The 71,581-nt window shown below is 47.8% G+C and overlaps 2 protein-coding genes across 4 annotated transcripts; both read right to left on the bottom strand.

Annotated features, from left to right (window-relative positions):
- Window positions 1-14,151: 14,151 nt before the first annotated feature.
- On the bottom strand, window positions 14,152-69,315 carry mocs1 (molybdenum cofactor synthesis 1). 3 transcript variants are annotated; one of them, XM_069887749.1, is made up of 11 exons: window positions 69,087-69,313; window positions 43,200-43,332; window positions 41,803-41,970; window positions 39,205-39,369; window positions 34,637-34,698; window positions 31,708-31,819; window positions 29,629-29,741; window positions 24,995-25,105; window positions 23,540-23,660; window positions 22,399-22,446; window positions 14,152-18,025 (listed from the first exon to the last, which is right to left on the bottom strand). In XM_069887749.1, the coding sequence occupies exons 1-11, from the start codon at window positions 69,210-69,212 to the stop codon at window positions 17,361-17,363; spliced, it is 1,824 nt and encodes a 607-aa protein (XP_069743850.1). In that variant the 5' UTR covers window positions 69,213-69,313; the 3' UTR covers window positions 14,152-17,360. The 3 variants fall into 3 exon arrangements, with proteins under 3 accessions (XP_069743850.1, XP_069743851.1, XP_069743852.1); XM_069887751.1 differs by having other exon boundaries at window positions 17,935-18,025; window positions 22,384-22,446; XM_069887750.1 differs by lacking the exon at window positions 41,803-41,970 and having other exon boundaries at window positions 69,087-69,315.
- LOC138736913 (serine/arginine repetitive matrix protein 5-like) lies at window positions 60,211-62,432 on the bottom strand. Its single transcript, XM_069887109.1, has 2 exons — window positions 60,628-62,432; window positions 60,211-60,439 (listed from the first exon to the last, which is right to left on the bottom strand). The coding sequence occupies exons 1-2, from the start codon at window positions 62,430-62,432 to the stop codon at window positions 60,211-60,213; spliced, it is 2,034 nt and encodes a 677-aa protein (XP_069743210.1).
- Window positions 69,316-71,581: the final 2,266 nt, after the last annotated feature.

Genomic DNA, 71,581 nt, shown 5'->3' with positions numbered 1-71,581 from the left:
GAGGAGTTTAGGGGTTTTTTTTAGTGAGTGCCTGGAATGCCCTGCTGGGGTGTGGTGGCAGCTGGTACGATAGGAGCATTGAAAAGACTCTTGGACAAGCACATGGATAGAAGAAGACTAGAGGGTTATGGATCGGAGTGAGGGTTTAGACAGTTGAGAAGTGTTGCAAACACGTACTTGCCTTCGGCGGGAAGAGCAGTGCCAACTGCCACTGGGGATGTAAGTGACATGATGCAAAGGGGTTATTATTTGGACATACAGCACAGTAACAGGCCATTTCGGCCCACGAGCCGGTGCCGTCCAATTTACACCCAATTAACCTATAGCCCCGGTATGTTTCGAACGGTGAGAGGAAACTGGAGCCCCTGGGTAAAACCCACACAGACACGGGGAGAACATACAACTCCTTATAAACAGCGCAGGATCTGAACCCCAGTCCTGATCGCTTGCACTGTAAAGGCGCTGCACTGACCATTACGGTAACTGTGCTGCCCTTTCTTCTTTATTTGTTGTAAACACAACATCATGGACTAAAGGGCCTGTACCATGCCTTTCACCCACATGGACATATTAAGGACCCCCATTGATGGAATTAGAGGTGTGTGTGTGTGTGTGTGTGTTCATGTGTGTGTCTTTATATGTGTGTGTCTGTGTCTTTGTGTTTGCTTGTGTGTGTGTGTGTCTTTGTGTGTGTGTCATTGTGTGTGTGTCTGTGTGTGCGTGTGTGTTTGTGTGTGTGCGCGCGTGTGTCGGGCAGAGGAAGGTATGTCAGATGCGTGGGCTGGTGGGGTGGTCGGTGAGGACAAGGTAATCCTGTCTTGTGCGTGGGAGTGGAGGGGGATAATGAAGGAGATGAGGGTGACAGCCGAGTTGATGGTGGGAGAGGGGAAGTCGCGTTGTTTGAAGAAGGAGGACGCCTCTAACGATCTGGCCCGGGAAACCTCGTCCTGACAGCAGATGTGATGGAGACAGAGGAAATTGAGAGCAAGGAATGCAGTCCTTACAGAGGGCAGGGTGGGAAGAGGTGTGGTCGACGTCACGGTGGGAGCTGGTGGGCTTGTGGAAGACGTCTGTCAAGCGTTTGTCTCCCGAGATGGAGAGGGAGAGATCGAGGAAAGGGAGAGAGTTGCTGGAGGTGGACCAAATGAATTTGAGGTCGGGGTGGAAGTTGACAGCAGAGTGAATGAAGTCGATGGGTGCAGGAGGCAGGAAAGGAGCGGAGGACTTGAGAGGCCTTGCCTGTGAAGGTTCTCTTCCTCCTCGCCCTTTCACCCCTCCTGTCCATGCGTCTGTAGCTCTGTCCTCCCTCCCCTCCAGTTCTTCCCCCATTTCCCAGCCTTCTATAAAGACGCCCGTCCCTCTGTGTTACGATTACCCCGAGGAAGGGTTCAGGTCCAAATCATGGGCAGTCCACCTTTACCTCCCACGGACGCTGCGAGACCAGCCAAGTTTCTCCAGCATCCCAGTGTTTCTACAATTTCCGTGCTGTGTCGACACCTCAAACCCTCTGCTGGGTCCAAATGCCATTGGTGCCCAGGTGCTGCCTGTCTGCTGGTCTCTGTCTCCCTCTGCTGGCTGGCTGAGAATGTGCATGGGCCAGGGTTTGCTCGACACACTCGTGCCTGTTGCTGTCTTCAGTGGCTTAGGTTCGATGAGTGGTTCTCAACCATTTTCTTGCCACTCACATCTCACTTTAAGCAATCTCTAGGCCATTGATGCTCTGTGATTAGTCAGGGATTGCTTTAGGTGGGATGTGAGGGGGAAGGGAAGGTTGAGAATCACTGCTCTAGACCCAATTGTTACTGAAATATCTTGCTTGAGAAGAATGGTCACTGGCCCATTTTCTTTGGAGTTATGAAACCGTGCACATAACGAGTCAATGAGGGACAATTAAAACAGTGATTTTCAAACTTTTTCTTTCCATCCACAGACCACCTTAAGCAATCCCTTACTGATCAAAGAGCACCTATGGCATAGGGATTACTTAAAGAGGTGTGATTGGAAAGAAAGAGGTTGAGAACCACTTGGTTAGATACCGAGGAGGAAGCCAACGGCCACAGGCAGTTCGGCCCATCGAGTTAACGCCGGCTCCCAAGCTAACCCTAACATAGTTCTGATGCTCGGCTACAAAGGTAAACGTTCCATTACTGTCACATAATACTACATTTGGAATGTAACATACCTGAAATTCTTTTAGCTTTGTCTCCCGTAAGGAAGACAGAGAGTCGACACTTGGTCAGCGCCCCTCACAGAAATGAGGCCCCAGCGAAGAACGACACGTGAACACTGGTCTACAAGACCAGTGGCCTCACCACTGAGCTGCACCTTTCCCCTGCTTCCACTTCCTTCCTCTACTCCGATTAATGTGACGACCCTTTCTGGGAAGCCACTGGCCTGGAAAGAGATGATCGTGGACTTCAGGTGGACCAGGATCAACCACCCTCCACTACCCCTCAAAAACTCAGTGATAGAGAGTGAAGAGCACCAAGTTCCTTGGAGTTTACTAAACTAGGGACCTGTCATGGACACGCGATGTCTCCTCATTTGTGAGAAAGGTGCAAGGGCAAAGCTACTACCCACCATTGTTTTAACATACTACAGAGGCTCTATCGTCAGCATCCTGACCAGATGCATCACAGTGTGGGTACAGATTGATCAGTGGTCAATCTACAGACAGATAGAGTGGAAAAAAGGATGATTGGAATCTCCCTCCCCACCATCGTGATCTACTGGGCTCATTGTCTGAAGGGCAAGAACAAAAGCACGGAGGGCCCCTTCCACCTGGGACGCAGCATCTTTCAGCTGCTCCCGTGGGGGAAGAGAACATCAGAACCAGCTCCACCAGGCTGAGGAACAGCTTCTTCCCACAGGCAGTGAGAATGCTGAACGGCCAAAGGAACTGCTCGCACTTACCACCTGAGACAAAACGATATTTCTTTATTTGCATACAGGAACACCTGTCCTGCATATGTATTCTTTGCCTGTACATGTGCTACATCTGGCTATGTGCCTGTGTGCTTTATACCGGGGACCGGAGAACGCAGTTTCGTCAGGTGGTACTTGTGCAATCAGATGCCAATTAAACGCGAGTTGAAATGCACATCCTTGAGTGTTTGCGCTTGGCGCCCTCACTTTCAGTGACGGGCCTTGATAAAAGAACAGGAGGTTCCGCTCCTCAAGTTCCTACCGGCTCTGCTGGCGACCATCGCAGAGACCCCAAGGGCCGGGCCATCTCCTCGCTGAGGAGATCCCATTGAGCTGAACAAATGCAAAGGACACAAAGACTTGCTTTGCTTCCTTGGTGATGAGCCTCCAGATGGCAGCTGATGAGGTTTTTGTTTTGAATACTTTATTTATAAATTTTAGACCACATTACATTCAATTGTAAACTATTTTTAAGATTAATCTTGGGATAATATCCTCCCATCCCCCTCAACCCACCCCTACCCTCCCAAACCCGCCATCCCCTTAAAAAAAGAAAGAAAAAAGGTGAAAAACAGAGAATGCCAAGAAAATAAAACATTTATACCATAAAGTCCATATTGGACATTAACAAGAGGAGAGGTCTTCAGGGAGCCCATTAAACATGAAGACCGAAATTTTGTAAATTTGGGCTCCATATTTTCCAAAATCATATTTAACTCACTGTTTATAAGTAATTTTCTCTACAACTGTGAAGTTCTGTGTGCCATCTTTTCATGCCTAAATTTATTTCTGATTTCCATGATATTGCTGTACATTTCCTAGCAACTGCTAAACCAATGGTTCACAACCTTTTTCTTTCCTCTCACATCGCACTTTAAGTAATCCCTGTGCCATTGGTGCTTTGTGATTTGTAAGGGATTTCTTAAGGTGGGATGTGGGTGGGAAGGAAACATTGAGAACCGCTGCTCTAGAACCAATTGTTACTGAAATAGTTTGCTGGAGAAAAATGGTCATTGGCCCATTTCCTTTGGAGATCTGAAACCATGCACATAACGAGTCCATTAGAGACGATTAAAACAGTGGTTTTCAAACATTTTCTTCCCACCCATGTCCCACCTTAAGCAATCCCTTTCTAATCACAGACCACCGATAGCATGGTTTCAGAATGCTAAAGGAAATGGGCCAATGACCATTTTACTCACGCAAAATATTTCAGTAACAATTGGGTCTGGAGCAGCGGTTCTCAACCTTCCCTTCCCACCAACATCCCACCATAATAAATCCCTTACTAATCACAGAGCACTGATGGCAGAGGGATTTCTTAAAGTGGGATGTGAGGTTTTTTTTTGGGGGGGGGCATTTGAAACCACTGCTTTAGACTTTTTCAGAAACCTGTGGTACTCACTTTTTCATGGCACTTGTAAGGAACCCACCTTTGGTGGATAGGGCCCACAGAATTTCTTGTCCGAAGCCATTGGGTGAAAAGAAGCATCGCCTGGGAATTCTTTGTTTCCGTTACTTCCTTATCAAAGAGATGAGGCAAGAAAATGTGGAAAACAAACTTTTAAAGGAGCAGAGAGCCGCACAGTTGAAGATTTTTCTCCTGACGGGCTTGCTGAGACAATTGAATGCAGCGAGACGATGGCTCAATAATTGTCATCCTTCCCTTCCCTTCACGTTTGAAGACTTCTCCGCCTGGTATTGACCCCAGGATGGATCGACCCTTCGGAGGAAGGATGGAACTTCCTGAGGGAATTCAAACCTGCATTGTTAGGACATGAGCCTTTTATCATCTGTGGGGAGAGGTTCATGAAGGATTGTCAAAAGCACAATATTTGTGCAGGGCTTGCTGTGACTATAGAAGGCTGTGACATAGTTTTTGGGAGATAAATTGGGAAAGGTTTGTTAGAGTAGGTTACATACAAACACTTTAAAACAGATCTTATTTAAAATACTAGAGCTCTGCCCCATGCTAGAAATGTCGGGGCCAACAGTCTTTGCAAGAGCTTTGGAGAGTGCCCAAGAGACTTCACTAATGGATTGCTGTTTACAAAAAGGGAACAGATGAAAGATCTTGTTGGAACCGCAGATTGTCTGGAAGAGAATCTGCTGTTCTAAGAGGGTCATGTGGTTTTGCATGCAGAGTGAGTCAAACAGTATTTCTCTCAGAGAGATAGAGAGAGAGATTACTTCTACAGTGCTACAGCCAGCAGAAGCAGCTGGGACTGGAACAGGACAAGTTGGCAAGCTTGTGGAAAACCCCATTTGGAAGATAGGAACATAGGAACATAGGAAGTAGGAACGGGAGTAGGCCAAAAATGGCCCATCGAGCCTGCTCTGTCATTCAATACAATCATGGCTGATCTAATTTGTGACCTAACTCCACCTACCTGCCTTCTCCCCATATCCCCTAATTCCTCTATCATGTAAAAATTTATCTAACCGAATTTTAAATATGTTTAATGAGGCAGCCTCAACCACTTCCCTGGTTAGAGAATTCCAAACATTCACTACTCTCTGGGAAAAACTATTTTTCCTCATCTCTGTCCTAAATCTACTCCCCCGAATCTTGAGACTGTGTCCTCTTGTTTTAAAGAAGGTAGACCTCAAAAAGTGGCTATGGAATCTGGATTGGACTCTGTGTTTACTGTTTGGGAAGGGATTGTTTCTCAAATGGATAATATGTCAAAACAAATGTCAACTCAAATGACCCAAGGATTTATGTAGGAGAAAACAAAAATGAATATTTTGTGTGATGAAATGTCAACTATGAAACATTTTAGTTTTAGTTTCCCCGGCCAGCTCAAAAAACCTTCCTACATCTATCCTATCCATACCCTTCATAATCCTCTATGTTTCTATAAGATCTCCTCTCATTCTTCTGAACTCGAGCGAATACAATCCTAGACGATTTAATCTTTCATCATAAGTCAACCCCTTCATCCCAGGGATCAACCTAGTAAACCTCCTCTGGACCGTCTCCAAAGCCAGTGTATCCTTCCTCAAATATGGAGACCAGAACTGGACACAGTACTCCAGGTGCGGTCTCACCGGTACCTTATATAGTTGCAACATTACCTCCCTACTCCTGAATTCAATTCCTCTAGCGACGAAGGCCAACATTCCATTTGCCTTCTTAATAACCTGCTGCACCTGCAACCTAACTTTTTGTGATTCATGCACAAGCCTCCCAAGTCCCTCTGCACTACAGCATGCTGTAGTTTTTCACCCTTTAAATAATATTCAGCTCTTTTATTTTTCTTGCCAAAGTGGATAACCTCACCCTTACTAACATTGTACTCCATCGGCCAGACCTTTGCCCACTCATCCAGCTTAACTCTATCCCTCTGCAGACTCTCCACGTCCTCATTACAATTTGCTCTTCCACTCAATTTGGTGTCATCCGCAAACTTGGCTACACCACATTTTGTCCCCTCCTCCAAGTCATCAATGTAAATGATGAACAGTTGTGGGCCTAACACTGACCCCTGCGGCACCCCACTTACCACTCTCTGCCAACCTGAAAAACTCCCATTTATCCCGACTCTCCGCCTCCTGTCAGACAACCAATTTTCAATCCAGGCCAATATACTTCCCCGGACTCCACTTTCCTGTAACTTACTGAGAAGTCTCTTGTGCGGCACCTTATCAAACGCTTTCTGGAAATCCAAATATACAACATCAACCTGTTCTCCTCTATCCACCGCACCCATTATATCCTCAAAGAATCCTAACAAGTTTGTCAAACAAGATCTTCCCTTTCTAAAACCATGCTGTGTCTGTCTGATTGAACTCTTACATTCCAAAAGTTTCACTATTTCATCTTTAATGACGGCTTCAAGCATTTTTCCAACTACAGACTTCAAGCTAATTGGCCGATAATTTCCAGTCTTCTGCCTACATCCCTTCTTAAAAAGTGGCGTGACATTTGCTGTCTTCCAGTCTGCCGGGACCTGCCCAGAATCCAAGGAATTTTGGTCTATGACCACCAATGCATCAACTATAACTTCTGCCATTTCCTTCATAAACCTTGGATGCATATCATCAGGACCAGGTGATTTGTCTGGCTTTAGTCCCATTAGTTTCTCCATCACTACTTCCTTTGTAACAACTATTTTATCAAGGCCCTCCCGAACATTCACATCCTTAACTCCGCCCGCACTTGGGCATGCTGGACGTGTCTTCCACCGTGAAGACTGACACAAAATATTTGTTCAATGCCTCGGCCATTTCCTCGTTTTTTGCTTCCAGTTTTCCTTTCTCAACCTCCAAGGGTCCTATGTTAACTCTGGCCACCCTCTTCCGTTTTATATATTTATAAAATTTTTTGCTTTCAGTTTTTATATTTTGTGCCAATTTACTTTCATAATCCTTTTTCCCATTTCTTACTACCCGCATTGTAACCCCTTGTTGTCTCTTAAAGTTTTCCCAATCTTCCAGTTTCCCACTGCTCTTTGCAGCTTTGTACACCTGCGCCTTCAATTTTATACTCTCCTTTATTTCCTTTGTTAACCATGGTTGATTTTTCCCTCCCTTGCTGCCCTTTTTCCTGACCGGAATATATTTTTGTTGAGCATTACAAAATATTTCTTTGAAAATCTTCCACTGTTCCTCAACTGTTTCATCAATCAGCCTGTGCTCCCAGTCCACTCAGCCCAATTCCTCCCTCATCCTATGGTAGTCACCCCTGTTGAAGCATAATATATGAGTTTTAGATCTAACTATTTCCCCCTTCCATCTGAATGAGAAATTCAATCATACTATGATCGCTATTTCCCAGATGGTCTCTGCCTATTACATCATTTACTCGACCTGTCTCATTGCACAACACGAGATCCAGGAGAGCATTTTCTCTTATGGGTTCCTTAACATGCTGCTCAAGAAAGCTATCGCGGATGCATTCTATGAAGTCCTCTTCCAGACTCCCACGACCAACTTGATTTTCCCAATCTATGTGGAAGTTAAAGTCCCCCATGACGACTGCCGTATCATTATTACAGCCTCACTTATCTCTCTATTTATTTCCTGTGCCACTAAACTATTGTTATTTGGTGGGCGATAGATAACACCCACCAATAATTTTTCCCTTTGTTATTCTTTATCTCTACCCAAATAGACTCAACATTATGCTCTTTAGATCTTATATCCTTCCTCACTACTGCCTGGAGCTCATCTTTGATTAAGAGTGCAACTCCACCTCCCTTACCATCCTGTCTATCTCTTTCCACCACCTGATACCCTTGAAAGTTTAATTCCCATTTAGGGTCACCTTGTAGCCATGTTTCCGTGATGGCGACCAAATCATAGACATGGGTACCGATTTGCACCTCAAGTTCACTAACCTTATTTCTAATACTGCAGGCATTCAGATAAAGTGCCCTTATGCTCTTTGTCCTTTTAATATCTAGCGACTTCTGTAACCTTTTCTTTTGATTTTTCTGCCCACTATTTTTCTTTGTAATTTTCTTAACACTGTCATTGATCCGAAAACTCACTGCACCATCTGATTTTTTACTTTCTCCTCCCAACATTACTTTTCCTATTTTACTTTTCCTGGCCATTACTTGATCTTCCCTACCCTTTTCCCTAGCACTCTGGTTCCCATACCCCTACCAAATTAGTTTAAACCTTGCCCCACTGCTGTACCAAACATACTTGCCAAAATGTTGACACCTTTTGGATTTAGGTGCAACCCGTCCCTCTTGTAAAGATCATGCCTTCCCCAAAAGAGATCCCAATGATCCAAGAAGCCAAATCCTTGCCTTGTACACCAGCCCCTCAGCCACACGTTCATTTTCCTTATCCTTACATTCTTTTCATCACTTGCCTTTGAAACAGGTAGTAATCCCGAGATCACCACCCTAGCGTTCCTGTCTTTCAGCTTTCGTCCCAACTCACTGTAATCCCTTTTCATTACCTCCTCCCTTTTCTTGTCAATGTCGTTTGTACCCACATGTACCAAGACATCAGGCTGCTCTCCCTCTCCTCAGAATATTTTGGACCCGATTTGTGATATCTCGTACCCTTGCACCAGGGAGGCAGCACACCATGCGGGTATACTTATCTGGCTCACAGAACCTCCTGTCTGTACCCCTGACAATGGAGTCCTCAATAACTACTGCATTTCTCCTTTTCTTTTTCTTTGCACCACTCTGCCAGGCTCATTGCCATTGACCTGGTGCCCGTGGCCATCTTCTGTCCGGTCATCTCCCTCAACAGAATCCAACACAACGTAACTGTTGCTGAGTGGGATAGTCACTGGTGTGCTCTCCGTTTTTCTCGCTTTTTTCTTTCCCCCCCTGACGGTTTCCCACTGACCTGACAGGTTCTAGAGTATTTATCACCCTGACAGTTGAGTCGATTAACTCCTCACTCTCCCTTACAAGCCACAGGTCATCAATCTGCAACTCCATATCCCTAATTCGCTCCCTTAGTAACTGTATCTCGGTACACCTGGTGCAGATGTGGCCATTTGGGAGGATGGAGGTCACCCATTGTTCCCATATCTGACACCCAGTACAGAGCACTCACCCTATTGGCATGACTCTGAATACGAAGGCAAATAACTCAGCTTACCTTTTCTCCTTGCCTGCTTTCGCTGAAACTCACTCACTGAGCTGCTCCTCACTGGCCGCTCCCACCCCTTTCACTCCTTTTATTGGCCCCTTGACCAAGGAGCAAGCTCCTCCTCCTCTGACTCACAGCGTGACTCTCTCCAATCTCCTCCTCCGACTCCCAGCCGAACCAAGATGGGTTGTAAAGTGCTTGATTCAGCCTGGTCGATAGGTCTTCATCCAATCCAATGTATCCTAACTGGACTGCACATGTATTAACTCTTTGACAATAAAATATGGTTGGCTTGATATCTTGAGATTTTTACATCCTCTGCACAAAGAATTTTTTCCTTTTTTTCCATGTTAATTGTAAATAATCACAAATTGATTATTTTTCGGTTGACACTTGTCTAGTACCCATGGTTACTTACTGTGCACATGATGCATCATTATTGTCAGAATACGCACCTTTGAAATTAGTAATGAAGTTCCCCGACTTTATATCCAACCCCCTCACAATGGAGATTTAATGCTACGTTGTTGCAGGTTTTGAAGTTTGTAAATTTTATTAAAGAACAAATCTCACAATTTTTCAAATCAAGCGTTACTGAGGGAATGTGAAATCTGATTATTTGGGACAAGATGAAATCTTTTCTTCTGGGACAAGCAATTTCATACTCAGCAGATTTGAGGAAGAAAATCAAAGCAGAACCTACATTGAAAAACAACAGTTAAAGAAACTGATAATGTTTATTCAGTGATTCCTACTGATGATCTTTACAAAAGAAGGAAAGAACTCAACATGCCGCATGACTTGCTCTTGACCTCCCCTTTTGAGAGCCAACTTCTTAAATCTAAGCAGTAGTTTTACGTATCTGGAGATAAATCAGGTAAATTGTTGGCTGATCAACTAAAAGCAGATATGGTTAGAAAATAAAATTTGATAATATGTAAAGTTGATGGAAACTTATCTTTTACATGAACATGAAATTAATAAAACATTTTTAGTTTTTTTATTCTAATTTATATAAAGCTGACGATCCAGATAACAACAGTAAAATCTTTCAATGATACTCTATCCTTTCATTTATGTAGTCTTCACTGACTCCATATCTTCTGGGACTTTGTCTAGACATTTTATGAGGCATCTATTTCATTAATTCCTGAAAAAAAAATAAAGACCTCACTGATCGCGCCTCCTATGGGCTGATGTTATTAAATGTAGATTCTAAAATTTTTGCCAACAGACGAGAGAATATTCTACCTAAAGTTATATATGAGGATCAAACGGGGTTCATTAAGAATAGGTATTCTCATTTTAATATTCGAAGATTATATATTATTTACTCTCCTCCATCTGAAGAACCTGAATGTGTTGTATCCCTCAATGCTGAAAAAGCATTTGACAGAGTGGAATGGCCCTACTTATTTGAGATCTTAAGATAATTTAATTTGGTTTGGGATTTATTGCTTAGTTTAAAATGATTGATCAAGCTCCAATGGCTGTGGTTATTACTAATAATGAAAAGTCTCTTTGTTTTAGGCAGTTTATGGGCACTCAGAGGGCTGCCCTCTTACTCCTTTGCTATTTAATTTGGCTCTGAAGCCATTAGTTATTGCCCCTCAAGACTCCAATGACATGCAAGGCATCAAGAGGGGTAACACGATACATAAAGTTTCATTACATGCAGACAATTTATTAGTTTATATTTCTGAACCTAAAAAATCCCTTTAATGCTTTCTGAATTTGGTAGTTTTTCAGGATACTGTGATGGATTATGTGATATTTTATATTGTATATAGATATGTTTTAAAGGAGATAAATTGTGGCAAGTTCTTTTTACAAACAAACACAGACACTTCAAAACAGATCTCATTTAAAATGCCAGAGCTCTGCTCAAACCAGACAGTCCAGCATTTGAGGGCCTTTGCAAAAACTTTGAAGATTGCCTATAAGGACTTCACAAGTAGGTGTTAATTGGACACGATGTTGAGTAATGGATTATTGTTTTGGAAAGCAACAGATGAAGGAACTCAGATTAAATCTGGAGCTGCAGTTTGTCTGAGTGCAATTGGCTGTTCTAAGAGGGACATGTGGTTTTATCTGAGAAAGAAAGGGGGGGGGGAGAGACAGACAGAGAGAGAGAGAGAGTTCAGTTCTACAGTTCAGCAGCAGCAGCTGGGACTGGAACAGGACAAGCTGGCAAGCTTGTGGAAAACCCCATTTTGAATATGTTGTGAGTTCTTAGTTCAGCCTGGTCAAAGCCCTTGTGAGGAGATGGCTGGCAGCATAATGTTTCATTTGAAATAAGGGAAACAGAAGAGGAACTCTGTGGTGACCTGAAAGAAAGAGGTAATCACCTGGAAAACCCTGATGGGGTAAGTTTCTTTGGCAAGACACTGACGTGGCTGATCAGAAGGAATCAGTTGTGGGTGTCCAACGAGCAACAAATCTCTCTCTGAAAACCAACAAGATCCTTCCTGGGCGTTAACCATTTACCTTTCAAGCACCAAAGCCCGGTGAAAATTGATAAATGTTAAAGTCTGTGCACAGTATAAGAATTGTCTGAAACCAATAAACTTGGAGGAATGAGAAGTGAGATTGGACTGTGAATCAAAGAACTTTTCTGAACTTACACACACATTATATACACGTGCACTTTGAATTAGAAGGGGGTTAAGCTAGGTCAAGTTAATAGTAATAAGTTAAAGTTTGATCCTGTTTACACATTTAAAGATAATGAAAAGTAACTTTTGTTTAAGTAACCATTTGTCTTGGTGAATTTCTGTTGCTGCCGGGCTTTGGGGTCCTCTGGGCTCATAACAATACAAATTAAATATTTCTAGGAGTGAACTTTTTCCTATTAATTATATGAGCAAAGTTGTTAAGAACCAATTTTTTTATTTGGGTATTAAAATTACGAGAAATTTTAAGGATCTGTATAATTATCTCATCCTGATAGAATGTACAAAAGAAATGCTTTCCAGGTGGTCTCCAATGGCGCTATCATTAGTTGGTCGTATTAGCACAATTAAAATGATAATTTTACCAAAGTTTTTATGTACTTTTTAAGCAGTACCTTCCTTCCTCCCCAAAGTATTTTTTTGACAAGGTAGTCTCTAAGATATCTTCTTACATTTGGAATAATAAAAATCCTAGATTGAGCAAACCTTGATCGCAGAAACAAAAGCTGGAGGAATGGCTCTCCCTAAATTTAGATTTTATTATCGGCTTTTAATATCCGATTTTGTATTTATTATTCAGCCGTACATGAAAGACCTTTATGGGTAGATTTGGAGAGGAATTCCCTTGATGGGGGGGGGGGGGGGGGTACTCATTGGCCTCATTGCTGGGAGCTCCTTTCCCCTTTGCGATATCCAAAATGAACAAAGATCTTAAGCCGGTTCTTAAGCATCCAATAAGAATTTGGTTCCAGTTTCATAATTTATTTTTTTTGTGTTTAATAATTTTATCTAGTGAAATACACCTTTTTTTAAAAAAGCATCTTTGATTGATCAGGCTTTTTCAGTATGGAAACTAAAGTAGTAATAACCTTTTCATATCTATTTGCAGGAGACGGCTTAATGTCTTTCAGTCAGTTAGTAGACAAGCATGATTTCAGCAAGGCCCAATTTTTTTTAGATATTTGCAAATTCGGAACTTTCTGCGTACTTTACTTTCCAAACTATCCTCCCGCTCACCCATCTAATATGACAGAAACCCTTTTTCTGGTGCATCCATTTCAAAAATAGCTACAATTTATAATTGGTTAATACAACTGATATCCAATGAAAAAATTAAAGGTGCTTGGGAATTGGAATTCCAAGTATTGCTTCCAGACGACCAACGAGATCATATTTTTTGACTAGTAAATACTTCATCAATTTGTGCCTCGTTGCTTGATTCAGTTCAAGGTGATATATCGGGCACACATGTCTCAAGGTAAGTTGGCCCGCATTTTTACCAATGTTAACCCTACTTGTGATCTTGTGATAGGTGCAAAGTTGAGGTGGCCCCTTTAACTCATATGTTCTGGTCATGATCCAAGCAAGGTGATTTTTGGAAAGGTGTCTTTGAAACCCTAGCAGAAGTTCTAAGATCAGAATGACAACTATAACAGCTATTTTTGGAATCATACCATTGGAGTCTGGGCATACGCTTGTTTCCGCACAGCGAATAATTGCCTTTTCAACCTTATTGGCTAGAAAAGCCACATTGCTTAAATGGAACCCTAACCCTAACCCACCCACTCGACTTCAAGGGGCTCTCTGCTGTCATGTCATGTTTAAGTTTGGAGAAAAATTAGGAGTCGGACATTTGATACCTTTTAAATTTGAAGAAGTCTGGCGACCCGTTTATTCAATATTTCCATATAGATTAAGATTTATGAATTTACACTGGATTCTCTCCGATTTCCTTACGGTAAATTTGGTTTTAACCAGGAAACCCTTTGTTTTCCTCAGAATGTCCCTCTTTATTTCTTTTTTTTTTAGATTAGTTAGAGAGGATTTTGTAATAAAAAGGAGAAGAAATTTATGGTTAATATATATTTGTTAAAAAATAAAATGTTCTTTTTCTTGTACACTTGTAAATACATGAATGTACTGTAACTCTCCTCTGGTATATAGTCGCTATAACTCAATAAACAGATTGAAAAAAACAAGAACAATCCCTGGTGATAAAAGTTTAATGCAAAAAAGGAAATATTTGCCGCAAACATTTGATCCAGCCCTGATTTTCACAGACCTCGCACGTCTTTCAATTTCTCTTTTCTTTTTTGAAGTCGCTTGTAAACTGCGCACCCTTCATAAACATATCCCCAGTGCCTTGTAGCACCCATGGGGTATCGATTTCCATTGGTTGGGGGAGACTAGATCTAGGGGTTCAGGGGAGTAGATTTAGGAGAGATGAGGAACTGCTTTTCCCAGAGAGTGGTGAATCTCCTACGAACGCTGCCATTGAAGCAACGGTTACCACTGTAAACATATTTAACACGTTTGGATTGATTTTTACGTAGTAGGGGAATAAAGGGATATGGGGAAAAGGCAGGTAGGTGAGGACACGCCTATCATTAGATCAGCTACGATCTCTTTGAATGGCGGAGCAGGCTCAATGGGCCAATTGGCCCACGCCTCCTCCTATTTCATATGCTCTTCAGTGCAGGTATCGGACTGTGGCTTGAGTGCCACCGGAGATTGCACGGCCAGCTCACAGCTCCATTTCCTCTCGCTGTTCCCACGTCCTAAACGGTTCAATGGGTGCTGTGAAGTTGTCCCCTACATATGGTAAAATCCGGAGGGAGGCGACTGGAACGCAGGGAGGATGGAGGAGAACTGGCGCACGTTTGGTGTAAATCACTGAATGGTTAGCGGCATCCTGTTAAAGCGCCAGCGACCCAGGTTTGAATCTGGTGCTGTCTGTAAGGAGTTTCCATGTTCTCCCCGCGTCCGTGTGGGTTTCCGCCCAGCCTTCAAAAAGATATTGTGGTTGTAGACTAATTGGGGTATCTGGGAAGCTCGAAGGGCCCGTTACTGTGCTGTATCTAAACCCCCTTGTGGGATGAAGGGCTGGGTGACCGACACCGTTGATCATGCCAATGTGGCTTGAGAAGGCTTCAGCGAATCCAGAACATGCATTGTCACTGAACATCCCGGTGACGAGCCACACAGCCAATCTGGACTGACGGGCCAGTGGAAAAAAATCCCTCCACCTCCCCCCTCTATCAGTGCACAACAACCCGACTTTTGAATGGAGATAGTTCAGTCAACAGAACTGTTGCCTCGCAGAGCCAGCATACCGGGGTCGAATGACCCCGACCCCCTCCTGCAGAGCTGTTGCAGCGGGCATTTTATCTCCCACACCCTGAGGAAGTGCGGATTTTTGGGCTCCCAGTGTGCAGGTGAGTTGATGGGAATGTGAGGGGAAGGTCAAGACTCAGAATTTATTGTCATGAACGCGTAGGGAGGTCAATTGGTGTCAGTGGGTGGTTAAATCACTGAAGCATGATTGGCTCCTTCCCGTGTACACCCCGATTGGGGGGGGGGGGGTTGTAACTTCAAATACACGACGCAGTGCATTGTGAACTGTAGCCTGCGGCCCAGCACCCCGGAAACTTACAGGGGAGGCGTTATGGAGAACAAACCCTGCAGCCGCGAGAACCTTGAGGGACATCAGTGGAGCTGGTGGGAATCAGCGCGTCAGGTGGCATCCACGGGGAGGAGTGGTCAGGTAACGATTCTCGTCCTTGCACATGAGAAGGGGAAACAGCAAGTTCGTAAAGTGCGGGGGTTGGTGCGACGGGATACAGGGCAGCGGGGGGGAGGAGTGAGAAAATGGATCGGCTCGTGATTGAATGGCAGGGAAGACTCGATGGGCTGAATAGCCTATTTCTCCTACTATCTCTTAAATTCTTGAATGGTAAGACAGATGTGACAGAACATAGATATGTTTTTGGGAGATAAATTGGGGCAGGTATTGTTAGTGTAGGTCACATACAAACACTTCAAGACAGATCTTATTTGAAATACTGGATCTCTGCTCATGCTAGACATGTCAGCACAGCCTTTTCAAAAGCTTTGGAGAGTGCCCAAGAGACTTCACTAATGCACTGTTGTTTACAAAACGACAACAGATGTAAGAGCTGTTGACTGGAGGTCACATATTGACTGGAAGAAAACTTGCTGATCTAAGAGGGTCATGTGATTTTTGCAAGCAGAGAGAGTCAAACAGGCTTTCTTTCAGAGAGAGAGAGATACAGACATCACTTCTACAGTTTTACAGTCAGCAGCAGTAGCTGGGACTGGAACATGACAAACTGACAAGCTTGTGGTAAACCCCATTTGGAAGACGGGTTGTGAGTGCTTAGTTCAGCCTGGTCAAAACCCTCGTAGTTCATGCAAGAGAGGACTGGCTGTCTAATGTTTCACTTGGAATAAGAGAAACAAAAAGGCACTCTGTGGTGACCTGAAAGAAAGAGGTTATCATCTGGAGAACCCTGAGGGGGTAGGTTTCTTCGGCAAGACACTGAACTGGCTGATGGAAGTAAATGTACAACAAATCTCTCTCTGAAAACCGACAAGAACCTTCCTGAGCAGTAACCATTTACCTTTCAAGCACCAAAGCCTGGTGAACTTTATAAATGTTAAATTCTGTGCACAGTATAAGAATTGCCTGCAACCAGTGAACTTGGAGGAATGAAAAGTGAGATTGGACTGTGAACCAAAGAACTTTTCTGAACTTGCACACACATTACATACACGTGATGTAAATTAGAAGGGGGTTGACTCTATGGAGGTGGACCCATCGAGGAGCTCAGCGGCCGAGGGGCGCGCATGGATTGCGGGCGACCTGTGGGCAAAGGACCCACTTGGGGTGCAGGAGTCTGCCTCGTGGGAGCCATGTATCGGAGGCCAGAATTGAGAGGTTGCTGAGGGCATGGAGGAAACCCGACGCTGAAGCATTCTTGATGGTGTCGGAGGTTTCGATCTGGAGCTCGGTGGGGGGGGGGGGGGGGTGGTGGTGTGGGGGGGAGACTGTGCCTGATGTGACGGATTATGTTACATTTTATATTGTATATAGATTTGTTTTAAAGGAGATAAATCAAGGCAGGTTTTTTTTAGTGCAAGTTACAAACAAACAGATCTCATTTAAAATGCCAAGCCAGACATTGGGACCAGTCAGAATAATAGATCAGCAGAGACTAGATGAACCAAAGGGCCTGTCCCTCAAGTTTAGATTTGGCCTCATGCTGCCAAAGGCTGAGGACAGATGTACCTTTCTGGTAATGGCAAGAATTAAAATAGCCAATTACAGGATCCACCTTGGAGGATTGGGAGGGGGCCTCGGCTGTCACTGTGGGGAGCGGCTGGGTGGGGAAAATGTTACAGAGGGGTGGGGTCCTCGGCTCCACGGTGAAAGTCGCCGCGCTGGCCGCCAGTCTTGCTCAGTAGCTTGACGTCCTCCACCATGATCTCGTGGGTGACAGCCTTGCACATGTCGTAGAGGGCGAGAGCAGCCATGCTGACCGCCACGAGGGCCTCCATCTCCACGCCGGTCTTGGCCTCAGCGCCACAGGTCGCCGTGACGACCGCTGCCAGCCGGGTCGGGTCCAGTGCCACGGACACCTCGATGCAGTGCAGTGGCACTGGGTGGCACAGGGGCACCAGCTGGCTGGTCAGCTTGGCCGCGCAGACGCCAGCTAGCCGGGCCACGGTCAGCGCATCTCCCTTCCGCAGCCGGTTGTCCCTCACCAGGGTGAATGCCCGCTCCCCCAGCCGCACCGTCGCCTGGGCGACCGCCTCACGCCGGGTGATCGGCTTGTCCCCCACGTCCACCATGGAGGCCCTGCCCTGCTTGTCGATGTGAGTCAGACACTCAGGCCCCTCCCCTGCATTGCTGTGGGTGCTGAGCGCCCGCGCTCCCAGGCCCATCGGTCTCCTCTCCACAACGACCAGTGGCAGCTGGAACTGGGCGACCCCTGACTTCCTCCCCGCGGGTGGGCCTCTCCCAGACAGACGATGGCTCCAGCTCAGGACGGGATCACCATCTGCAAGCCGGGATAGGGGGAAAAAAAGAACACGGGATGGTGAAACGGTGGCGTAGGGACAACCCCATCCCCCCCCCTCCTCACCATCCCAACACTAAGCAGCTCCGAGCTCGAGGACTGCAGAGGCTTCACCTTTGCCCCCAGACCCCATCCAGCCCATTACCCAGCAACCAGCTTGGTCACCTTGGCACAATATTTGGAGGGTGGATAGAACAAGGCAGACAAGGTGGTGTGTGACACAGGATGTGGCAAGATTGTTCATTGCCACATGTACTGAGATAGAGTGATAAACTTTGTTTGGGGTTCTATCCCGGTACAGTTAAGTACACAAGGCCAGCCGTTCTCAACCTTTGGTCAGCTATTGGCGTAGTGTGAATATGGGCAGAGTAGATGTAGAAAGGCAGTTTCCCGTGCTGTGAGAGTCTAGGACAACAGGTCACAACTTCAGGAATGATGGGCGTCCGCTGAGCACAGAGATGCAGAGGAATTTCTTCAGCCAGAAGGTGGTAAAACCTGTAGAATTTGTTGCCATGGCAGGGGGGGGGGGGGTTGTGGGGGCCAGGTCATTGGGGGTATTTCAGGCAGAGATTGATAGGTTCTTGATTTGCGAGGTCATCAAAGGTCATGGGGCTGAGTGGGAAATGGATCAGGCTTGTGATTCAATGGTGAGGCAAACTCGATGGGCTGAATAGCCTATTTCTGTTCTGGATGTCGCATGGCCACAGGCCCAGCCCTGACTTTTGCAGTGGTGGCAGGAACAACTTAGCCTTGGGGCACATTTATCATCTTCTAATCAATAATTGACGGTGGCTTGGTAAACTGCACTGACCTTGATCAAGAGTGAAGTGTGAGGGACAGCGAGAGGAGGGTGTTTATCACATTGATGAATGGTAGAACTATTTTGGGAGTGAATGTGAAGTGGGAAAATTGATCAGCTCATGATTAAATGGTGGGGCAGACTCGATGGGCTGAATAGCCGACTTCGGCTCCGTTGTCTTAGGGTCTTATTGCTCCCCACCCCCGTCGCCCCCCCCCCACCCCGTGGATTCTACCCAGTTTCTGCTCCCCTTTTCCCCATGAGGTGGTCATTTCGTTATTTTTTTGTCTGTACTTCTCTCCTACTGACAACGTTAAAAAAAAATGAAATAATTATGTGCTGTGGGACCATTGATAATGACTTCACCAGGCCATAGAATTATTGAGTCACAGCATGACGCCACACAGAACAGGGCCTTTAGCCGAACTTGTCTCTGCCAACCAAGCTGGCCTTCTGCAAATCAAACTGAATTGCAGAATTTTGTGTTACAGAGAAAAAGTTCAGATGTTCACAAGAGTAGCTTCCACTGATACAAGACCTTAGCTTCACCCCACTTGAAGACTTGGCCTCCACAGCTATCTGTTGCAATAAATTCATCACCCTTATCTCTGTTCCAATGGGATGTCCTTTTATCCTGAGGCTGTGCCCACTTTAGAATTGACCTGGTTAAAGGATGGGTCAGTGAGTTTGCAGATGACACAAAGATTGGGGATGAAGCTGAAGGTTGTCGAAGGTTACAAGAGGATATGGGCAGAAAAGTGGCAGATGGATTTTGATACAGGTAAGTGTGAGGTGATGCACTTTGGAAGGACAAACCTGAAGGCTGAATGCAGGGGAACGGTCAGTTACTTAGAGTGCGGATGAACAGAGGGATCTTGGGGTTCAAATCCATACATCCATCGAGGTCGCCACACAGGTTGATAGGATAGTTAAGATGGCCAAGGGGATGCTGCGATTCATTAATAGGGGGATTGAGTTTGGGAGTCGAGAGGTCATGTTGCAACTCTACGAATCTCTGGTAAGGTCACACTTGGGGTATTGTGTTCAGTTCTGGTCACTTCACTGCAGGTAGGATGTGGAGGCTGTAGAGAGGTACAGAGGTTTACCATGATGCTGACTGGATTGGAGAGCACACCTTAAGAGGATAGGTTAGTGAACTTGGCCTTTTCTCCTTGGAGCAACAGAGGATGAGGGGTGACCTGATAAGGCTGTATATGATGAACGTACATTGATCGTATGGATGGCCACAGGGTTTTTCCCCAGGGCTGAAATGGCTAACACCAGGGGGCATAGTTTTCTGGGGCTTGGGAGTAAGAACAGTACAGGGGGAATGCAAGAGGCAAGCTCTTCACACAGAGAGTGGTGGGTGCATGGAATGAACTGCTGGTAATGGAGGTGGAGGCAGGTGCAATCGGATCTATTAAGAGATCCCACAGTGGGGAAATTACCAGTGGGACATACTTTAAATTAGATAAAGATGTTTTTCTTACAGAGCTGCCTTTGACTTGTAAACATTGCTGTTATTGCCACTCGTGGGCCGTGGCATGTTAGGCCGGAAGCCAAGTGGGCCTTTGTTGTGTGTGGAGGAAGCGTGGCCTCTCTGCCTATCTGGAATGTGTGTATTGCATGTGGTCACGTGTCCTCCCCATCTGAAACTTATTCAGAAGTCACATCACCTGTCAATCAAGGTTGGACTCCGACCACCCATTAGTGCACACCTTGCCGTTGGCTAATTTAAATCAACTCGGGTCATTATTGGCTAGAAGCACAGATTAGCACTGTGTATAACACATGCATAGCACATTCCCTCTGCCTCATGGACCAAGCCCTGGACATCGCTCCACGCCAGGTCAGTACTATGGACATTGATGGATGTGTCACAGGTAAGGTGTGCACTACACTGAAGCTGAACCGTAGTACTGCGATAGAACAATACGCAGACAGACGTATTCCGGTTGGTCAGGGAACCAGGAGTGTGTCAGAGTCCCTGCCAGTAGTTTGTGTGCGGATTGAGTATTGGTTTACCGTTGTCGAAATCCAACCAAAGTCTGAGGTGAATGTCTATATCGTCGCTTAAGTGAAATAGTGATCGAGTACCATTTAATGTTCTCCCCTTAATTAAAGTTATGGGTGATTGGATTCCTTGTGCCCAGACATATCTCTCTGTGAACCCAATGAAACTGATGCTCTTCCCAACACAAGCCTGAGACTGAAAAAGGTTGAACCACTGCAGACAGTTATTAGGACAGCACAACACTGTGGGATGATGGGCCTGTGCTGTCGATTCCCACATTCTATGCATGATGAAACACTTGGATTAACACATGGTGGGGAGGGGAGAGGAGGGGTGTGGGCCTGATGCGGCCACATGGAACAGGTCATTGGTATGCCACCTAACCCGAACACCACCACCTGTGGCTGACTTGGGATCTGTAAGTATAGGAGGCAGAAAGAAAGCCAAAGACAAACTGATGGATAACTGCTGGACAGGATGGAGGCCGATGACGAGTGGTGTGGGTCCCTTGTTGTTCGTGATTTACATTAATTATTTGGATGACAGGGTAGTAAATTGGGTGAGTAAATATACAGACAATACAAAAATAGGGGGAGTTGTGGATAGTGAGGATGGCTTTTGTGGACTGCAGGAGGATTTGGATTGCTTAGAAGAGTGGGCTGAGAGATGGCAGATGGAGGTAAATGAGATAAGTGTGAGGTGCTTCATTTTGGGAAGAATAATCAAAACAGGACATATACGGTGAAGGGGAGGGCGTTGAGGAATGCAGAGGAACAGAGAGATCTTGGAATAATGGTCCATCGTTCTCTGAAGGTGGATTCTCATGTGGATAGGGTGGTGAAGAAGGCTTTTGGTTTGCTGGCCTTTATAAATCAAAACATTGAATATTGGAGCTTGGAAATTATGCTACGACTGTTCAAGGCAATGCTGAGGGCAAGTTTGGAATATTGTGTGCAGTTCTGGTCCACAAATTATAGGAAGGAAATCAATAAGGTGCAGAGAAAATTTACTAAAATGTTGTCTGGACTCCAGTATCTAGAATATGGAGAAAGATTGAGTAGACTGGGTCTTTATTCATTGGAGCGTAGAAGGTTGAGAGGGGATTTGATAGAGGTATTTAAAATTATGAGGGGAATAGATAGAGAAGATGTGAATAGGCTCTTCACCTTGAGAGTAGGAGAGATTGGAACGAGGGGTCATAAGTTAAGGGTTATGGGGCAAAAGTTTAGAAGTAACATGGGAGGAAGCTTCTTCACTCAGAGAGTGGTGGCTGAGTGGAATGACCTTCCGGAAGAGGTGGTTGCAGCAGGGTCATTTTTGTCATTTAAGAGGAGGTTGGATGAGTGCATGGATGGGAGGGGATTGGAGGGTTATGGACAAGGAGCAGGTAGGTGGGATTAGTGGAGTTCAATTGGATCGGTATGGACTAGAAGGGCCGAGATGGCCTGTTTCCATACTGTAATTATTATATCGTAAAAATAAAATTATATATATGAACAAAATTTTAAAAAGACCCATCGTACGTACTGCGCTGTCACCCACCGATCAGGATCATGGGTCTGTTCTTCATCTGTGGTAGGCTGAACATCCCTGGAATGGAGCCAGATCAAAGCAGATCAGATAGCTTCCTTCTACCACCACGTCCGCACCTTCACCCTCCGTTACCAGAAAAGCTCGCCAAAGAGCCAGGATCACGCAGCAAGGAGCAGGATTTTTGCCCCCAACTCGCCCACGCTGACCCATTCTGGGCTAATGGTGCACAAAACATTAGCAGGTCCCACAACATCCATGGGAAGTGAAAGGCAGACGACGTTGGGGGCTGAGCCCTTCTCCAGCACTTCTGTCTACCTATGGATGATGTGTAACCTGCCCCGATGGATCACAGACCAGTGGGTTTCAACATTTTTCTTTCCACTTCAAGTATTCCCTATTCCATATATGCTCTGTGATTAGTAAGGGATTGCTTAAGGTCGCATGCAAGTGGAAAGAAAAAAGTTGAGAACCACTGTTTTAATCGTCCCTAATTGACTTGTTATGTGTAGGGTTTCAGAACTCCCAAAGAAATGGGCCAATAACAATTTTGCTCAAGCAAAGTATTTCAGTAACAATTGGGTCAAGAGCACCGACATACATTCCACTCACATACCACCTTAAACAATCCCTTGCTTAATCACAGAGCAACGATAGCATAGAGATTACTTAAAGTGAGATGTGAGTGGAAAGAAAAAGGTTTGAAACCACTGGTTTAGATATAGAGATCGGTAACAGGCCCTTTTGGCCCACGAGTCCTTGCTGTCCAATTACACTCATTTGGCCTTGGAAAATAATTCTTAGGAGGCAATGTTAGCAGAGCTGGAACTTTTTTCCTTTGGAGCGTAGAAGGATGAGAAGAGACTTAATAGAGGTCTACAAGATTCTAAGACCCAGCACCTGTTTCCCAGGGTAGGATCAGCAAACACCAGAGGACATGTGAAGGGAGGGAAGTTTAGTGGAGACATCCAGGGTAATTTTCTTTTTACACAGAGAGCTGTGGGTGCCTGGATTACCCTGTCTACCTTCGTTGCTACGTTCATTGATCTACGTACCCGTCCTCCCCACTCCCCCACCCCACCCAAGTCTCTTTGCCCTCCCGATACTCCGCCCCCTTGGATCTCCTCAGTGGAGGCACCAGCGATGACCTTACCTGCGTGCTGCTGCTTCTTTCTGCTGACCGCGGCTCCAATGATCTCCAGAATCTCCTCCTCCGTGGCTCCGGAGCGCAACACATCCCGCAGGGATACTTCAGTATTTCCAAAGAGGCAGACCTGCAAATCGAAGAACAGAGGATGCAGTCTGACCATTGGTCACCTGAGACTCTCGAGCACAGACGAGCCGCAAGGCTTTATGCTGAAGTTATCCATTGTCTCTCGAATCACAGATTTTAATTCGCCAGGATGATGGGAGGTTGGGGCAGTGAAATTAACCGGGAGTGAACACGGGTTAAAAATTATGTCCACGGTTATGTCTTGCTGTCTATAAGTACTGGGTTTGAAAGGGGCAATGCACTTCATACACACACAGTGGTTCTCAACCTTTTTCTTTCCACTCACATACCACTTTAAGTATTCTTTATGCCATAGGTGCTCTGTGATTACTAAGGGATTGCTTAAGGTGGTACGTGAGTGGAAAGAAAGAGTTTGAATCATTCTTAATTGATTCGTTATGTGCACGGTTTCAGAACTGCAAAGGAAATGGGCCAATGGCAATTTTTCTCAAGCATAATATTTCATTAACAATGGGGGCTAGAGCAGTGGTTCTCAACCTTCCCTTCCCACCCACATCCCACCTTAAGCAATCCCTTACTAATCACAGAGCACTGATGGCAGAGGGGTTACTTAACGTGGGATGTTAGTGTAAAGAAAAAGGTTGGGAACTACTGCACGAACTGCTAAGCTAATTGTGTACCCCCCCCCCAGTCGGTAGTTGCTTTTTTATTTTAGTTGGTTTGCAATAATCTGTTTAAATATCTGTTCAGCTGTATCAAGCAAGAATTTTATTGTACAACCTGTACGACCATGAACCACTTTCCTACTGGATTCCCGAAATCCCCAATTTCCTTCAATATGAACATCCGTGTGAACCATCGTCGAGTACACAACGGTGAAGTTTCCAGAGCACTTTAATGTTGGGTGTGAGTCGGCGGTAAATTATTGATACATATTTATTTTATATATCTTCCTGGATGTAATTATCACGTGCTGAATTTGGGATCAATGTACAGTGAAATCCCCCATTATCTGGAATCCAAGCAAGCAACCAGCAATAAAAAAATATCGTGGAAAATAAATAGGTAACAAATACAGAAATTTAAAATGGGTGCATTTTAAGTTCACCAATCACGAAATGCCCAATCTCAAGCAACCAGAAAATTCACTTATCTGGCATCCACCAATCTCCATTGGTGCCGGATACCAGGGGCTTTTACGTATGTGTGTGCACCATGATCTGGAGAAGTGCTGTACATGTGCAGCCAGGTCACAATAAAGTTGAACATGAAGGGATGCGGCTCAAAAGCACGTCCTGCCCCCCCTTTATAGGGATGGGGGGGGAGGGGGGGGAGTTGGTAGGAATCTATAGGGTCACTGGCCTTGCCTCTTACCTTCAAGCTGCCGTCGGCTGTGAGCCGCAGCCGGTTGCAGGAACCGCAGAAGTGTTCGGACATGGAGGTGATGAAACCGATCTGGCCCTGGAAACCAGGCACTTTGTACACCTATGGGAAGTTTGGGAAGAGATGCTGATGGATTGGAGGCTGATTTCTTTGAGTCACGAACCCCCCCCCCCCGGTCCCTTCACACTACAGAGGGAGGCCCTTGGGCACACAACCCCCATGCTAACCATTTGGCCCTCCTCCCGCGAGCCGGCATTAGGACCACATCCTTCCATGCCTTGCCCAGTGATTGTTTCTGCTTCCATCTCTACCTCTGAAGGGCTGTCCCAGAAACCATTTTACCCTCCATAACCCCTTTCACCCTGGGCATATGCCCTCTTGTTTTGGTACCTTGTAGAGTCACCCTGCATGGATGGAGGGGTAGGGGATCAAGCTGAAGAAAGGGATGGAATAGGCTGTCCTGGGGTGTTGTAAAACCTTCAGAGCCAGTAAGTTCACCTTCCATACAGAGATTGGCTCTGTCATGTCAGGAACATGATCATTTCAAAGCAAACTACATTTTGTTTTCCATTAAATACTGCAGCACAAAAAGAGGCTCTTCGGCCCATCTAGACCGTGCTGATGTATCTTTCCACCTATTCCCATCGACTACCCCTCCCATCCACGTATTCAATTTCTCTTAAATGTTGAAATCGAACTGTATCTATTACTTCTGCTGCCAGCTCGTCCCCCCCCAAACTCTCACCATCCTCTGAGTGAAGATGCTTTCCCCCAATATTCCCCTTAAACATTTCACCTTTCACTCTTAACCCATGTCCTCTGTTCTTGTCTCAATGGACCTCAGTGAAAAAAAGCCCGCTGATATTTACCCTATCAAAATCCCTCATAATTTTGCATCACTTTAAAATCTCGCCTCATTCTTTATGTTCCAGAGAATAAAGTCCTAACCTCAGCTCAAGTCCCAGCAACAACCCTGTCAATTTTCTCTGCACTCTTTCAATATTATTTAAGATTGTTATGTGACCAAAACTCTACACAATACTCCATATTTGGCCTCACCATTGTCTTATACAACTTCACCATGACATCCCAACTCCTGTACTAAGAACTTTGATTTACAAAGGCCAATATGCCAAAAAGATCTCTTTACAACCATATCTAATTTTGTGTCTGTATTCGCAGATCCCTCAGTTCTACCGCACTCCTCAGTGCCCCACCATTTACCGTGTATGTTCTACCTTGGTTTGTCCTTCCAAAATGCAACACCTCACACTTGCCTGCATTAAATTTCACCTGCCATTTTCAGTCCATTTTTCCAGCTGATCCAGATCCCTCTGCAAGCTTTGAGAAGCTTCCTCGCTGTCCACGACGCCTCCAACCTTAGTGCCATCTGCAAACTTGCTGATCCAATCGACCACATTATCATCCAGGTCATTGATACAGATGACAAACAACAATCGACCCAGCATTGATTCCTGAGGCACCCTATTAGTCACAAGCCCCCAGTTTGACAGGCATTCATCTACTACCACTCTCTGGCTTCTCCGCAAAGCTAATGTCTAATCCAATTTACTACCTCCTCCTTCATACAGAGCAAGTGGAAGCATCTTGACCAACCTCCCATAACAGGACCCTGTTGACGGCCTTAGTAAAGTCCATGCAGACAACATCTACTGCATTTTCTTCATTAACATTCCTGGTATCCTCCTCGTAAAGTTGTAAGAGTGGTTAGGCTTGATATAGCATGCAGAAACTCATGATGGCTATCTCTAATCAGTCCCTGACAATCCAAGTCTCTTAGGATACCTTCTAAAAACTTAACCACTGCTGTACGTCAGGTTCACTGGCCTATAATTTCCCAAATTATTAGAGGTTTTTCAAACAACAGAACAACATTAGCCATCCTCCAAACCTCCAGCACCTGAACCATGGCTCAGGTCAGGGCCCTGCAATTTCTACACGAGCCTCCATCAAGGTTCGAGGGGATATCTTGTCAGGCCCTGGGGAATCTTCACCCTTATTGGGTTTAAGACAATGAGCATCTCCTCTGTTTTCTGTATAGGTTCCATGACCTCTCTACCTTTTTTCCTATAGAATTTGTCTGTCTCCCAAGTAAATACAAATGCAAAAAAAAAAAATCAATTAAAAATCTCCATCTCTTTTGGCTCCAAGCAGAGATGATTAAGTTACTCTTCAAGAGGTCCAAATTTGTCACTTGCTCTCCTGCTTGTAGTACATCTCCAAAAGCCCTTGGGAATTTCCTTCGGCATGTCTCCCAGAGCTACCTCATGCTTTCTTTCAGCCCTTCTGCTTTCCTTCTCCAGGGTTTTCTTGCATAACTTACACTGCTCAAGTAGTTCAAGAGTTCCTTGCTGATTTTACCTGCTATGTCCCACCTTCTTCTTAACCAGAACTTCAATATCTCTCGAAAACTAAGGTCCCCAAAACCAGTCAGTCTTATCTTTAATTCTTACAGGAACATACAAACTCTGTCATCCCAAAATTATACAAACACTGTCCTGTCAAAAATATACAAACTCCACCATCTCAAAATTATACAAACACTGATGCAAACTCCGTCGTCCCAAAATTATACAAACACCGCCCTGCCAAAATGATACAAACTCAGTCGTCCCAAAATTATACAAACACTGTCCTGTCAAAAATATACAAACTCCACCAGCTCAAAATTATACAAACACTGATGCAAACTCCGTCGTCCCAAAATTATACAAACACTGTCCTGCCAAAATTATACAAACTCAGTCGTCCCAAAATTATACAAACACTGTCCTGTCAAAAATATACAAACTCCACCATCTCAAAATTATACAAACACTGATGCAAACTCCGTCGTCCCAAAATTATACAAACACCGTCCTGCCAAAATTATACAAACTCAGTCGTCCCAAAATTATACAAACACTGTCCTGTCAAAAATATACAAACTCCACCATCTCAAAATTATACAAACACTGATGCAAACTCCGTCGTCCCAAAATTATACAAACACCGTCCTGCCAAAATGATACAAACTCAGTCGTCCCAAAATTATACAAACACTGTCCTGTCAAAAATATACAAACTCCACCATCTCAAAATTATACAAACACTGATGCAAACTCCGTCGTCCCAAAATTATACAAACACCGCCCTGCCAAAATGATACAAACTCAGTCGTCCCAAAATTATACAAACACTGTCCTGTCAAAATTATACAAACACTGATGCAAACTCCGTCGTCCCAAAATTATACAAACACTGTCCTGCCAAAATTATACAAACTCAGTCATCCCAAAATTATACAAACACTGTCCTGTCAAAAATATACAAACTCCACCATCTCAAAATTATACAAACACTGATGCAAACTCCGTCGTCCCAAAATTATACAAACACCGCCCTGCCAAAATGATACAAACTCAGTCGTCCCAAAATTATACAAACACTGTCCTGTCAAAAATATACAAACTCCACCATCTCAAAATTATACAAACACTGATGCAAACTCCGTCGTCCCAAAATTATACAAACACCGTCCTGCCAAAATGATACAAACTCAGTCGTCCCAAAATTATACAAACACTGTCCTGTCAAAAATATACAAACTCCACCATCTCAAAATTATACAAACACTGATGCAAACTCCGTCGTCCCAAAATTATACAAACACCGCCCTGCCAAAATGATACAAACTCAGTCGTCCCAAAATTATACAAACACTGTCCTGTCAAAATTATACAAACACTGATGCAAACTCCGTCGTCCCAAAATTATACAAACACTGTCCTGCCAAAATTATACAAACTCAGTCGTCCCAAAATTATACAAACACTGTCCTGTCAAAAATATACAAACTCCACCATCTCAAAATTATACAAACACTGATGCAAACTCCGTCGTCCCAAAATTATACAAACACCGCCCTGCCAAAATGATACAAACTCAGTCGTCCCAAAATTATACAAACACTGTCCTGTCAAAAATATACAAACTCCACCATCTCAAAATTATACAAACACTGATGCAAACTCCGTCGTCCCAAAATTATACAAACACTGTCCTGCCAAAATTATACAAACTCAGTCGTCCCAAAATTATACAAACACTGTCCTGTCAAAAATATACAAACTCCACCATCTCAAAATTATACAAACACTGATGCAAACTCCGTCGTCCCAAAATTATACAAACTCCACTACCCCAAAATTATACAAACTTAGCCCTTCCAAAATTTTGCAAACTCTCTTCTCCTCAAAATTATATGAACTCTATCCTCTCAAAATTTCCAGGATCCATTTGTAGCAGGGATGAAAAACAACCTTGGTTTATAAAAAAAAGCCCAAAGTAAACAGGTATATTCAGTGGAAAAGAAATCCCAAAAATTGCGAGATCCCCAAACAGTGGTATAGTACTTGGATTTTTAGTCAGACTCAGCAAGTCATAAAGCAGCTTATTAACAAGTTCCACACGGTTCCACACATTGACAATGGAATCAGAGTTGGATAGCATGGAAACATTCCCTTCAGCCCACTTGCCCATGCTACCTGGATGCGCCGAATGGCTTTGTTCCTGTGGGAGAAGCAGAGAGGCCTGGCCCCCAACAGCGGCAGGAGCAGGCTCACCTTGGCGGTCCCGCAGTCTCCCGACGGCAGTGTCTGCAACTCAGGCCACCTCTGTCTGATGATGCTCAGCATCTCCTGGTAGCTCACCATCTTCCTGAAGTTCCACTTGTTGCCTGCAATGAGAACAGAGTCAATTAGGGACAATTAAACCATTGGTTCTCAACCTTTTTCTTTCCACTCACATACCACCTTAAGCAATCCCTTACTGATCACAGAGCACCTGTGACATAGGGATTACTTAAAGTGGTGTGTGAGCGGAAAGAAAAAGGTTGAGAACCACTGAATTCTCGAACAAGGTGGCATATTTTAGAAGAGAGAGTTGTTCATACAAGGTAGAGAGGAGGTGGATTTTTCTTCTCGCAGAAGAGTGCTGCCTTAGGAATTGTTTAAAAGAGTGGGTGTAATGATACGAATATGTGACCGTCGATGGGTAACTGGGCCATCCCCCACTGGTGACTCGCTCCCCTTGTGACCCTGGAATAAAGGTCAACCTCCCTCTCCCCGTCCCCAGTTGAGCATTTGGAATTGGGCCAGCAACATGTCTGAAGTATAATAAACCCTATCGTTCCTCATTCTACAGCTTTCAAATTATTGACAGAGCCTATCGGTGGGGTAGATAGATTCTTGACAAGAAAGTGGGTGATGGGTTAGTTGAGGGGGTGGGTGGGAATGCTGAATTGTTCAGCCATTATCATGAACGGGTGAACCAAGTTCAAGGGGCTGAATGGTGGGCTTCTCTCTCTAAATTTGTAAGCTCTCACACTTCTGCAGGCCGTTAATAGCAGCCCTTGGATGAGGGGGGAGCTGAGCACAGCAAGCTGGCCTTCGTCGCTCGAGGGATTGAAGTTGAGAGCAGGGAGGCTCTGCTGCAACTGTGTGGGGGTACCGGTGAGGTCTTGCCTGGAGGACTGAGTGCAACTCTGCTCTCCTTACTTGGGAGAAAGGGTCATCTACCTTATCTGCTGTAGTCTCCTCTACAGTGGGCAGACTGGGCGATCGCGCCATAGTTTCCGCTGTAATAGCATGGACCTCCAAGTGGCCACCTATTTCAATTCCCCGCTCCATTCCCAAGCCTACATGACTGTGCAACGTCACATGCACTGCCAGACTGAGGCCTCCCACGCCTCGTACTCTGTCTGGCACCCTCCCACCGGGTGCCAATAACAGACCCCTGGTTTCCATTAGGCCCACACTACCTCCCCCCCACCCCCCAAGTCTCTCTCATTCCCTACCCGTCTCATTTCCTCCAGCTCCCCACCTCTTGTGTCTCTCTCTCTCTCTACCCCTACCCGCCTGCCTCCTTTCTTCCAGCTCTCTATTCACAGAGCTGCCATCTCTCCCCTATCACTTCTCTCCTGCCATCCCACCCACACCCACCACCGACCACTCGCCTGCGCTCCTCCCCCTCCCCCCTCTTCCTTCCTACCCCCCACCATTTAATTTAGCCCCCTGGCTGTTTTCTGCTCATTCCTTGACGTCAGGCTCAGGACCAAAATGGTGGTTAAAAATCTGTACCTCCTGTGGATGCAGCGATACCTGCTGAGTTTCTCCAAAATGTTTGTGTATTTAGTACAATCGCAGCATCTGAAGACTTTCTTGATCTCTTTAAGCTAGTATTTCTACATATCTTATACAGTAAATACTTTGTTATTCATTGCTATGAAAGTCTTAATATGAAGCTATGCAAAATGTTTATCCATTTTATCAATGAATTAAAACTACATAAAATAACAGCCACAGAGTTTGATTTGTTGGATTAAAGAGATCTAAATTTGGGATATCGCAGCTCACGTTTTGGAAGATGATACTTTGAAATTAGGATATATTAGAATAAGGAAAGTGTCGTCTATATGGGTTTCAATAGCCAGGATCAGCTTCCACTGTGTTGTAAATAATTTAAAAAACAGAATCCAGGGCCAAGATCAGCCGTGGACTTATTGACGGTGGAGCAGGCTTGATGGGCCGAATGGCATGCTCCCACTTAGTTTCTCCCCAACCCCCCTCCCCATACCCTGTGAAGCGTCGACGACCTGACCCAGCACCGCCCCGGGGTCAGCACTCGACTCCACTGGCACCCACCGTCGAATGGCATGTACTCGATAAACCGGACGTCCAGAGGCTTTGTGTCAGTGAGCACGACAAAGTCCAGCAGCTCGTCCTCGTTCAGCCCCCTCATCACCACACAATTCACCTGAGTGAAGAGCAGGAGGGGAAACGTCAGTCCTTCAAGGGGGAGGCTGCAGCTGATTTTCGGGAGGGGTATTTTATCCCCTGCCGTATTTCCCAACGATACGGTGCCACGGTGGTGAGAAAATGGGGTTAAATAGGGGGCATTTGTAAAATCAGACAATGATGGGGAATGTACAGACGTAACACTAAAGGTGAGAAGAGATTGAATGGGTTTCTTTAGTGGGGAGAGCAGGTTTGCTGACCGTAGGCGCCCAACTTTTGCCCTTGCTTGTTCCTTTGAGGAGTTAGAGAAACAACTGCTCAAGGCTGCAGGTCACGTGCAGGGAAGACATTGTTTGGAGTGGCTTGGTTATAGTGGCCACCACAATGGCGTTACAGCGTCGGCGACAGGGGTTCGAATCTGGCGGTGTCTGTAAGGACACTTCCCTCGCGTCTGCGTGCGTGTCCTCCAGGTGCCTCCCGCCGTCCAAAATGTACTGGGGGATGGAGACCAAATGAGTATAATTGGATGGCAAGGACTCGTGGGCCAAAAGGGCCTGTTACCAATCTCTATGTCTAAACCAGTGGTTCTCAACCTCTTTTCTTTCCACTCACATCCCATCTTAAGTAGGGGATTGCTTAAGGTGGGATGTGAGTGGAAAGAAAAAGTTTGAAAACTGCCATTTTAATCGTCCCTAATTAACGGTTTCATAACTCCAAAGGAAATGGGCCAATGACCATTTTTCTCAAGCAAAATATTTCAGTAACAATTGGGTCTAGAGCGGTGATTCTCAACCTTCCCTTCCCACTCACGTTCCACCTTAAGCAATCCCTACTAATCACAGGGCACCGATGGCATAGGGATGACTTAAAGTGGGATGTGAATGGAAAGAAAAAGGTTGAGAACCACTGGTCTAAAATTTGTAAGTATTTTAATTTATTGTGAATAAAGTCTATTTTTGGGGAAAAAAAAATTCCTTATCCATTAGGGTGAGAGCTCGTGGAATTACAGGAAGGATTCTCGTATGGGTAAAGCATTGGCAGGAAACAGAGGGCGGGAATAAAGGGATCCTATTCTGGTTGGCTCGTGGCGTACCTCAGGGGTCGGTGCTGGGGCTGCTTTGATTTTACGTCGTATGTAAATGATTTGGACTACAGAGTTGATGGCATCGCGGCTAAATTTGCAGATGATACCAAAGTAGGTGGGACAGGAGGAGGTGCTCAGGGCACGGAAAGGCTACAGAGAGAATTGGATAGATTATGAGAATGGGCAGAGGTGGCAGATGAAATACAATGTTGTAAAGTGTACGGTCGTGCACTTTGGTCGAAGAAACAGACAGGCAGAATATTATTTAGATGGGGAAAAAATTCAAAGTTTGGAGGTACAAAGGGGACTTGGGAGGCCTCGTGCAAGATACCCGAAAGGTGGAGGCAAGTTGGGTCGGTGCTGAAGGAGGCAAATGCAATGTTGGCATTCATGTCTCACACATACCTCTCATCGCCCATTACACACTCACCCTCCCCTCCATCTCACACACACCCCTCACCGTCCATTACACATGCACCCTCCCCTCCATCACACACACCACTCACCGCCCATTACACACGCACCCTTCCCTCCTTCACACGCACACCTCTCACCGCCCATTACACACACACCCTCCCCTCCATCACACAAACCCCTCAGTCCATTACACACACTCTCCCCTCCATCACACACATACCCCTCACTGTCCATTACACATGCGCCCGCCCCTCCATCATACACATACCCTTCACCGCCCATTATACACGCATCCATCCCTCCATCACACACATACCCCTCACCGCCCACTACACATGCACCCTTCCCTCCATCACACACAAACCCCTCATCGACCATTACACACGTACCCTCCCCTCCATTACACACATAACCCTCACCACCCATTACACATGCACCCTCCCCTCCATCACACACATAACCCTCACCGCCCATTACACACGCACCCTCCCCTCCATCACACACAAAACCCTCACCGCCCATTACACACGCACCCTCCCCTCCATCACACACATAACCCTCACCATCCATTACACACGCACCCTCTCCTCCATCATACACATACCCTTCACCGCCCATTATACACGCATCCTTCCCTCCATCACACACATACCCCTCACCGCCCATTACACATGCACCCTTCCCTCCATCACATACAAACCCCTCATCGACCATTACACACGCACCCTCCCCTCCATCACACACATAACGCTCACCACCCATTACACATGCACCCTCTCCTCCATCACACACATAACCCTCACCATCCATTACACACGCACCCTCTCCTCCATCACACACATAACCCTCACCGCCCATTACACACGCACCCTCCCCTCCATCACACACATAACCCTCACCGCCCATTACACACGCACCCTCCCCTCCATCATACACACTCCCCCACCTCCATCATGTACACACATACACCCTCCCCTCCATTACACATACAATCCTCCGGTCCTTCACACACTCCCAACCACCCCCCTCCATCACATGGCCCCCCCTTGCCCTCCATTGACTCCATCTCTACCCCTCACTGCCTTGGTAAAACATATTAAACACTTGTTCTTTCCCCCGACCATTCTCTCCCCGCCAGTTTGGAAATATTTTATACATCCTTCCAAAATGCAATCAATACATTTAAGGGTACGATATATCCTTGCAATAAGTAATAATTCTCAGCTGATTAAACTGGCACCAATCTAGTTTCTTTCTTTTTACACATTTTTCCCCGATAAACTGGGGTCAAAGATTGACAGGACACAACGCCAAATCCGCTGACATCAAACTCACCTTCACAGGATTGTAGCCCAGGTCAATGGCTTTCTCGATGCCTTCCATCACCTTGTGAAAACCTGAGGAACAAGCCAGGGTTAAAGTAAACGGCAAGCGACTGAGGACGAGAGGCGACAACAGAGGAATGCATGATCAAGAGGGGCGTGGACCGGCAACCCTTCACCAGGGCAGCAAGGGCCAACGCTAAAGAACACCTGTTAAGCTGAATGGAGGGAAGATTAAGGGAGACGTTAGGGTTTTTTTTCCCATTTAGAGAGCGGTGGGTGCCTGGAATGCATTGCTGGGGAGCGGTGGTGGAGATTGGTACAATAGGGTCATTTAAAAGACTCCCAAGGGCGGTGAGAATGCTGAACGACCAAAGGAACTGCTCACACACACCATCTGAGACTCTCATATTCATGAAACAATTGTATTTATTTATTTTTATATATGAACACTCGTCCTGCATGTGTATTGTTTATCCATATGTGTGTTATATCTGGTTGTGTGTCTGTGTGTTTTACACCGAGGACCGGAGAACGCTGTTTCGTCGGGTTGTACTTGTGCAATCAGATGACAATAAACTCGACTTGACTCTTAGGATATAGGAAAAAATTGTGAAGGAGGGAAGTTTTAGATCAGGGGTTTTCAAATGTTTTCTTTCCACTTTAAGTAATCCCTATGCCATCGGTGTTCTGTGTATGGGATTGCTTAAGGTGGGATGTGGGTGGAAAGGGAACGTTGAGAATCACTGCTCTAGACCCAATTGTTACTGAAATATTTAGCTTCATAAAAATTGTCCTTGGTCCATTTCCTTTGGAGTTATGAAACCTTACACATAACGAGTCAATTAGGGACGATTAAAACTGTGGTTTTCAAACTTTTTCTATCCACTCACATCCCACCTTAAGTGATCCTTTACAGAGTGCCTATGGCATAGGGATTACTTAAGATGAAAAACACTTGTTTAGATTGATGGTGGAATATGTTTAAGTTAGCACGACACTGAGGGCTGAAAGTACTGTATAGTATCACTCCATATTCCAGGTTCCATGGTCTGAGGTTCCCAGGTTCCACGAGTTCCAGGGTACAGGAAACATCTTTGGTCCATGTGCTGGGGATTGGTGTCAAAGAGGGAGCCGTCGGCAGGAAAGTGGAGAGGCTTGGCGTAGCAGCGCCAGCGATAGGGCTCAGGGTTTGAATCCCGCGCTGTCTGTAAGGAGTTGGTACATTCTCCCCGTGTCTGCATGAGTTTTCCCTGGGGGCTCCAGTTATTTCCCACCCTTCAAAATGTACTGGGGGTGTAGGTTAATGGGGTCTAAATTTAGAGGTAAAGATTCGTAGGGGAGAGTGTGTGTAATGGACAGTGCTGGATGTCTAAATTTAAAAAAAAATTAAAAATAATCTAGATGGGGGAGGGGGTGTGGGGAATCTTCGGAGGGGAGCCCCATGAAGGGGAAAGTTTGAAGAGGGGAAGGGCAGGTTGTAGGGATGGAGCAAAGCTGGAAGGACGGGAGGGAGACGGGGGAGGGGGAAATTACTTGTATTGGGAAAGGGATAAGCAGCAGTTGGGCGGTGAGGGTGGAAGTTGATTGGTGGGGGGAGAGACCAGGTGCCCTGGATGGTGGCAGAAGGGGGTGACCAAATGTTCAGGGTGGGGAGGGGCTGGGTGCTTGCAGACAACAAACCAAACACACTGGAGAGCAGAGACCCTACGGCCTCAAGGGATTAGAGTAAATCTGGGGAGTCCCCAGTGGTGGTTGCTCTATGCAGGGATCCAGTCTTTGGACAGCAGGGACCTGGGGTGGAGGGAACGACACTGGGTGGGACTCTGTACCAAGTTTCTGAGTTGGCACACAGATCTCCCGGCTGCGTGCCCCTTCTGTGGGCTGGAGGAGACTGTGTACCACATGCACGTGGGATGTGCAAGGTTGCAGCCCCATTTCGCCTTTCTGAAAAGGATGCTCCTCGGATTCTGGCCCAACGCTCTTTACCTTTGGCCACCAGGTGAGGAAGGGGGTGGAGGTGGGGGGATGGTGTCCTAGTCCCCTTACCCCTGGGCCTGGCAAAACTCTCCATCCCATGGATCCTGGAAGCGAGTGGGTTGGGGCTCCTCCTACAATGATGCGCTAGATGTCTTCCGGGGTGGGGGGGTAACTTTCGTGCCCGAGTGTCCGATGGACAAGTGGTGTCCACGGAAACCACGGAGGGGTTTCAGGAGCGCGGGGTGTACACTGCATCCTCGATAGGGATGGCAGCATTTTAATATAGTTGCCTCGCGTTTCATGTTTGATTGACTCGATGTATTTGTGTTAATAAAATAGAATTTAAAACATTTTTAAAATGGAATCAGAGCAACCCAGTGTCCACACAGCCCGGCGTCCCACACTGATATCCGAGCACCATGGAATCTCACTGCTGGTCAAGGCCACGCGAGCAAAGGTTCAGCAGAGGGGCATCAGGTTTGGAGAGGAGGCAGGGAAGAAATCTTTTCACTCAAGGGCTGGTTACATTCTGGACTCACTGCCTGGGCAAGTGCAGGAGGCGGGTCCCATCACAGCTGCGAGTTAAGCACAACGAACCGCGTCAACTTGGTCAGGCCCTTCAGCCCACAAAGTTGTGCCAACCCACTCCACTGCAATCAAACCCTTTCTTACCTCACACCCATTACCCTCATGTTTTTGTCTTACACCCACACGTGCTGAAGTCGTTCGAACGTTCCCACTTTTGGACCAGTCTCCACCACAACCCCAGGCAATGAATTCCAGGCACCCTGTGTAAAGAACTTAACTCTGACGGTACCCCTAAATTTTCCTCCACTCAGCCTAAACGGATTTCCTCGACGATATAAACCAGGATCATTGTCGAAGAGAGTGGGCACAATCGTCCAGGAGCTCTTCCGCCCTGCACACAGCATCTTTCAGCTGCTTCCGTCGGGGAAGAGATCCAGGAGGATCAGAGCCAGTGCCACCGGGCTGAGGAACAGCTTCTTCCCACGGGCAGCAAGAATGCAGAACGACCAAAGGAATCGCTCACACGAACCGTCCAAAATAATATTTATTAATTTTTTTGTGTAGATGAATATTTGTCCTGCATATGTATTATTTGTCTGCATGTGTGTTGTGTCTGGTTGTGTGGCTGCGTGGTTTGCAACGAGGATTGGAGAACACTGTTTCGTCGGGTTGCACTTGTACAATTAGATGGTAAACTTGAACTTGACTTGGCTTAATGTCACCCTAAGCTTGTGAATGGGATTAGGGTAGATGGCCAGCATGGGAATGTGGGCTGAAGGGCCTACTTCTCCTCCATCATTGCCGAGAGAGTGTACACTGGACACGGGCTGAGGAGAAGCTGTTCTATCTGGAGCTGTCTAATGAGCCCTCCATCATTGGGTGAACAGCGTAACCTTGTGGTGACACTTTCCAACTGCAGCCCCACATCAAGGACCAAACTCGGGTGAATTAAAGGGCCGGTGTCAGGGATATACACAAACGGCGGGGGGGGGGGTTGGGGTGGGGTTGAGCCTTCACGCCGATATCCACACCGACTGTTTCTTCACACAGAGCAAGTGGGCAGCAGAACCGTGGGTCAGGGGAGAAGATTCACCAGAAGAGTTACGGAGATGCTGAGTGGTGTAGAAACCCAGAGGGAAAGGGGTCAGAAGTGTCAGGAGCAAGGGATGGAAAAGGAGGCACAAGTACACTAAAGGACCTTAGGACACGACAGAAGAACAGAAACTGGCCCCTCAGCCCATCGCATCCATGCCAACTATTAATTTACCCAATCCCATTAACCTGGACCCAGACCCACAACATCCATACCTCTCCCATCCATGTAGCTATCCACATTTTTTGTTGTAGTCTTGTCAAATCTCAGGAGAAAATAACTGCTTACATTTACTGTCTGTATCCCTCAAAGAGTCCTTCTATCCCTCCCCCTCTTTTTCCACTTCCCCTTCACTCTCTTTTCCCTCCTCTTTCCCCCTCCTCTTCTCTCTTCACCCCTCTCCCCCTCCCTCTCCACCCCCTCCCTCTCTTCACCTGTCTCCCTTTACCCCCTCTCTTCCCCTTCCCTCTCCACCCCCTCCTTCTTTCTTCACCCGTCTCCCTTTACCCCCTCTCTTCGCCCCTCCCCTCCCTCCCTCTCTTCAACCCCTTCCTATCTCCACCCCTCCTCTCTCTTCATCCCCTTCCCCACTCCCCCTCTCTTCACCCTCCCTCCTACCACACTGTACACACACCCATACAGTCTCCCCCAAGAACAGAATACCCCATCCACTTTTTAATTTCCCTCTCAGAACCTGGGTGTCAGCGGGGGCATTTGTGGCCCCTTTTGCTCATCGCCGTGGAACCAAGGGGCTGGTGAGGCCCTGATAGTGTCTGGCAGCAGGCAAAACCTCCTTGCTGTGTGGAACTAACACACGTGACCCCTGCTTAAAGCAGCTCCCCTGAGTTTAGCACTGGCGTGGAGGTGCCTTCTCGCAAGCTAGTGAAGATCCCCCAGGAAGAGAGCGGTGGGGGGGGGGAGGGGTGCCTTTTGGGGATGGGCAGGGGTGCTGGGAAACCAAAAAATCCTGCAACCCTTACCTCTCCTTCGGGCGATGAACTCAAACTTGGCGGGGACCAAGGTGTCCAAGCTGATGTTCAGAAGATCGAGCCCTGCCTCCTTCAAGCCGGGCAACAGCCTGGCCAAGTTGACGCCATTCGTTGTGACAGCGAGCGTCTTCAACTCTTCCAGCTGGCGGAGTCGAGCTGTTTGACCAGGCGAGGAAGGAGTGGGAGTAAGGGGCGGATACAATTCACCCAATTGGAAAGCTTCCTTCTACCCTTCCTTGTACTGTGTAAGTGCTGGAGAAACTCAGCAGGTCACACCACCCATGATCTTTCCCAAAATCCTGCGACCACAGAAGTTTGTGCCTGAAATGGCAGTGCCTGTGCTGGGCAGTGCACCAGGAGAGGTTGCACACCCCTCCTCCCCCCACCCTGAGAAGGAGACCGCCCTACAGTACGGCTGCAGGGCTGTGGGTTGTCAGTGATGCGCGGTCAAAGGACTCACACAGGCTGCTGGAGGCTGGCTCGTCTGAACCGGGAATTCTAGAGGACGCTGAAGGCAAGAAGGGCTCCTGAAGGGGCTTCGGGCGCTGCAGGCTTCCTGATCACGTTGGAGATTTGGATCTGGAGTTCGGGTCGCCGATGGCCTGAGCAGGAACCTGTGCGGCCGCAGAGGCTGCAGGAGCGCAGGAGGCGAATCCACGGACACTCAGTGACTCTGAAAGGACACTTGTTTGCTTCTCTTCCTCCTATTGTTAGGGGCACCGGGCAGTGCTCATGGCAACACTTTGTTTGCCTTACGGCATACAAAAGTTGAAATGTATCATTTTATGTATTATTACATGATAATAAAAGGAAGCTTGAACATCCATAGGAAGCACAGGGATATACGTAACCAACGTTTCAGCCCTGAGCTCTGCTGGCCTGCAGAAGGACTTGGGAGTGTTTGTGCATGAATTGCAGTACTCTGGTTTGCAGGAGCAGCAAGCTATCAAGAAGGTCAATGGAATGCTGGCCCTCGTTGCTAGAGGGATTGAATTTAGGTTATGGTGCAACTGTACAAGGTCCTGGTGAGGATGCATCTGGGATTCTGCGGGCAGTTGTGGTCTCCTCACTTGAGCAGGGATAGCGGAGGTTCACCAGGGCTAGCCCACATGGAGAGATTGAGTTGTCTGGGACTGCACTTGCCGGAATTTAGAAGAATGAGAGGGGATCTTACTGGAATGAATAAAATTATGAAAGCCGTCGATAAGATAGGGGTAGGTAGGTAGGTGGGGGAGACCAGAACGAGGGGACATGGCCTTGAGATTCAAGGGAGTGGATTCAGGGCGGAGATGCGGAGGAACTGCTTTTCCCAGAGGGTGGTGAATCTGTGGAGTTCGCTGCCCATTGAAGCAGCGGAGGTGACCTCAGTGAATATATTCAAGACAAGCTTTTTATATTGACGGGGAATTAAGGGATATGGGGAAAAGGCAGGTGGGTGGCGATGAGCCCATCATCGGAGCAGGCTCGATGGGCCGGATGGCCAACTCCTGCTCCCTACTTTCTACCTTGACGAAGGACTCAGGCCTGAACTGGTAGAAGCTCCGTGGCCTGCTGAGTTTCTCTGTCGTACTATAATCACAGCATCTGCAGACGTTCCTATTGCACCATAATCGACCCGCCACTTTTGCTTTATTGCAATGTTCCTCCTAGCGGGCGACTTGTCTGGACAGCATGTACAACAGAGCTCTCCCCACTGTATCTCAGCGGGCAGGCTCGATGAGTTGAACAGCCTATTTCTACTCCTGAATTCGAGTGATAAACTCTAACTTTCTGAGTTTGTCGGTCTTGATGATTGATCTCAATTGCCATGGCAGCCTGGTCCATACAGATCTTTTTCATTTGACAGTCCCACCACCCCCAGGAATCAGCCTGCTGAACCCTGAGCAGCAAGTTGACCTGAGATCTTTTTTTCTGGTCCCACAGAGACTTATCGCCATCAACAAATGCTGCCTGCAGTGAAATGATGGCAGTGTGTGTGGCGGTAAACAACACACGCCCAGTGGCAGCAACGGGAACTGAGCCAGAAAACAAAATCAAGAGGGATCAGGGAGGGGCTGAAAATATTTAACGGCCTGATGCCATGGTCGTCAGGCAGCTGTTGAATCCCCATCCAGGGTGGGAGGGGAGGAAAGGGAGGGGTGGGGGAGGACAAGGAATGACAAGAGGGGTGGGGATAGAAGGAGGAAGGTTGGGGGAAGAAGGAGGATGGGTGGGGGAAGGAGGATGGGTGGGGGGGAGGAGGAGAAGAACTGGTGGGGGGAGAAGGAGGATGGGTGGGGTGGGAAGAGGATGACTGGTGTGGGGGGGTGAGGAATAATGTGGAGATGGGGTGAAGGAAGAGAGAGGAATTGGCCAAATACCCCTCCCCATTCACCTCAGTGAGGATGGTGGGGGGGAAGGGGAGGGTGGGGGGGATGTTTGTGAATGGTGAGGGGAGAGGAATTGGCCAAATCCCCCCCCCCCTGCAGTTCCTTGGTGAGGAGGGGAAGGGAGGATGGTGAGGTGGATGAATGGATGGAGGAGTGAGGGGAGAGGAACGGACCTCTCCCCAGTAACCACGAGGAGCCTTGCTGAGGCACTCAGACTTACCCACAATCTCCACCACATCAGGCCGAATGAGAGGCTCCCCTCCCGTCAGCCGGATCTTATCCACTCCCTCCCTCACAAACAGCCGGGCCAGGCTGATGATCTCCTCGGTGCTGAGTAGTTTTCCCTTGGGGGTTAGCTTCACCCCGGCCTCTGGCATGCAGTACTGACCTGCAGGGGACAGGAGGGGGGAAAGAGGAGAGGAGGAGGAGGAGGGGGAGGAGAGGTGGGGAGGAGAGGCGGAGGAGGAGAGGTGGGGAGGAGGAGGGAGAGGAGGGGGAGTGTGGGGTGGAGAGGTTGGAGAGAGAATGAGTAGTGGGAAACTAGAAATCGATAGTGGGAGTTTTGAAAATTGGAAGTTCAGTGTTCGCAATATTGGGTTCAAGGCTATTGAGGAAGAAGATGGACAGATGTTTAGGGGAGTTGTTAGAGATCAGGTTTTTTTTATACACAGAGACTGGTGGGTGTTTTGAATGCATGTCAGGAGTGATGGTGTAAACTAGCACAATAGGGACATATAAGAGACTATTAGATATGCACTTGGATGAAAGAAAAATAAAGGGTTATGAGATTGGGAAGATTTCTTTTTTTTTTTACAAGGTATATTTGGGACGGCATAAAAGAGTAGGCCGAAAGAACTGTACTCTGGTGCGATGTTCTATGTTCATTTTGTTGAAAGGTATGAACAGAGAAGATATAGAAAGGTTGCTTCCCATGGTGGGAGAGTCTCGGGCAAGAGGGCACGTCAGGTTTAAAGGATGTCCGCTTAGAACAGAGATGTGGAGGAATTTCTTCAGCCACAGGATGGTGAATCTGTTGCCACAGGCGGTTGTGGTCTTTGGGTGTATTTAAGACGAGAGTGATAGGTTCTTGATTAGCCAGGGCATCGAAGGTTATGGGAAGAAGGCCGGGCAGTGGGGCTGAGAGGGCAAAATGGATCAGCTCATGATTAAATAGCGGGCAGGCTCGATGGGTTGAACAGCCTATTTCTACTCCTAGGTCCTAGGGCAGGTGCCTGGAATGAATTGTCATGGGTGATGGTGGAAGCTGGTATCACTGGAACATTTAAGGAGCTCTTAGACAGGTACGTGGATGCAAGGGTTCTGGGTGTGAGATAGGAAAGGTTTAGATGGTTGAGTGGGTTTATACAGGTCAGCACAACACTGTGGGCCGAAGGGCCTTTACTATGTGCGATGGTTAGGACGACTGGAATTCCAGCTGGACACAGAGTGCAGCTCACCCAAGCATCTGCTGCCCAACTGACCTCACGGCCCACCCCCAATTCCTTCATTCCCACCGGCAGCTCGGTCCGAGGGAAGCGCGGGGTTGGGAACGGCACACCGCCACATCCGCGCCGAGGCTCGGAGGGCTGATGGCGGGGGGGGAGGGGGCCCACTTACATCGCAGGTTGCATTTCTCCGTCAGGGAGATCCTCAGGTACCGGTGTTGCCTCCCAAACCTGTCCGTCAGGAAGGCCGAGAAGGGCAGGGGCTGGGTGGCGAAGCAGCTTGTCCCAGCGGGGCCTGGTGAAGCCTGGGGATGAAGAAGAGGCATTAATCGCATTGTGCCCAGAGTAGTAGGAAGGGTTCTTCTGCAAGCAGACCAATGGGTCAACTCTAGCATTCAAACATCCAAGTATAGTAGAGAAGAGAGCAATTGGAATCCATGAGAGTATGCAGGCATCGTGGTTGAAGTAAAAAACACAGCGCTGGAGAAATTCAGCTGGTTAAACAGTGTCCTTTATGTAGCAAAGATAAAGATACATCACCAACGTTTTGGGCTTGAGCCCTTCATCAAGTTATGAAAAAAATGTGGGCAGGGGCCTGAACAAAATGCTGGGGGTGGGAGGGAGGGGGTCAGGGGGAGGAGGCAGGGAGGTAAATGGTTGGGTAAAGGAGGGAGGGCAAGCCAGCAAGCAGCTGGAAGAGGGAAGGTTCTACGAATGGAGAGGGGAGGGGGTGGAGAGCCGGAGGAAAGAAGATGAGGGGAAGGGAGGGAGAACGGGGAGCAGCTTGGCAGATGTCAATGCCATCAAGTTGGAGAGTGCCCCTCCCCACTGTTTTGATTGGGAGCCTGCCGGTATTCTTCCATACTTTGAAGGGCTCGAGCCCGAAACGTCAGTGATGTTTCTTTATCCTTGCTACATAAAGTCCACTGCTTGACCTGTTGAGTTTCTCCAGCATTGCACTTTTACTAATTACAATACAGAGATATAATGAACAAAGGAATAATTAGCACTAGGCCAGGGCAGCACGAGGACACTCGAGGTGCATTCACGAGCCTGATGGCTGTGGGAAAGAAACAGAGTTTCAACCTGTTGCAGTATGCCTTCACTCTCTTGAGCCTTCTGCCAATGGGGAAGACAACCGAGAGAGTCCTGTCCGGCTGCATCATTGTGTGGGAATCATCCAAATGGCCAAGAAGATCACAAGGGTCTCCCTCTCTTCTATTGACAGCATCTATTGGGATATTAGCGAGGACCCTTTCCATCAAGCACACAGTGTCTTCGACCCACTGCCATCAGGAAGGAGGTGCAGAAGCATCAAAATCATGACAGCCAGGCTGGGAAATAGCTTCTTCCTGCAGGCTGCAAGAACAGTGTCCTGTAACCGAGTATATCACCCCAAAATACAGTACGACTCCGGGCCTATTTCGGATAAACCTTTTTTTTTCCCTCGAAGAACTGATCATTTTTAATAAAAAAACAGCCCGGTAGCAACAGCCAATCACTTTTAAACAGCGTTTGAACGACAACAAACAATGCGGGAAGGTTTTTTAAGCATGAACTAATGTTTAATTCTCACCAAAAATATCATCCTGAACAAGTAAATCGGCTTCGAAAATTTTCAGATAAATGAATATTTCTGATTTTTCGGAGTCGAACAGACATCACTTTCCAAGTTCAAAAAAATTTTGGATAAATGAAGGTTTCGGATAATATGATTTTGGATAATTAGGAGTTGAACTGTATTTAAAATTCCCTCTTGATTATTATGTGCTCGTTTGTTTGTGTGAGTGCGTTCCAGAGGAATGCTGTTTCATCGGTGGCACACATACAGTCAGTCAATAATAAACGTGAACTTGGACGTGGAATAAGGATGTGTGTCCAGAGTGTGAGAGGTCCTTCCGTATATTGGCTGCTTTCCTATGCAGGGGTGGGCGCAGATGGAGTCTGTGGAGGGGAGTTTACGATTCGGAGCAGAGCAGCTCCCGCGCTAGGCAGAGGTAGAGTTTGCTCACGACGGTGCACCTGGGGAAGTTGCTGAGAGACAAGGGGGAATTTGACACACCCCCTTTGGTCTTTGGAGAAAGTAGAGGCGCCTTATTTCGTGCCGCTCCTCCAATTTCACATCGTTTCCCGACCCTGGTCTTTGGTGCTGACTCGTGGAACTGGTCACTTGTAAATGTATAAAATGGGAGCAGGGCTAGGCCATTCAGGCCTTCCAGCCTGCTGTCCCTCACAATTTAACCATCCAAATCCATATCCCCGTTCCAGCTTTCTCCCAATAACCCCTCCAGCAAGCCCAGGACACTCAGGATCTGGGATCTATCTTAAAGCCTCACAGCTCAAGGGATCCGGGTTCAATTTTGATCTGAAGCGCTGTCAGCGTGGCTTTTGCATGTTGTCCCTCGGGTGTTGTGGGTTTCCTCCCACATTCCAAAGTCGTGTGGAATGGGAGTTAACTGGCTGCTGTACATAGCCCCAAACATGTGGGTGAGTGATAAAATTGGGCAAAGATGAAGGGAACATGGAGAGAATAGAATTTTAGTTTATTTATACAGCGCATTTAAAACAACTCACGTTGACCAAGGTGCTGCACAGATCATAAATTGCATCTCAACTTAAGCAGCTATTTAAAGGGCAGTATAAAACGGGTCCTCGAGGTTCAAGATTGTACATACAGTATGCTAACAAGCAACAATCACCTCAGAGCACTGGCGAATACAACTTGAACCTGGATTTGAAAGGAGTTAAAGGAAGGAGCTGATTTGATGGAAGAAGGAATGTGGTTCCACAGTTTGGGGGCTGCTATCATGAAGGCGCGACCTCCCCTGAGTTTGCGATTTGAGCGACCAAGCGCCCTAAATTGGCTGATCTGAGGGGTCTTGAAGTGGAGTAGGGCTTGGTGATGTAGGAGGGAGCTCATCCATTAAGGGGAATTTAAAATCTATTCTGAGTTGTACTGGCAGCCAGTGGAGGGAGGACAGAACAGGGGTCACATGGTCCCTTTTCTTGGCTCCTGTCTGGAGCCTTGCTGCAGTGTTCTGCACCAGTTACAGACAGGATAACGACAACTGACTAATCCCCGTATATAGAGAGTTAGAGTAGTCTGAACAGGAGAAAATAAGGGCATAGATAACTTCCTCAAGGTCTTTCAGTGACAGGAATGATTTGATTTTAACAATAGTGCAGAGCTGGAGAAAGCTAGCTTTTACTACTGCCATTAACTTGTTTATCGCACTTGAAAGTGGAATCGAATATCACACCAAGGGATTTGTCATGTGGTGTGATCAGGATGGATAAGTTCCCAAGGGTATAGGCGATAATTTTGGTGGAGTTGTGGGGGCTGAATAGGATGGTCTCAGATTTGCCTTCATTTAGCTGCAGGAGGTTGTGAGCCATCTGGCACTTTATGTCTTCCAGGCAGTCGTTTGTCTTCAGGAGGAGAGAGGGTTGAGTATCATCAGCGTAGCAGTGGAAGGAGATGCCGCGTTTTTGGATGATATGGCCGAGGAGAAGCCTGTATAAGGAGAATGGGGCCCAGAGTAGACCCTTGTGGGACCCCCACAGTAAAGGGGAGCAGGGGAGGATGAAAATTTGCCAATGTTGACTGAAAAAGTCCTATCGCTAAGAAAAGATTTAAACCAGTTCAGGGCCGTGCCATTGACACTGACCCTCTGCCAGAGGTGATCTATTAAAATAGTGTGATTCACAGTATCGAACTCTGCGCTAAGGTCCAGGAGAATTAGAATGGCAGAACTCCCTGAGTCAGTGGTGAGGAGCAGGTAATTGTATACTCTTAGTAAAGCTGACTCTGTGGAATGGTGGGCCTTCTAACCTGACTGGAATCTGTTGGATATGTTGTTTTGATGTAGGTGGGGCAACAATTGGCTAAGATCAACTTTTTTTGAGGACCTTTGACACGAATGGAAGTTGAGAAACTGGTCTGTAATTTTTGGGTGTGTTGTGTCTAGGTTTGGTTTTTTTCAGGAGGGGCTGGACCACGGTGCGCTTTGAACAAATCGGAGCAGTCCCAGTGGCCAAGGAACTGTTAATAATAGAGAGAATATGAAGACCAGCTGTATCGAAAACATTCCTCAGGAGGGGGATTGGGATGTTGAAGGGGCAGGTTATCGGCTTCATGGTGATGGGTGGGTAGTATGATTGGGTTGAAACAGTCCAGGTCGGTTGAACAGAGCTGATGCACAGTTAGATTGCGGCTAGAAGGGGGGAATGTTGGTTCTGATATTCCCGACTTTGTTTATGAAGAATTTTTTAAAATTCTTCACATTTGGTAAGGGACACATCCGAGTTGGTTTTATGTGTGGGACCAATAATTGAGTTGATGGTATTGAACAAGACTGTGGGATTTTGGGAGTTGTTGGAAATTAAATTGGGAAAATATTTGGTTCTTTCAGCCTTTACTGTTTCTTGGTCTGTGCGCAGGTTGTTTTTCGCAATAAAATACTCTATTCTATTGTATAAAAATCGGTACTTGATGGTTGGCAGTGACTCGATGGGCTGAAGGGCCTATTTCTGTGCTGTATTTCTCCCGAACGCCTATCTCCTGTCGAGAAGGTCTTCAGAGTTCTTTCTGGGACAAACGTTTGGCTGTTCAAATGAAAGGTGGCACACTGCCAAACTTTATTCAATAGCAGCTCCGCAAAGGGTTTGTGTTTCACTCCTTTTGAATATCAAATGGTTCCCAAGGTGTGTCATAGATGGCGTCGAGAGATTCAGTGCGAGGGGCCCTCTGATGCCCAGGGAAAGGCTGCGTCACGGCCTAGTACGGGGACACTAGCAGAAAGCCCTACAAAACCTCCATATATCACAGGCAAAACCCTTCCCACCATCGAGATAATCTACAAGGAACATGCTGCCATCAGGAAAGAGGTTCAGGTGCCACAGCACTTGTACCACTAGGTTCAGGAACAGTTTCTATCCCTCCGCCATCACACTTCTAATCAACAGACTCAAGCAGAGACTCATTTAAACACTCTTACTTTGCTCATTACTTATTACTGAATATTTATTTTTTTGTATTTCTAGTTTATATTTCTTACTTTTGTACAAATTTCTTTCTTCTTGAGTAGTTTAAAATTAGTGATAATTATTTAACAAGCGAAGTTGAGCTCATAGGCTTTCTTAATAAGTGCAGCCATGCTGCATCCTTGAGCCTTAATGTATTGCCACAGAATGTATCACAACTATTGCGACATGTACAAGATATTTCTGCAGTATAGAATCTTCCTGAAGATAATAAACGCCATTGTTAAATACACCCAGGATGCAATTGCCTGAAGTACACGTGCATCAACTTGCATTCAATCGCTATCATGTAACGCACAGCATCTGTATATGTGAGCTGCTTTTTATAGCCAGTCTGCTTCTATCCTGATTTAGCATGCCCAGGCTTAAGACAACATTTGCATAGCACCTGCCCTGAATGCATGCCCAGGCAATGTTTGGATTGACCAAAACCGCTTGCTTTGTGGGTAATATACCAGTAGACTTGAAATATGACAGGAAATCACAAACATGGGTTATACCTAAAATAAATGGTACATGATAGGAAACTTTTAAGGTGATTTTCGTGATCAGCATCCCAAAATCCATAAAGTACACCCAAAAGTGTTCAAGAAGCAAAATCTTCACTGCCCAGTGTAATTTTTGTGAAGTCCCGGTTCGGCTGCAGCAAGGAAGAATTTCTGTGCAGATGTACACTGTATAATGTGTAGGGAAAAAAACCTGTTATCATTCAAAGAAAGCCAGGCCAGTGTGAGGTAAGGTGGGCAAATTCTGGTAGGACACACAGAGTAAATACAAATGTTGATTCACAGATCCATAGATCCCTGAAAGAGGTGGTCAGAGTAATGAAAATAGTGGGGGGGGGGGGGGGGGGGGAAGAATTTTCTTTTTTATTAAATTCCTCTTTTTTTTCTTTTGAGATATTTTGTGAAAGGGGTTTGATCGAGAGGAATGGACATAATTTTCATATGTATTATTTGAGTATTATAGGAGAAGTATAAATTGTTTGTCTTTTTTAAATCTTTCACCTTGCTGTTCCCGGGCCGTCTCCCCCGTCCAAGTCCTGGCCAGCCCTGAGCCTGCTTAGCTTCCAAGATCAGAAAGCCTCAGGCATATTTAGGCGCTGCTTCGTTACAGGAAGGATGTGGAAACTATGGAGAGGGTGCAGAGGAGATTTACCAGCATTGGAAAATATGTCTTAAGAGGCAAGGTTAGCAGAGCTGGGACTTTTTTTTTGGAGAGAAGTAGGAGAGGTGACTTGATAGAGGTCTGCAAGATTTCGAGACAGCTGGAACCTTTTCCCAGGGCGGGAGTGGCAAACACCAGAGGGCACCTGTACAAAGTGAAGAGAGGGAAGTTGCGGTGAGTCACACAGAGTTGTGGCTGCCTGAAATGCATTGCTAGGTGTAGTGTTAGAGGCTGGAACAATGGGGGCATTTAAGAAACTTTTAGACAGGCATATGGTTGAAAGAAGAACAGAGGGTTATGTCATCAGGAGGATTGAGTACTTTTTTTCTAGGTAATATCTAGGTCAGGACAACATCCTGGGCCGAAGGGTCTGTACTTTGCTGTCCTGTTCTATAATTGGGAAATGCGTGGCTTGAACGGTGAGACCCACTCCCATTGCAAAATTCTGCGGTGCTCCCTCACCCTGTAGACTCGTAATCATCGTCTGCGTGGAACCCGCTCGCAAAGACAGTGACTCACTTCCCAGGAACTCTAATCAGCAGTGGGCACCTTGTGCCCCACCCCTTACTCTGCGCCTCCTGATCACTGCAGCCTACAACTTGCATTTCTGCAGTGCCTTTAGTGGACCAATGCGCTCCAAGGTACTGCTGTTAGAAGTGCGGGCAGTTGGAATTGTCCCACAAAAGGAACAAGTCCCCTCGGCCCATCTCCTTCGCACCGTCCGCCATGCCCCATCTCCACTTATCTTGCTTGTCCGCGACTCTCCCCCCACCCCCCCAACGTTAGTCCCTCCATCCCTCTGCTGTGAAGATGTCTTTGAAACATTGGAAATGTGTCAACTACGAGAAGCTGGAGGGACTCGACAGGTCATTTCAGGTCGGAGCCCCTTGCCCAATACCAAGGGAGTAAAAAAAAGGTGGGGGATGAGTACACACTGTGGAAGGGCCAAGAAGCAACAGAACTCGCTGTATGGTCATTACAGTTGTGTCCACTTCATCTCCTTATCAGTCACCTCACTGCAGTTAACCTGCAGTCTGTGAGGGGAAAACAAACTTGCCCCTCAAGTGCGACAGTTATAGCAGAGCCGTTACAGAACCATAGAACATTACAGCACAGAAACATGTCCCTTCAAGTCTGTGCTAAGCCTTGTTTTTCGCCTAGTCCCACTGACCTGCACCCAGTCCTTACCTCACCCATCCATGTACCTGTCCAAATTCTTCTCAAATGTTAAAATTGAGCCCGCATTTACCACCTCAGCTGGCAGGTCATACCATACTCGCACTGCTCTCTATGTGAAGAAGTTCCCCCTAAACTTTTCCCTTTTCACTCTTAACCCATGTCGTCTGGTTTGTATCTCACTTACACTCAATGGAAAAAAAAGCCTGCCTACCTACATTTATTCTATCTGTCCCCTTCTTAATTTTAAATACCTCTATCAAATCTCCCCTCATTCTTCTACGCTCCAGAAAATAAAATTCTAACCTGTTTTACCTTTCCCTGTAAGTCAGTTCCTGAAGTCCAGGCAATGTCCTAGTAAATCTTCTCTGCACTCTTTCCATCTTATTGATATCTTTCCTGTATTTGGGTGACCAAAACTACACACAATACTCCAAATTTGACCTCACCAATGTCTTATACAATTTTACCATAACATCCCACTCCTGTACTCAATACTTTGATTTATGAAGGCCAATATTCCAAAAGCTCTTTACAACCCTGTCCACATGTGATCTCACTTTCAGGGAATGATATACGTATTCTTAAGCCTCTCTGATCTCACGCATTCCTCAGTGCTCTACCATTCACCGTGTATGTCCATTCTTGTGGTCCTTTTACACTGCCTTTAAAAGATAGGAATTAACGTCCTTTTAATTGCTTCACTATACTGTGTGAATGCAACAAAACCAGGATTGGGGTGGGGGTTCATTTTCATCCTGGTAATTATCCATCAAGGTAGGTAGTATCAGGGCTGATACGTTTTGCATCAGCTCCAGTGTAAAAGGCTTGCCTGCCTTCCCGGGACGCCAACACTGTAATGCTACAGGTCCCGCCTCCTTTAGCACCGGGATGCCGAGTCCCTATGTTAAAGGTCACACTGACTTGGCTAGCTTTAAACATGGATCGTTCATGTGCCAATCAAATGGGATCGCTGTGTAAAAGGGGTATTGCTTTCTCCTTCCAAAATGCTGACAGTGTCAGCGACCTGGGTTCGAATCTACTGCTGGAAGGAGTTTGTACGTTCTCCCCATGTCTGTGTGGGGGAGCGACGTGCAAACTCTTCATAGACAGTTTGTGGGTGCTCCCCATCTGTCTCCTCATTTCTTATGGGGTAATTTAATTTGTCTGTTTGAAGTTGGTGTATCTGGTGCACCTGCAGCCAGCAAGGATTTTACTGCACCTGTACGTCGGACTTGTGTGCAGGACACTAAACTTTCACCATCAACCAGTACATCAACAACTCAGCCAACTAAAAACAATGTCATGTTCAAAGTGCCCTGGCCAAGGCTGACACACTTCTGGGAACTGGCTTGGATCCATCACCATAACAAGATGGGAAACGCTTCCTCTGCTGAGAAACCTTTGGCAGCCCTCACCCAGCTCGTGTTGACGCCCTCCCAAAACCTGCAGCCAAGATCCAACACTCCACGAAAATCCGAGAAGCGCTCCAGGATAACTGGCTACCCACCAATCCCCAATGCCTTCAGGCAGGGCTCCTTCAGCTTCTGGTCACTCCAGGGCGGATCAGATACCGCAAGAAATGATTCACTAGTACGTTACCGGGACTGCAGGGCTTGAGTTTTGAGGAAAGGCTGGGACTTTTCTCTTGGGAACGTCAGAAGCTGAGGGGGGGGGGGGGGGGGGGGTCCTTCTAAGCAGGCAAAAACTGAAGGGGCAGAGATTTAAAGCGGAAGGGGAAATGTTTAGATACCTTTAATCTCAGAGGATGGTGGGGATATGGAATAAGCTGCCAGAGGAAGTAGATTCAAGATTCCTTTACTGTCATGTGATTAAAAACAGAGCTGCATTACACGGAATTTGCTTTTAGGCAGACAGATTCTCCGTCAGCAGAAATTGCCTGAAGCATCAAAGAGAAGCAGAAGAGTTCTCCCACCCACCCACCCCAGGTCACCGAGTGTCCGTGGATTCGCCACCCGCGCTGCCGCAGCCACACGGAGTCCAGTCCAAACCATCAGTAGCCCGAGCTTCAAGTCCAAATCTCTGACGCAATCAGGGCCCTTCGGCACCCCCTCGCGGCCCGGGTCCGACACCTGCTGCCCCTTCAGCCAGTCTCCAGCAGTCCGCAGCCTGGCATGAATCCCTCAACCACAGTTGCCTGCAGCCTGCACCGTTCCTCATCTCAAGTCACCAACAGCCCACTCCCAATGTGTGTTTTTTTTTAATAATATTGTATTTAAATTTTCCAAACATGTACAGAAAGCGCAAAATATAATAATCATATAATCATTTGTGTTTAAGATTTTAAAAAGGACAGACAGAGTAAACGTGGATAGGCTTTTTCAATTAAGAAAGGGGGAGATTCAAACTAGAGGACATGGTTTAAGATTGAAGGGGGAAAATTATAAGGGGAACATGAGGGGAAATTTCTTTATGCAGAGGGTGGTAGGGATGTGGAATGAGCTTCCGACAGATGTGGTCAAGGCGGGATCATTGGTTACATTTAAGGAAAGACTGGATCGTTACATGGATAGGAGGGGACTAGAGGGGTATGGACCGGGTGCTGGTCAGTGGGACTAGGAGGGTGGGGATTTGCTACGGCATGGACTAGTAGGGCTGAACTGGCCTGTTCTGTGCTTTAAGTGGTTATATGGTTATATAGTCATATCAATTCCATTATTCATGATTGTTTTATAAACCCCCCCATATGAAATCACAGAAAATAAAAACACCCCCAACCCTCTCCCCCCACATAATAACCCTAATAAGGATAGAAAAGGAAGCAAGTACGAATAGTAAAGTGTTACGGATTATATTATTATGATTATGGATAAATATGTCTTTAAAAGAGATAGATTGTGGAGGGTTTAGTGTGTAGGTCACTTCACAAACAGAGTAACATGTTAAAATGCAAGAGCTTTGCTGAAGCCAGACAATCAAGCTCCTGTTGGCTTTGCAGAAGACAATCTGTTTTGGAAAGAACTTCAAAAGCAGGTGCAAATGGAAAAGACCGGGCTAAAGTCCTGATAAAGATCTTTCGAGGAATGGGTTTGGAACCTCGGGGGAGGTTTTTGGTTTTTGCAAGCAAAGACAGAGGAAAGAATAAACAGGATTCTTCTCTGAGAGAGAAAGAAGGCTTCTTCAGGAGCATTTTCTGTCAAGAATGCACCCGCAGAAGCGGATTCAGACCTATGGAATAGTCGTTCAGGTGGCAGCCCTGAAAGTGCAGCGCTAGCCATCTGAAAGGGACAGCTGCATGGGAGGTGCCTCGGAGTGCACTCCGGCTCCTGTCCCTTCGGCCTGTCAGAGCTGGGGAAGCCGGTGTGGGCTGTCAGCGCTGGGGCGGCTGGCGCAGGCTGTCCCTACATTGATCCCAGCTCCATTTTGGATTGAAATATTTGGAGTTTTGGGATCTTAAACTTTTGGAGTTTTTGTGATTTATTAATTAATTGGTTTTTCTAAGCTAATTTAAAGCTTGAATGTGTGGAAAACACAGCAGCAATGGATGTTAGTACATTTTTGTTATACACAACACCTGCAGAGCAGTCCCGGTTGTCAAGGGATCACCATCTTTCACTCGATTCTAACCTTTTTCAGTTTTATTTGTTTATTTATTCCAATGAGTTAGTGGTTGCATGGGGGGTTGAGGTAAAGCCATTAATTGATTAATACCTACAATATGTAAATATGTGCACCAAATTGAAAAAAAATCCTATTTTCCACATGCCATCTTTCCAAATCTAAATGAGAATCTGATTTTCATGTCATTGCTATACATTTGCTATACATTTGTAATTTCCTCAAGAAGGATACGACATATTTCCACATGCCATCATTCCTTTTCACTTCACTGCGATACAGTTTCTTGCAACTGCTAAGGGAATTGTCATAAATTTCTTTTGGAAAAAAATCAATTTCAATTTTGGTTTTACAACCAAAAATTTACCCAATATTGGCAATGTTTGAAAAAGGTATTGTACTCCAGGAAATATATTCATTTTAATACAATTAACTCTTCCCAGTAATATTATTGCCAATTATTAAGTTAAGGGTAATAGTTCAATTTAAATAAGTTATTTAAATATCCCTAAATATTTTATTCCATTTATCGACCATTTAAATTGGTTATCTCTTTGACATTGAGTTTAATCACCTCTTGTAAGAGGCATGATTTTACTTTTATCCCAATTTACTTTATAACTGGAAACTATCCCATATTCTTTAATTTAAAAACCATTAATATCAGGGTCAGATCGAATCAGTTCTGCACGTGGTTCTATTGCTAAAATAAATAAAGTGGGAGACAATGGACTCCTTGCACACTCGATCCAGTTAAATGAAAACATGTAGATATCTGCTCCCAATGTGTTCTTCAGCTGCAGAAAACCTCACTGGTCCACCGCCGTGGTCACCACACCATGGGTCATCTTTTCTGCTTCTCCTCAAACTGAAAGGGGGTTCTCCCCATTTTATGGTAGCCTGCGCCAGTCCTCTGCTTTCCTGGATGCTGCAACCCATCATGGCCGCTGCCGATCTTTGGCGCCACTGTTTTGGGTCCAGAACCTGCTGCCCAGGGGTAGTAAAGGCGGGCCAGATTGTAAAGTTCAAATATACTCAGGCAGCTACGTTCAGAGGAAGGATTGTGTGTGACGGACATAAAGCAGACAGATAGGACAAGATGGATCAGTTTAGTCCAAAAGGCCTGCTTTCATGCCGCAAAATTCCACCAGCAGGTCATTTTCAAGGCAAAATCTGAAGTGTTGAAGGAATTAGTTCAGGCCGAGTCTGTGCCAGCTCAAGAAAGAACTTGGTTGGCAGTTCCAAACACTTCCTCCTTCCTTTCAACCCTCTTGCTCGAGTTCCCGCCCAAATGAATCCCCAGCTGCCTCCAATTCCCAACAGCCCTCTAACAAGAAGCAAGGTCTACACCAGAGGCACCACCTATCTTCGCCCTCCCTTTACATCTGTGCTCCAGTTATCTTGGAGCAGCCTATAACCCAAAACCTGCTCCATGGTGAGTGACATCACCCCCCCACCCCACCACCCTCACCCTGCTTCTCTCAGTCCGCCAGTGCAGTGACACCCATCACCCTTGCAGCCACCGTTGGGCAGCTGGGTGGGATGAGGGGTGGCATCTTCGCTCCAGAGTTCGGGAGACCTGGGTTCAGTTCTGGACTCTGGCGCTGTCGGTGTATACATCCTTCCTGTGTCCCTCGCGGCATTACTCCAGCCTCCAAAAATATATCCAATATAGGCTGTCAGATCTATTTATTTATTTATTATTACCATGTCTACTCAGGTAGACCCTATAGAACATGAGAGCATAGAAACAGATTCTTCGGCCCATGTTTTTTTCAGCCTAGTCCCGCTAACCTTTCATCCATGTACCCGTCCAAATTTTTCTGAAATGTTACAATCAATCCTGCATTCACCACTTCATCTGGTAGCTCATTCCACCCACTAACTGAGTGATGAGTTCCCCCCGAATGATCCCGTTAAACATCTCTCCTTTCATCCTGAACCCAATTTCTCTGGTCTCACCCACCCTCAGTGGAAAAAGCCTGCTTGGATTTACTCTATCTTTCCAAAACAAGTCTTATGAGGCAAGGTGAGCAGAGCTGGGACTTTTCCCTTTGGAGAGTAGAAGGATGAGAGAAGACTTGATAGAGGTTTAAAAGATTATGAGAGGCATAGATAAGGTGGACAGCTAGTGTCCGGTTCCCAGGACAGGAATGGCAAACTCCAGAGGGCATGTGTACAAAGTTAGGGGAAGCAAGTGTAGGGGAGACATCAGGGGTATGTTTTTTTTTTATATACAGAGAGTTGTGGGTGCCTGTGATGGTGGTGGAGGCTGAAACATTAGGGGCATTTAGCAGACACATGGATGAAAGAAAAATAGAGGGTTACGAGGTAGGGAGGGCTTAGTACGTTTTTTTAAAAAGGGATTTGGTTCAGCAAAACATAGAGAGCTGAAGGGCCTTCACTGTGATGCAGTGATTTATGCTCTATACCCCTCTTAATTTTGTTCTCAATATGCAAATAGTGAGAAGGTTTCTTTTGTGAGCTGTTCAAAAGCGAGCAGAGTCTCCAAGCTCCTTGCTGGGAAATAAAAGAACAGAGAATGAGGAAAGTGAAGGAAGTCCCTCAGGGACGGCGGGAGGATCTGGCCAACTCCTCCTACGTGGCTGGAGAATGAGGAAGTAAAAGGCGAGAGGTCACAAATCCTGCCCTCTCCTCTGATGGGGCCACGGCAACCACCATCACTCTTTCCCAAACATTGTCTCTGTGGCGGAGGTGAGCAGCCTGCAGGCACAAACCCCAGCTCCCTTCCCACATCTGGCTGTCTGCTCTCTTTCACATCCCCTCACCGCCCCCTCCCCCCGATCCTACCAAGCCTGAGGTGAAGCCTACCTCATCCAGCCACCTTTTGGCAGGTCAACAGATTAATTGGCCACGGCAAACTTTTCCTGGCATATGGGAGAAAGGTAGAACCTGGGGGGGTGGAGGTGAAAGGAATGCGGGAAGAATAACATGAGTTTGGGTTGGATTGGTATAAATGGCCCTCGGGTGATTCATTGCATAGTTTAGGAATTGTCCCACCCAAGAACGTAAGAAACTGCGGAGGGTTGAAAACGGAAACCATCCACTCCAGCGATATCTCCCGCTGCCTTGGAAAAGGAGGCAATGTATTCAAGCACTTGCCCTGCCCTGGCCACGCACACCTCCTGTCAGGAAGAGGATTCACTAGTGTGAGATCGCCCACCGCCAGACTCCAACATTTGTTTCTTTCCTGCCTTTATCAGACTCCCAAATTAACCTCAAATTAGCAACATTGCCTTTTGGTCCCTACCAACTGATCTCTCTCACTAACTCTACATTGTGACTTGTTTGTACTATGTACAAGATGCCTACTGGTCTGCTCTCAAAACAATCTAAATCACTGCATCTTGGTACACGTGACAATAAATTTGAACTTTCCACACTGCACCCTCTAATGCACCATGCACTTTAAAAGACTCATAGAAACTGATAGGTTTTTATTAATAACAGAATGGAGGAACGTCCATGCTGGTCGACTGTCCTGGACTGAAGAGGGAGCTGTGGCTCAGTTGCCCTGATTCAGGGGTCTGTGGGGGGAGCCACAGGCTACAGTCAGCAAGGGGTGTGCCAAGACGAACTATAACAAGTCCTAACACAGCCAAAACACATAGAATGGTTTATTCCCTCTCTGGGACCTTCACTTCCTTCCCAAAATGTGATGACCTCAGCTGCGTTTGATACGTTCAATGTAACCTCTTCATAAAGCAACAAAACAAATTGATCGTCAGCCAACAAGTACCAAGGTATCAATGACATTTTGATCTGAACTGCGGAAAGTTAAAAATACAGCACATTCCAAATGCTAGGGGAAAGTTGAGGGCGTGGGACATAGCAGGGGGGATGGGATGACAGGAGATATCGTCAGGTGGGTTAATGAATAACAAAAGGTTAGTCTGTAAATCTCTCCGTTAAGGTTGCCACTTTCCCCAGTTCTTTTCCAGGAAATCACTTGCTGAAGCAGATGCAGCGGAATTGAGTTGTGTGGCAGAGAAACGGGTCTTTAACCAAACAGGTTCATGCTGACCTGTTTGCCATCTCCACATTTGCCCGCACGAGGATAATACCCTCTCCCCAATGAGTTCCTCCAGCAATTTATTTTGGCACCAGATAACACCATCTGTAATCTCCTGTTCAAGTTTATTATCATCTCAAGCCAAGTCATCTTTTTTTATGTTCACGCCATGCATAGCATTGTAAAGATGGGATCGCATTTCCCCAAGTTAAAATATTAAAAGTCCAAGGTACCCTATCCACATATGTTCTGGAAATTCAAGAGCTTGATGGCTTGGGGGAAAAAAAACTGTTCCCAATCTGGACGTAATGACCCGAGTGCTAAGGTACCTTTTTCCAGATGGCAGAGGGAGAACAGTTTACGTGAGGGGTATGTGGAGTCCTCCATAATCTTTTTGCCTTTCACTGCATCAAGTGTTGTAGATGTCGGTCATGATAGGAAGAGAGCCCCAATGACCTTTTCCGCTGACTCCACCATCCTCTGCAGGGTCTTGCGGTCTGAAGCGGTCCAGCTTCTAAACCAGGTGGTGATGCAGTTACACAGGATGCTTTTGATACATCCTCTGTAGAATGCGGTGAGGATGGAGGGTGGGAGATGAACTTGACTGTACATGTACAACTCGTCAAAAGTGTTTCTCCGGACCACCATGCATGCACATACACACATAATAATCACATGCATACATAAAAATATTTATGGGTCGGGATTTTCTTTTGCAAATATGACCAACCATGAATTTATATTACTTATTTATTTTTTTATTTATTATCTATTTTTTTAAATTTTGAGTTAATTGTACTTAGATTGCTGTCTACGTGTCTGGTTTATGTGGGAAGCTGGAGTAAGTCGCCTGTGCATTCTCCTTCCGTATCTGACAAACCATTCTGTCCTTGCAGTATAGTACAGGCCCTCTGGCCCACAATGTTGAGCCGACCCCCATATGCCTACCAGATAAAAACTAAACCCTATCTCCCTCGTGATGCTCTAACTATCTTTCGTCCATATGCCTAAGAGTTTCTTAAATGCCCCTATTGTTCCAGCCTCCATCACCACCCCTGCCAATTCATTCCACTACTCCTTGTGTAAGGAGGGGGGGGAGAAAGAAAATGACCCCCAACGCCCTCCCTTAAATTTCCTCTCGATTCTTTCAGGTCTGTGGCCATGGAAGGATTTTGCTTCCACGGCATGGATCAGTGCAGAGCACGGATCGTCACGGACGGTGTCTGTCTCATTCCAGAAGATCCAAGCCTGGTTGAATTCCTGAGCTTCTGAGTCGGAATCCCGAGGGCTTAGGGCCCTTCCGGCAAGAGGGTGCAAGCCCAGACACTGGGCATCGCACACGGATGAAAGCGGGGGAAGCGCATCAAATTCAAGTTTCTTAAAAGATCCAATGTAGATCTTAAAAGATCTTAAAAGTACCTGCCTCCACCACGGTTGCCAGTGCTCACCACACTGCGTGGAAAAACTTACATTCACCCTGTACTTATGCAGAAATCAGGGGGTGTGGGGGGGTGTTAGCCAATGAGGGGAAACAGAGTAACTCGGACTGTTTGGAAGGATAATGGGGTATCTCGTGGAAACATTGGGGTGGCATGGTTAGTGTCGGGGGTTCGAATCTGGTGCTGTCTGTAAGGAGCTTGCATGTTCTCTGCGTGGGGTTCTTCTGGGTGCTCCGATCTCCTCCCGCCCTTCAAAACGTACCAGGGTTTCAGGAGGCAATTAAGTGGCAAGGGCTCGTGGGCCAAAAGGGCCTGTGACCGTGCTGCAGGTCGAAGTTTAAAAATTTAACATAAACGTTACGAAAGGAATCGATAAGTTGGAAGCAGGGAGGTTGTTGCTACTGGCTAGAACTCGGGGACACTGCTTCAAGGTTCAGGGGAGTAGATTTAAGACAAATAAGGAGGAACTGCTTCTCCCAGGGAGTAACGAATCTATGGAAATGTCTGCGCAAAGGAGTACAGCCTGTCTCATTGAATGCATTTAAGACACAGATTGATTTTTAAAGGACAGAACAGCATTATAGAGTAAGGTCGGGTAAGTGGAGGCCACTTCACTTGCCAGATCACCCATGATCTTATTGAATGGTGGTGCAGGTACAAAGGGGCAGATGATCCAGCTCTAACTCATGTTCTTATGCGCAATCTGCTTAACATTGTCCACCACCTAGATAGTAATTCCTTCAAATTCACTGGAATGCGTGAAGCAAAGTATCGTCCCTGGCCTCTGACCTGGTTCCCTCTCCGTGGACGCTGCCTGACCTGCTGAGTATTTCTCGCTTTATGTCAGTTTTCCGCTCTCTGCAATTTTCCCCAGCTTCCATTCTCCATCGAGCTCTCGTCGCTTTCAACTTTCTTTCACTTGGTTCACATGCCTGACTCCAACCCGGGGTCAGGCTTCCTTCAAAGTTGGCACTTCTGAAACATCACTTGTTTTTACTTGCACTTAACCCAAAACTACTACTTGTATTCACTAGAACTAGCACAACCAACTGTAACATTTTAAATTTAGACATGCAGCACAGTAACAGCCCATTTCGGCCCATGAGTCCATGCCTCCCAATATACACCTTGTTAACATACATCCCCCCTTACCCCCCCTATACGTTTCGAGCAGTGGGAGGAAACCAGAGCCGTTCACCCCCAGAAGAAAACCGACGCAGAATGTACCAGAGCGCGCGCCAGAGCGAGAGCGCGCGCCAGAGCGAGAGCGCGCGCCAGAGCGAGAGCGCGAACCAGAGCGAGAGCGCGCGCCAGAGCGAGAGCGCGCGCCAGAGCGAGAGCGCGAGCCAGAGCGAGAGCGCGCGCCAGAGCGAGAGCGCGCGCCAGAGCGAGAGCGCGCGCCAGAGCGAGAGCGCGCGCCAGAGCGAGAGCGCGCGCCAGAGCGAGAGCGCGCGCCAGAGCGAGAGCGCGCGCCAGAGCGAGAGCGCGCGCCAGAGCGAGAGCGCGCGCCAGAGCGAGAGCGCGGGCCAGAGCGAGAGCGCGGGCCAGAGCGAGAGCGCGGGCCAGAGCGAGAGCGCGGGCCAGAGCGAGAGCGCGCGCCAGAGCGAGAGCGCGCGCCAGAGCGAGAGCGCGCGCCAGAGCGAGAGCGCGCGCCAGAGCGAGAGCGCGGGCCAGAGCGAGAGCGCGGGCCAGAGCGAGAGCGCGGGCCAGAGCGAGAGCGCGGGCCAGAGCGAGAGCGCGGGCCAGAGCGAGAGCGCGCGCCAGAGCGAGAGCGCGCGCCAGAGCGAGAGCGCGGGCCAGAGCGAGAGCGCGGGCCAGAGCGAGAGCGCGGGCCAGAGCGAGAGCGCGGGCCAGAGCGAGAGCGCGCGCCAGAGCGAGAGCGCGGGCCAGAGCGAGAGCGCGCGCCAGAGCGAGAGCGCGCGCCAGAGCGAGAGCGCGGGCCAGAGCGAGAGCGCGCGCGAGAGCGCGCGCCAGAGCGAGAGCGCGCGCCAGAGCGCGCGCCAGAGCGAGAGCGCGGGCCAGAGCGAGAGCGCGGGCCAGAGCGAGAGCGCGCGCCAGAGCGAGAGCGCGCGCCAGAGCGAGAGCGCGCGCCAGAGCGGGAGCGCGCGCCAGAGCGAGAGCGCGCGCCAGAGCGAGAGCGCGCGCCAGAGCGAGAGCGCGCGCCAGAGCGAGAGCGCGCGCCAGAGCGAGAGCGCGCGCCAGAGCGAGAGCGCGGGCCAGAGCGAGAGCGCGGGCCAGAGCGAGAGCGCGGGCCAGAGCGAGAGCGCGGGCCAGAGCGAGAGCGCGCGCCAGAGCGAGAGCGCGGGCCAGAGCGAGAGCGCGCGCCAGAGCGAGAGCGCGGGCCAGAGCGAGAGCGCGGGCCAGAGCGAGAGCGCGGGCCAGAGCGAGAGCGCGGGCCAGAGCGAGAGCGCGCGCCAGAGCGAGAGCGCGCGCCAGAGCGAGAGCGCGCGCCAGAGCGAGCGCCTGAGCGAGAGCGCGCGCCAGAGCGAGCGCCTGAGCGAGAGCGCGCGCCAGAGCGAGAGCGCGCGCCAGAGCGAGAGCGCGCGCCAGAGCGTGAGCGCGCGCCAGAGCGAGAGCGCGCGCCAGAGCGAGAGCGCGCGCCAGAGCGAGAGCGCGCGCCAGAGCGAGAGCGCGCGCCAGAGCGAGAGCGCGCGCCAGAGCGAGAGCGCGCGCCAGAGCGAGAGCGCGCGCCAGAGCGAGAGCGCGGGCCAGAGCGAGAGCGCGGGCCAGAGCGAGAGCGCGGGCCAGAGCGAGAGCGCGCGCCAGAGCGAGAGCGCGCGCCAGAGCGAGAGCGCGCGCCAGGGCGAGAGCGCGCGCCAGGGCGAGAGGGCGCGCCAGGGCGAGAGCGCGCGCCAGGGCGAGAGCGCGCGCCAGGGCGAGAGCGCGCGCCAGAGCGAGAGCGCGCGCCAAAGAGAGAGAGACTGCTGGTTTTCTGCAGTGGCTTTTGGAAACTTGTTTGAAACCCCATTTTGAAGATAGATTGTTCGTTCTGAGTTCAGCCTGCTCAAAGTCTTTGTGGTCCATACAAGAGGAGATTTATGGCTGTAAAATGTTTTGCCTGAGATGAGGGAAACAGAAAAGGAACTCTGCAATGACCTAAAAGAAAGAGGTTATCATCTAGAAACTCTGATGGAGCAAGTTTCTTCGACATGACATTCCAAGCTGATCGGAAGGAATCAGTTTATGTGCATCCAACAAGCATCAAATCTCTCTCTGAAAACCAACAATAACCTTCCTGAGTGGTAATCATTTACCTTTCAAGCACCAAGGCCTGGTGAAAATTCAGGGCACAGAAATAGAATTGCCTGATACCAGTGAGAGTGAGAAGTGAGATTGGTCTGTGAATCAAAGATTTTTTCTGAACTTATACCCCCATTTCATACATGTGCACTTAGAATTAAAAGGAGGTTAAGTTAGGTGAAGTTAATACCAATAAGTTAAAGTATGATCTTGTTTTTGTTTGAAGAAAATTAAAAGTATCTTCTGCTTAAGTAACCATTAGTCTTGGTGAATCTCTATTGCCACTGGATTTTTGGGTTCTTTGGGCCCATCTCAAGGGAGACTGAGCAGTCTGTCTTAGGACAGCACTGCCCATCCTCACATGAGGGAGGCGGTTAGAAAAGATACCCTAAAGCCTGTCCCACAATAGTATCTGGCTAGCTAACTGCGGCTGGTAGATCATCTCTTTAGTGGTTGACATACAAGAAAAATAAATCAAAGAAAACTAATTTTTGGAGCATGGAATGTGGGTCTTCTTCGAACCAAAATGTACTCCAAGAATGTTTCTGTAAATAAAGTAAAATGCTTTAAGGTTTATATATTCAGGCAAGCGAAGTTTGTTTCGTCTAAGTACAGCATCGTATTTTGGTCTTTGAAACTGTTTATTCTTAATGCAGTTGTATTAGTTAGGTATTGTAAGAGCAAGTCTCAAGCAACCAGAAAATACACTTATCTGGCATCTACCCATCTCCATAGGTGCCAGACACCAGGGGTTTTACTGTATTTGGTACATGACGATCAGCTTTCTCTCACACACACTTAGCAATCAGGAATCTCTGGCCCTCGGTTGCTCAGAGTCAGGGTGCATCAGGATAGAACCCAACCTCTCCTCGACTTACGAAGGGTCTGCGTTCCGATGAACCCATCACAAGTGGAAAAATCAAAAGTCATGGCCAAGCCTACCTTAAACGTGCTCAGACCATTTACTGTAGCCTATGGCTGGGCAAATTTATCCAAAACAAAACCTATTTTATAATTAAATGATGAACACCTTTTATTCCACACTGGGGGGGGGGGGGGGGGGGGGGAGAACCAAGTGACTACATACAATTATTTTCATTAGAATGTGTGTCATTATCGTCCCATTGTAACTTTGCAAAGTCGCAAGTTGGACCATCGCCAGTAGAGGAGTGTCTGTATTGGGAACCTTGAGGTCGTGTACTGAAAAGCCACAGAAGCCCTGTGTACACTAGCTCATCCACTCCACCTGTGGAAGAGTTTGTGTCTTCTTCATCAGCTTCATCAGTCATGCCAGGGCCCACTGAACCAGGGGTAATCAAAGTCAGACCACACTGAAACACGCCCTTCAGCCCACCACATCCGTGTTTCCCCCTATCTTCCCCACCTACCCATGCTCTTTGATGCCTGCTTCATCTCCTCTGTACCCTCTCCAGCACAGCCCCCACCTTTCCACAGCGTGGCAACCGGAACTGCACGAGAGACTCCAACTGCCGACACATACTCAACGCCAAGGGCGGGGGAGGGGGAGCTGCCAGAGAAGAAGATCTTCAAGATTGTTGCGCTCCCAGCCGTGGTCAAAAAAGATCAGGCTGCTGACCCACTAGTGCATCACCAGATCCAGCTCCAACAGCGTCATCAAGCTTGCAGGTGACACAACAGTCGTCGGCCTCGTCGGCAACAACGATGAGCCGCGTGACAGAGAAGAGGTGGAAAATCTCATAAAATGGTGCAAGATTAACAACCTGAGTCTCAACATGGACAAGACGTAAGGAGATGATTGTGGACTTCAGGAGAACCAGGGAACAACCACCCTCCATTACATATCAACTATTCTGAGGTAGAGAGCACTAAGTTCCTTGGAGTTCGCTTAACTAGTGACCTATCGTGGACCAACATCCCTTCACTTTTCAGGAAGGCGCATCAGTGACTGCACTTCCTGAGAAGACTAAAGCGGGCAAGGCTACCAGCCACCATTATGTCAACCTTCTATAGGAGCTCAATTGAGAGGGTCCTGGCTACATCACATAGGCAGTGAGAATGTTGAACGACCAAAGGAACTGCTCACTTTAACCACACGAGACCCTCATGTTCATGAAACAATATTTATCTATTTGTATGAATAGATACATTTGTCCTGCATATGTATTGTGTGTAATGTCTACTTGTAGTTTTGCAATGAGGACCAGAGAACGCTGTTAGGTTGGATTCTACCCTTGTGTTCCGAATTTCGGATTTTTACGGATTTCAGAACAAAACCCAGCTGCCCCAGATTTAAGCCCACCCGAATTGTGCTGCCATATCCACCCCCTTCCAGACGTCTGCCGTTTCTCACTGCCCTCGCCCGCCCGAGTTGCGCTGTCATCTCTCTCCCCCCATGCCCCCAGCCCAACCTAGTTCCACTGCTCTCTCCCTCCCTCTCTCTCCCTCCCTCTCTCTCTCTCCCTCCCTCTCTCTCCCTCCCTCTCTCTCCCTCCCTCTCTCTCCCTCCCTCTCTCTCCCTCCCTCTCTCTCCCTCCCTCTCCCTCCCTCCCTCTCCCTCCCTCTCTCTCCCTCTCTCTCCCTCTCTCTCCCTCTCTCTCCCTCTCTCTCCCTCTCTCTCCCTCTCTCTCTCCCTCTCTCTCTCCCTCTCTCTCTCCCTCTCTCTCCCTCTCTCTCTCCCTCTCTCTCTCCCTCTCTCTCTCCCTCTCTCTCTCCCTCTCTCTCTCCCTCTCTCTCTCCCTCCCTCTCTCTCTCCTCCCTCTCTCTCCCTCCCTCTCTCTCCCTCCCTCCCTCTCCCTCCCTCCCTCTCCCTCTCTCCCTCCCTCCCTCCCTCCTCTCTCTCTCTCCCTCCCTCTCTCTCTCTCCCTCCCTCTCTCTCTCTCTCCCTCCCTCTCTCTCTCTCTCCCATCCCATCTCTCTCCCTCCTTCCCTCCACTGTACCAGCACCAGGAAAAAATTGCCAGTTTTTGAAGCTTTCCAGATTTTAGACGTCTGGATAAAGGACTGTATACTTGTACTTGTACAATCAGTTGACAATAAACTTGACTTGACTTGGTTCCAATCAGCCATGATCAAGTCCGCTTTGAACTTGTATCATTGCAGAATTCAAGCAGCCATCTCATTCTGAACAAAATTCCATGATGGACCATGACCAAAAAAAAAATCATCTGCTTATTTTTCCCACAAAGTTCTGTTTATGAGCATTACGTGCTAACCGGCTCCAACATTCCCCATGGGACAATGGTGGGCTGCACTTCAGAAGGATCCGTCCTTGACTGCGAAACCACTGGAATGTGCTCAGAGATGTGCAGTCAGAGCATTCCACCAAAGCCAGACAACTTCCATTCCAAAACACCAATCTACTAGAGGAATTGGGCATGTCAAGCAATATCAATGGAATGGGGTGGGGTGGGGAGAGAGAGAATGGTCGAGGTTGGAACCTCTCATGAAGGATGAGTGCACAATGCTGGAGTAACTCAACAGGTCGAACAGTGGACTTTGTACAGCAAAGACAAAGATGCAGTGCCAACGCTTCAGGCTTGAACCCTTTGTCAAGGTCTGGACAAAATGTGGGCAGTCGTCCGAACAAAATGGGGGGGGGGTGAAGGGGAGGGGCACAGTCCCACAGGCAGGAGGCAATAGGTGAATAAGGGAAGGAGGCCACACCAGCAAACGGGGGAGGGGGGATGACTCTGTGAATGGAGAGGGAAGGGGATGGAGAGCAGGAGGAAAGGAGGCAGTGGGATAGAGGAGAACAGCAAGTACGGTAGCAGAAGGCGGAGCAATCAATGCAATGCCTTCTCACCAAAAACATTCTTTCACTCCCACTAATGCTGCTGAACCAGCTGAGCTCTGCCAGCAGATGGTTTAAAAAAAAAATCACCCAAGATTCCTGTTTCCAGAACAGCTTCCAATGTCTGGAAGCTTTCATTTTCCAAGATCTTAGAATCTCACGTTGCCAGGTACAAATTTAAAACAACAGCGAGTGATCTTGCTTTTAATGTAACTCTCTGGAGACATCGGAGACTGCCGATGCTGGGGAAATAAAACCTGCTGGGGGTCTCCGAGGGGGGGGGGGGAGAGGGAATTATGGACATTTCCCCCCTCCCACCACCACAGATGCTGCTCGACACACTCTAGTTCCACCTGCAACAATCTGGTGTTGGCCAAGGTGTTTTGTAGCCCCAACATGATCAATGCACACTCCCATCCCTAATAAACACAAGTTGGAGCATAGACTTAATTTGAAGGTCCATCCAGCAATGAGCAAGCCGAGAATCATAGAACATGACAGCACAGAAACAGACCCTTCACCCTTTCTAGTTTGTGCCAGACTGTTCCTCCGCCCATTCCATAGCCCTACATACCCCTTCAATCCACGTACCTCTTCAAATTCTTCTTGAAATGTTAAAATTGAGTCTGCACTTCAGCTGGCACCACATTCCCACCACTCTCTGTATGAAGACGTTGCCCCTAAACTTTTCCCCTTTCACCCTTAGCCCATGTCCTCTGGTTTTCCACTTACCTTCAGTGGAGAAAAGCCCTATCTACATTTGCGCTGCCTATCTCCCCTCCTAATTTTAGATTACTTCTATCAAATCTCCCCTCATCTTTTACGCTCCAGGGAATAAAGTCTAACCTGTTTTACCTTTTCCTGTAATTCAGTTCCTGAAGTACAGGCAACACCCTAATAGATCTTTTTAATTTAAAACAAAATTAGACGTACCACACTGTAACAGGTCAATGCAGCCCACGAGTCCGTGCCACCCAATTTACACCCTGTTCACTTACCCACCTACCACCCCCCCCCCCCGCCAGTACGTTTTGAACAGTTAGGAGGAAACCCGAGGAGAAGAACGCACAAACTCCCTGCAGGCAGGGCGGGCTTCGAACCCTGGTGTGGTCCCCATCACTGGCGCCGTAAAAGTGTGGCGCTCACCCTCTTTCCATCTTGCTGGCATCTTTCCCAGAGAGGGGGTGACCAAAACTGCTGACGGTACTCCAAGTTTGGCCTCACCAATGTCTTTACGCCCCAACTTCTTGGACTTATGAAGGTCAATAAACTCTCTTCACCACCTTCTCCACCTGTGCCACCACTTTCTGGGAACTATGTCTCTGCATTCCTTTGTTCTACCGCCCTCCTCAGTGCCCCACCAGTTACCATGCATCTCCCTTCTTCCTGACAAATCTTACAAAGACGAGCTACTCTTGTCTTGCTCTCTCATCCAAGTCTTGCTCTCTGAAAGCACCACCTGTAAGAGACCCCCAACTCCAGCTGACATTTAAAGGAAAAGTTCTTTCACGCATCTTTTGCCTATGCAAAACTGAGGACCACCCCCCCTCCATTCTCCCACCCCCCCTCCATTCTCCCACCCCCCCTCCATTCTCCCACCCCCCCTCCATTCTCCCACCCCCCCTCCATTCTCCCACCCCCCCTCCATTCTCCCACCCCCCCTCCATTCTCCCACCCCCCCTCCATTCTCCCACCCCCCCTCCATTCTCCCACCCCCCCTCCATTCTCCCACCCCCCCTCCATTCTCCCACCCCCCCTCCATTCTCCCACCCCCCCTCCATTCTCCCACCCCCCCTCCATTCTCCCACCCCCCCTCCATTCTCCCACCCCCCCTCCATTCTCCCACCCCCCCTCCATTCTCCCACCCCCCCTCCATTCTCCCACCCCCCCTCCATTCTCCCACCCCCCCTCCATTCTCCCACCCCCCCTCCATTCTCCCACCCCCCCTCCATTCTCCCACCCCCCCTCCATTCTCCCACCCCCCCTCCATTCTCCCACCCCCCCTCCATTCTCCCACCCCCCCTCCATTCTCCCACCCCCCCTCCATTCTCCCACCCCCCCTCCATTCTCCCACCCCCCCTCCATTCTCCACCCCCCCTCCATTCTCCCACCCCCCCTCCATTCTCCCACCCCCCCTCCATTCTCCCACCCCCCCTCCATTCTCCCACCCCCCCTCCATTCTCCCACCCCCCCTCCATTCTCCCACCCCCCTCCATTCTCCCACCCCCCCTCCATTCTCCCACCCCCCCTCCATTCTCCCACCCCCCCTCCATTCTCCCACCCCCCCTCCATTCTCCCACCCCCCCTCCATTCTTTCTCCCACCCCCCCTCCATTCTTTCTCCCACCCCCCCTCCATTCATTCTCCCACCCCCCCTCCATTCTCCCACCCCCCCTCCATTCTCCCACCCCCCCTCCATTCTCCCACCCCCCCCTCCATTCTCCCACCCCCCCTCCATTCTCCCACCCCCCCTCCATTCTCCCACCCCCCCTCCATTCTCCCACCCCCCCTCCATTCTCCCACCCCCCCTCCATTCTCCCACCCCCCCTCCATTCTCCACCCCCCTCCATTCTCCTGTCCCCTGTCCAAACCGAAAACTTTGCAAACTCACTTCTGCAGGCTGCACCTCGGGTGCTGCGTCGCTGAGAGCGCAGCGGCTGCCTCGCTGAATCCGAGCCCTCCGGAGAGCGGGGAAGCCGGCGGCCGCCGCCAGCCCCCTGGCTGTTGGGAACATCATGCCGACCTGTCAAACCCGCGCCGCGCAACAGAAACGCCGGCCCGGGGCCCCGCCTGTCAATCACGCCGGCCCGGGGACCCGCCTGTCAATCACGCCGGCCCGTCCCTCTCGGGGCCAGCGCGCATGCCCCGACTTTGTCCCCGCCCCAGCGTGAGCGGCCCGTCAATCAAAAGGATCCAACCTGCGCTCTCCGACGTCTTCGGCTGGCCTGGTGGCGCGCGATGTGTTCTGGGAATTGTAGTGCGGCCGAGATTGTGTGGACAGGCTTTGCAGAGGTGAGGATGTGAACCACAAAAGTGCACCCTGACCTCTGACCCATCCCATAGCTGATGGGAAGGCAATAAAAATTGCAAAGATGCTGTGTGAATTCTTCCGCCAGACTGTAGAGCAGGGTTTAATTAGCTTAAACTTGTACACCCCAATCTCAGTAACTTTGCTGGCTCCAGGCGTTTTCTCTTTGAAGGGGCCGGCTGGAGTCTTTATACTGGCTGGCCTACCTGCAGGTACAGTGGTTGTCCCCTGCAGTAGTGTGGCCAGTATAATGGTTGTATCACCGCCAAAGAAGAGGCTCCATAACAGCTTCAAGTTCCTTGTCCCGTGTAATACTGGAGGTGTAGACTGTCGTCCGAATGATGTAGGTTCATTCCCCTGCAGCAGTGTGAGTGAGGACTCAGCTTTACAGGCTGTTCACGTGTAAACACAGCCATCCAGAGCTGCTGGAAGACCATCAACTCGGTGAAAGACACCATGGTGTCACTAGTGGGGGTGCAGGGGGAGCTCCTGCCGCTCCCCCTGAGCACATTTGTTCAAACGTAGTGCCACTGATCTGCCCCTGCCGTCTCCTTGTGTGCGCTCCCTGCTGATTGGACATGGCTCGCATGAATCGTGCGAGCACAAGGCGCGAAAAAACTTGGCAGAGGCAAGAGCTATAAGTAAAGGGATTGCTTTATTTAAAAACTGAATTGATTTGCAAATTGTGCCCCATGTTTCGGAGTCGGATGTCAGGATCTCCAGTCACCGGAGCCAGGAGCTCCCAATGCCCAACTCCAAACTCTCCCCTTGGATTGCACTGGAGTCTGGTGTGCTTGTGCAGTAGTAGGCCAATTCCTATCACTTTAATTCAAACATTGAAATGACTTTAATCAAACACTGGAGATGTAGGTGAAATAATGAATGGAGTGCATTTTCATTAAAAAATATTTAAAATGTAAAATATGTGTGATTTTATAAAAATAATAGCTCATTTTAAATGCAGTCATCGCTTCAATAGTTAAAATTATTGGCGACTCATTCCATTCAAGTGGGATGTGATCAATTAAGTGTGGAGCCTGCCTGTATGCAGGGAGTGGATGTATGCTTCGCTCTCTCTCCCCTCTCCGTCCTGACGCTTTGTCGTCCCGCTTGGGACGGTGGCATTGGTGAATACAAGGAGGGAGCAGGGAGATGGAACAAGCTAATAAGGCAGATGGTCTCTGAGCACACTGGAGCGGGAGGGAGAAAGGGGGGGGTGGGGGAGAGAGAGAGCGTGGGACCTGGGGGGGGGGGGGGGGAGTGCGGGGTGGTGTTGAGGAGGTAGCAGTCTGCACTGCAAACCTCATCTTGTCTTCACAAGAAACATTTTCAGTATCACCAAGCAAAAGACAGGAGAGATCAGAAAGTTTCCCCACGATACGACTAATCTGAAGGTGTGTGTGTGTGTGCATGCATGTGTACACACATCTGTAGTCATGGCGACTTTTTAATACACTGTCATTGTTCCCTAACATTAAAACCTGGCTAGGCCCTTGGAAAGAGGCCCCTTGGTCAGCCTGAAAACTGCTGGTCTTTCAGCACATGGAGATGTTGGTGTGCAAATGCTGCCGACTGGCACATCCCAGGCTGCAGGAGTATGTGCTGAGGGGTACACTGAGGCTTGGCGCAGTGGGGAAGGACCATGGTCTAGAGTCCTCCAATTAATGGGCGTTGAAGGGCTGAGACTAAGGGGAAGCCCCTCAAACTACAAACAAATGACAGAGTAATGACAAGGTGCCACAGTGCCGGCAATGATGTTAATAGGCAGTGTTTGTAATAATGTACAATGAAAGGAATATATGTACGTAACTCTAAAGGTGCGTATGGTGTTAAACCACCGGCCCACTGCAGGGGGGCACCTCTGTACCTTCAGGAAGAGCACTGGAGGACAAGGCAACATCTGGCTGGGTGTCAATCAGCCGACCTGAATGGACCAAGCCCTACCCGGTTGGCTGTCAATCACCCTCCGGGATATAAGCTGGGTCTGGCCCTTCGAAGACAAGTCTCAGTGCTTGCAACAGCATTCTCACGGCCAGCTCTGTGGAAGTTTGTGTTGAATAAAGCCTGGAGAACAGATT

Source organism: Narcine bancroftii, chromosome 6, assembly GCF_036971445.1.
Source record: "Narcine bancroftii isolate sNarBan1 chromosome 6, sNarBan1.hap1, whole genome shotgun sequence".
Taxonomy (NCBI): Eukaryota; Metazoa; Chordata; class Chondrichthyes; order Torpediniformes; family Narcinidae; genus Narcine; species Narcine bancroftii.
This window is presented reverse-complemented; position numbering and strand designations above follow the sequence as displayed.

Coding starts and splice junctions, on each gene's coding strand:
- mocs1 (XM_069887749.1), bottom strand. CDS start 69,212: ATGATGTTCCCAACAGCCAGGGGGCTGGCGGCGGCCGCCGGCTTCCCC. Junction 31,820..34,636: donor TGGGCTACAATCCTGTGAAG/GTGAGTTTGATG, acceptor CTCTTCACTCAG/GTGAATTGTGTGGTGATGAG. Junction 22,447..23,539: donor AAAGAAGCAGCAGCACGCAG/GTAAGGTCATCG, acceptor GCTCCATTCCAG/GGATGTTCAGCCTACCACAG.
- LOC138736913 (XM_069887109.1), bottom strand. CDS start 62,432: ATGGGGTTTCAAACAAGTTTCCAAAAGCCACTGCAGAAAACCAGCAGT. Junction 60,440..60,627: donor TTCCTCCCACTGCTCGAAAC/GTATAGGGGGGG, acceptor GTGATGTTTCAG/AAGTGCCAACTTTGAAGGAA.